Source organism: Sinohyriopsis cumingii, chromosome 10 (assembly GCF_028554795.1).
Source record: "Sinohyriopsis cumingii isolate HCF-2022 chromosome 10, ASM2855479v2, whole genome shotgun sequence".
In the NCBI taxonomy this organism is placed as follows: Eukaryota; Metazoa; Mollusca; class Bivalvia; order Unionida; family Unionidae; genus Sinohyriopsis; species Sinohyriopsis cumingii.
The window spans coordinates 75,531,368-75,603,456 of record NC_142970.1 but is presented as its reverse complement, the minus strand read 5'-3'; the positions used below and the strand labels follow the sequence as shown (position 1 = coordinate 75,603,456).

General features: G+C 35.4%; 2 long non-coding RNA genes and 1 pseudogene across 3 annotated transcripts; 1 reads left to right on the top strand and 2 right to left on the bottom strand.

Annotated features, from left to right (window-relative positions):
* Positions 1-25,294: 25,294 nt before the first annotated feature.
* Positions 25,295-62,300, bottom strand: LOC149790408 (uncharacterized). The gene is made up of 3 exons (XR_016423836.1): positions 62,217-62,300; positions 29,118-29,200; positions 25,295-26,209 (listed from the first exon to the last, which is right to left on the bottom strand). It is a non-coding gene; the product is annotated as an uncharacterized LOC149790408 (long non-coding RNA).
* Positions 62,301-62,370: 70 nt separating this feature from the next.
* Positions 62,371-71,697, top strand: LOC149790406 (uncharacterized). The gene is made up of 3 exons (XR_016423835.1): positions 62,371-62,537; positions 68,243-68,328; positions 71,549-71,697. It is a non-coding gene; the product is annotated as an uncharacterized LOC149790406 (long non-coding RNA).
* LOC149790407 (uncharacterized) lies at positions 64,427-66,926 on the bottom strand (annotated as a pseudogene). Its single transcript, XR_016423834.1, has 2 exons — positions 66,180-66,926; positions 64,427-66,096 (listed from the first exon to the last, which is right to left on the bottom strand). The product of XR_016423834.1 is annotated as an uncharacterized LOC149790407 (transcript).
* Positions 71,698-72,089: the final 392 nt, after the last annotated feature.

Here is a 72,089-nt window from a genome sequence, read left to right as displayed (position 1 = left end):
TGAAAACTGTTCAGCTCAAAATTTTGGGTCAAACCACAGTAAAAGTAGTCGTCTCACTATCCCCAAAAGTACAGTATGCATATAGTCTAAAGCAGTTCCATTAATAATGTCAGTATTAACGTTAACCCACCAAGATGGTCCTTTGACTCCAAAAATTGGAGAAGAGGTTGCAAATGCATCTTCACCATTAGAAACAAACTCAGAGTGATTCCTTTTTGGACCATCTATCACAGCAGCATCAAATGGAACCACCCGTGTATGTCCTTTACCTTTTATTCATTTCGTTCTATCTAATCTAATGAGTACGATAAATATCCTCTTCAGCAAACCGTCCATATCACAACTCTCATCGGGCTTTTCCGATCATGCCCCAATTCGTCCCAAGCCAGTTCGACTATTAAGCCAAGCTCAACTTCAGACAGAGAAAACCAGCGGCCAAAATCAGATGCAAGATAACACTTGTGTTGAACAAGATTCCTGTGCTGAATCAGTACCAATAAATACATGGAAGGAATCACGGACAGTGAGTATAGACATTTTATTATGTATTCAAGGGTACTCAAAAATAGTGGGTCATACATTTCATCAAAAAAAAAAAGGTGCCAAAAATAATGAATTCATATTTTATTCATTTTCAAAATTGATGTCTACAGATCATTTTACGTTTCTCAATTTCCTGAATGGGACCAAAGATGTGAGGCAATTATTTTTTTTGACATGCCTGAATTTGTAAGAAACATTTACGCAATATTCTGTATTGATGTTGGTCACCCAACATGAAGCACACAATAACACCAATCAGTGAGAATAATTTGTATAAGGTGAAGGCTTGTTTGGCAATTACTGTTAAGTGTACATTTTATTTCATCTCTTATTTTTCAGAGCAATGGAAATCCCAAGATAAAGCTTGTGGACGACTATGATGTTTACCTAACCCAGGCACAGCTGTCCCAAGCAAATCATAAAGCAAATGGATATCCAAGAAAACTTGTTATTGTTCTTCTGGATACTTTTTTCACCAGAGACAGGCTGGCAAGATCCAGTGCACTTGGAGCAAAGAGTGCACATAACAAGAAGGATGACAAAGCATCTGTTCCACTGGCAGCATTAGTTTTATCTTCTGTGAAACAATATGTTCTGCGTATTTACAAAAGGCCAAATGGTGAACCATGCCTAACTGTGTTCAATGACGTTATCAATCAAAAGTGTGCAACTGCACGGAGGTCACTTAAGAGTCAATATTTTAAAAAATTGTAGCGTCATGTTTTCCATTTATTCCAATTATATTACATAATAACATACTTTATACTGCAACAATTGTATCATCATGAAGAGTATTCTTGAATGGTCTGTATATGTCATTTTTGTATACTATATTTTTATAGCATTGGACCTAGTCTTGAGCTAAATTTAATTAATAGCTTGCACAAATTAAACATAACATGACTATGGCTTGTGCTAGCTTGTTTATTACATAATTTAAGCTTCTGATTAGCTTACGGCTAGCTTGCGCAAGCTTGCAGTTAGCTTGCGCAAGCTTGTGGCTAGCTTGCAGTTAGCTTGTGCTTGCTTGCAATAAAGAACTTTGCAAGCTTGATAGTTTATTCAGTGCAATTTTGCCACAAGGTTCCAATTACTAGCTTGCATGATATCAGTTTGCGCAAGCTTGCATTAAGAGCTTGCAATTTCGGTTTGGGATATGCTTTGATACTCTCATTTGCTGGTACCATAGATATAACCACATATTGAAAATGAAGCACCAGAGTTTGGTCTTGGCGAGTATCAATATATAAACTGTCGTGATATTTATAATGGGAATGATAACAATAACATCAATTAAATTAGTATATGTGTGGTAGCAGGTGCTCAATAATATACAGATATGTGGTAGTAGCAGGAGTTGAATATCTGGTAGTGAAAAGTGACCTTAACCAGATGTATATGTTAACACTTTCAGTAAAGAGGTTATTTTACCATGTCAAACATTACAGCTGCCAGGGAAAACACATAGGTTTAATAGATAAAGAAGTTGTAACATTAAACTAAAAATTGAACACGCCTTACCATAACTAGATTAAAAATTTTAGTTATTTGCACCAAATTATAATAAAGATATAGCTTTCTAGCAATACATATATATGCAGTATTTGCAGAAAGCCATGATATAATGCTGGATGTCAGTGAAATGAAGAAATCGTTTAGAACTAAATACACCATGATATTGGAAATAATTTTAAACACAATTTGAAAAAGATAGAACACATTAACAAATTATTTGATGTTAGTGACAATCCCCCTCCTGATTCGGATACTTTTGAGTGGATATAATCTCAAATTTACATGAATATCAATGAACGAAGATGGCATTACCTTGCAATAGACAATGTATGACAACATACCTTTTGACGTGTTTTCTCCATAATAACAAAGCTAAATGCATCCACAATAACCACCAATAAATTTTTGGTTATATCTCCTTCAATATATGTGTCGACATGTGTAACAAAAGGCATGTTTCCATAGACTAGGACGTTCCAATATCTTTATGTGTGCATCAATGTATCGATGTATCCACCAGACATTTTTGTATGTATTATGTTGTTACTCATTATTATCTTATGTGTGTTATAAATGTTTCTGATGTGTCAGAAATGAATAAATACATTTCCAGAGAGCCTACGTATATCACTCATCTGCATAATTTATTTCAAACAAATAAGAAAAACAAACTAAGAAACTCAATTATACATTCTGCTGGATCTAACATATTTTTGCAACTAAAGACAAATACAATCAGAACAGGTAAAGACATCACATTGTTTAAGACTAAGGAGATTTCAATACCAAATTTGGATAATCTTTCTGGATATGATCACAAACTGAAACATAATTCTGTGACAGATACATTACTGAAGGATTAATAAAAAAAGTTAGGTCATATTAATATTAGTACAAACAAAATACTAGACATAACAATAATGCTATTAAAGGCATATATATGTTGCTGCCTTCTGACACCAATTTAAAATTTGAGGTTATATCTTCAACAGCAGAGTTAGATTTTGCTCCCTCGTTCAAAGTTTGTGAAGATTATTCTTCATTTGGTGCCCAGGGCTTCTTCTAGACACTGAACAAGGTTATTGGAAGAGAAAAAACTAATTTTCTACGCAGCTGTTCAGTGTCTTAGAGGATTGTTTAGAGAAAGTATTAGAAAGTATTAAAAAATGTCATAATTTAACTTACCAGCTGTTTTGTCAAGAATATAATCAAAAAGAAATAAAAATAGAAATCAGTAAAATGGCACCATTGATTAGAATCAGTGTAAATACGAACATCATGAAACAGTTTACTGTAATCAAGAAAGTATGTCAGTTTTGCTTGTTAGATCTATTTTGCATACCAATATGTTTACATTGCTATGTGGAAGAGAACAAGCTATATATATATATATATATATATATATATATATATATATATATATATATATATATATATATATATATATAAACCAATACCATTCCAATATAATAGGAGGTTCCAATATCTATTTGCGCAAGTGTGTATACATGTATCCATTAATATTTATTGTTTATGTATTTCTCGTTATTACTCTTTCTAAATGTGTTCATGGTAAAAGTGTTGGTCATGTGTCACAATTAATCGATTTCTTGGCACAAAATCTTCACAGACTGTTTGATGGCAGTAAAGTTTGGAAATTATTTCAAACCAAATAAAAATCATTATAATGTTATGAACCTAAATTTTAAAATATTTAACATAAAGAATGTAAAATCAACAAGCAACCGATTCCCCTTCAATACAAAAGAAAATTCAAAACGCAATAACAATATCGTGAATTAAATTGCAACTAATCATACAAATCCTATCACAAATCCAGATATTGTGAATGTTCTAATTGAATTTCAATAGTTCTGATTGTCCTGATAAAGCATTGCATAAACCATAAAATCAATGCATACTTTAGTAATTTCAATGAATATTTTAAACAAATAATTCCCCTCGATTCATCACACCAAAGCCTTTGCAGAAGGACTATAAAAAAAACAGAAATGATTTATTTCTTCATCAAATAGCAATGTATATACATTTTGGCTTGACCTACATAATATGAACCAATCCAACTGAACAAGTGTCTCTATTTTATTGTAACAAGCAAATTCTCATTGACATGTGCATGCGCTTGTACCCGCGTATCAATCAAGATATGTATTTTGGTATGTATTCTTGTTTTGTGTCATTCATTGTTTTTAATAATGCCAAAGTGGGTTATATTTTCACAAATGAATCGATATAACAATAATAATAAAAAGGACTTTGAATAGCGCCTAATCTTTAGAAGCTCTAAGCGCTTTACAACATTAGACAACACCTATAAGATAAGAAAACATATAATAATATGATTACAAAAACAAACACCATGAAATTAGAAAACATAAAATATAAAAAACATGCTGAGAATATTTAAGGTAGGAAACATTATTAGGTTTCTAAGTTTGTTCTTGCAGTCGAAATAAGTGAGTTTTGCTGCATCTTCATATTTTGCTGGAAAACACGTATTTGTTGGAAATTGTTTCAAACAAAATCAGACAAATGAGATAATTAAACAACCAATCACTCATCTGTTCATATCCTGCTGGATACAATTTTAAAAATACATTCCTACAAGATTTGGAGAGGAAATTAAAGAATAATACAATTATGGAATGCTAATGAGATTCAGCTGCCTGATGGAACTATAAATATTTGAAAACGACGCAAGATTCAATGAAAGATGCAGACATTGTCTTTCCAAAAGTAAATGAAAAAGGCGCTAAACATACTAATATTCTTAAAGAAAAGAAAGGTCTAAAAACATACTATTATTCTAAAGTGTTTTATCAACTGACCCTTATTTACAATTCTAGCCTAAGTTCTCTACAGCACACTAATGTCTGCGCCATGTTTAATATAACATGACAACATTGCTGACAAGCACTTTTGTAATTTGTTTCCCACCTAATTATTATCCATGATTCTAAATTAAATCCTAATCATAGATTTTCATTTTCATTTACAGTTCTATATTTTGTTCTTTGTTTTACTGCTACGGACTATCGTCCACACAAAAGAAGGTTATTGTAAGAAGAAAAATTTGAATTTGTATTTTTGTTCTGTGTCTTTGACAACTCTTTGGAGAAAGTCTTATAAAAATGGAAATTTAAAACTTACCCACTGTTTTGTGAAGGATATAATACAAAAGAAAATGAAAAAATGTAATAATATGATACCACTAATTAATATGAGTACAAATAATGCCACGACGATATAATGTGTTGTAATTGAGAACCTATGTTAATATTGTTTGTTACGTTTATCCTCTAACTTACTTTGCAGCAATCAATGCTTATTACGCGTTGGAAAATGAATCGATATATTTGCATTAAATATGTAAATAATGCTGGACAAACCTCAGTTTTGAAAACAGTGTTATATGACATTAAAATGTAAAATAAGGAATTAAATTATTCAGTAAATCACTTTATGTGAACAAATTCACTCTCCCTTGGATACCACATAATTTGGGAAATAAATTACAAAACATTTGAACAAGAAAAGACATGATCAAACTGTCTGATGTTGAGATTCCTCTGGCTTAGTCGGATCGTTATTACTGGATATAATCTCAAATAGATATAAATATATATGAAAGTTATCGATATTACCTTGTTGAACAATATTTCAAAATATATTAAATATATTAATCTTGTTAAACACATGAAAATAAACCAAATATAAAAAGGTAACCAATAACATGTTTGTCATTTACCTCTTATCTATAATTTAACTTATGTCTTCTATATATTAGATTTATTTTTGCTCTTTCACTGTTTTTGCCTTTTTTCTTCATTTTATCTTAGGGATTAGTTAAGACAAAAACAGTGTAATGAAGAAGAAGTAAGTTTTTCTCATCTTGTGTGTCTTATAGAATGGTTCAATAAAATATTAGAAAATGCGGATAGATGATACTTACTCTCTGTTTTGGCAAGGATGCAAATAAGAAGAAGCAAATTATGCAATGAATAATATGATAAAACAGATTAATTTCAGCAAAATTAGCAACATTATTTCATAATGGAGAGCATATGTCATCTTTACTTAAAACATTAACCCCTGGAGGTTTTTGCCATTTTTGCCTGAAAACCGAGTAGAAAACACATTTTGAAAGCTATTTCTGAATAGACTCGAAAACACCCAATCCCCAGTCATCTTTCAATAACATACTGCCTAGTTGTGTTAGAAAAATCGTTTTTTCGTTGGCTATTAGACTCGCGCATGAGCAGAAGGGTAAAAGTTGGACTAGTTTTTTTGGGTTTTTTTTGCTAGACGGAGCCATTATTTTCGTATGGAGACCACTCTTTATTCCAAATGCCCATCTTATCCTACATTTTGCAAACGCTCATCTGTCTGCTTGCAGTTGATACCGGTTTGCCTTAGATCTGAGACCAAAAAGTCTAAAATCCGGACACAAAATGGGATTCCGACCACGGGTGAATTTTGCATTAAAAAAATTGGGTCCAAAAAATGAGGTTCTTCTATCTGTATTTTGTAGTGCAGCAAGATATTCCAGATTATTTGGTATCATTCTAGAGCTACATCTGTCTACCTTTCTATAATACCATCCACGTTAGTGTATCATGCATGACCATGACGCTACAGAGCTCGACGGCAGGCTACTACCTCCAGCCCCGTTAAAGTCGTCGCTAGGGGTTCATGTGTTAATTTTTTTTTTTTTTTACAAATCGTCTGGGAATTGCTAAATTGTAATTTATGTGCAATGTCGATGCCCAAGCGATTAAATAGGCAAGGAATATTCAAATTTTGTGATGTCATCAAAATGGACTTGTTAACACATTAACCCCTGGAGGTTTTTGTCATTTTTGCCTGAAAATCGAGTAGAAAACACATTTTGAAAGCTATTTCTGAATAGACTCGAAAACACCAAATCCCCAGTCATCTTTCAATAACATACTGCCTAGTTGTGTTAGAAACATTGTTTTTCAGTGGCTATTAGACTCGCGCATGAGCAGAAGGGTAAAAGTTGGACTCGTTTTTTTGTTTGTTTGTTTGTTTGTTTTTTTTGTTTGCTAGACGGAGCCATTATTTTCGTATGGAGACCACTCTTTATTCCAAATGTCCATCTTATCCTACTTTTTGCAAAGGCTCGTCTGTCTGCTTGCAGTTGACACCGGTTTGCCTTAGATCTGAGACCAAAAAGTCTAAAATCCGGATACAAAATGGGATCCCGACCACGGGTGAATTTTGCGTAAAAAAAAGTCGGGTCCAAAAAATGAGGTTCTTCTATCTGTATTTTGTAGTGCAGCAAGATATTCCAGATTATTTGGTATCATTCTAGAGCTAAATCTGTCTACCTTTCTATAATACCATCCACGTTAGTGTATCATGCATGACCATGACGCTCATCTGTCTGCTTGCAGTTGATACCGGTTTGCCTTAGATCTGAGACCAAAAAGTCTAAAATCCGGACACAAAATGGGATTCCGACCACGGGTGAATTTTGCATTAAAAAAAGTCAGGTCCAAAAAATGAGGTTCTTCTATCTGTATTTTGTAGTGCAGCAAGATATTCCAGATTATTTGGTATCATTCTCAAGCTCCATCTGTCTACCTTTCTATAATACCATCCACGTTAGTGTATCATGCATGACCATGACGCTACAGAGCTCGACGACAGGCTACTACCTCCAGCCCCGTAAAGTCGTCGCTAGGGGTTAATGTGTTAACAAGATTTTTTTTTTTTTTTACAAACCGTCTGGGAATTGCTAAATTTGTAATTTATGTGCAATGTCGATGCCCAAGCGATTAAATAGGCAAGGAATATTCAAATGTTGTGATGTCATCAAAATGGACTTGTTAACACATTAACCCCTGGAGGTTTTTGCCATTTATGCCTGAAAATCGAGTAGAAAACACATTTTGAAAGCTATTTCTGAATAGACTCGAAAACACCAAATCCCCAGTCATCTTTCAATAACATACTGCCTAGTTGTGTTAGAAACATCGTTTTTCATTGGCTATTAAACTCGCGAATGAGCAGAAGGGTAAAAGTTGGACATGTTTTTTTCTTTGTTTTTTTTTTTTTTTTGCTAGACGGAGCCATTATTTTCGTATGGAGACCACTCTTTATTCCAAAGGCCCATCTTATCCTACTTTTTGCAAACGCTCATCTGTCTGCTTGCAGTTGATACCGGTTTGCCTTAGATCTGAGACCAAAAGGTCTAAAATCCGGACACAAAATGGGATTCCGACCACGGGTGAAGTTTGCGTAAAAAAAAGTCGGGTCCAAAAAATGAGGTTCTTCTATCTGTATTTTGTAGTGCAGCAAGATATTCCAGATTATTTGGTATCATTCTAGAGCTACATCTGTCTACCTTTCTATAATACCATCCATGTTAGTGTATCATGCATGACCATGACGCTACAGAGCTCGACGGCAGGCTACTACCTCCAGCCCCGTAAAGTCGTCGCTAGGGGTTAATGTGTTAACAAGATTTTTTTTTTTTTTTTACAAATCGTCTGGGAATTGCTAAATTTGTAATTTATGTGCAATGTCGATGCCCAAGCGATTAAATAGGCAAGGAATATTCAAATTTTGTGATGTCATCAAAATGGACTTGTTAACACATTAACCCCTGGAGGTTTTTGCCATTTTTGCCTGAAAATCGAGTAGAAAACACATTTTGAAAGCTATTTCTGATGAGACTCGAAAACACCAAATCCCCAGTCATCTTTCAATAACATACTGCCTAGTTGTGTTAGAAACATCGTTTTTCATTGGCTATTAGACTCGCGCATGAGCAGAAGGGTAAAAGTTGGACTCGTTTGTTTGTTTGTTTGTTTTCTGCTAGACGGAGCCATTATTTTCGTATGGAGACCACTCTTTATTCCAAATGCCCATCTTATCCTACTTTTTGCAAACGCTCATCTGTCTGCTTGCAGTTGATACCGGTTTGCCTTAGATCTGAGACCAAAAAGTCTAAAATCCGGACACAAAATGGGATTCCGACCATGGGTGAATCTTGCGTATAATAATTTGATGTCATCAAAATGGACTTGTTAACACATTAACCCCTGGAGGTTCTTGCCATTTTTGTCTGAAAATCGAGTAGAAAACACATTTTGAAAGCTATTTCTGAATAGACTCGAAAACACCAAATCCCCAGTCATCTTTCAATAACATACTGCCTAGTTGTGTTAGAAACATCGTTTTTCATTGGCTATTAGACTCGCGCATGAGCAGAAGGGTAAAAGTTGGACTAGTTTTTGTTTGTTTGTTTTTTTGTTTGTTTTTTTTTGGCTAGACGGAGCCATTATTTTCGTATGGAGACCACTCTTTATTCCAAAGGCCCATCTTATCCTACTTTCTGCATAGGCTCATCTTTCTGCTTGCAGTTGATACCGGATTGCCTTAGATCTGAGACCAAAAAGTCTAGAATCCGGACACAAAATGGGATTCCGACCATGGGTGAATCTTGCGTAAAAGAAAAGTCGGATCCAAAAAATGACGTTCTTCTATCTGTATTTTGTAGTACAACAAGATATTCCAGATTATTTGGTATCATTCTAGAGCTACATCTGTCTACCTTTCTATAATACCATCCACGTTAGTGTATCATGCATGACCATGACGCTACAGAGCTCAGCGGCAGGCTACTGCCTCCAGCCCCGTAAAGTCGTCGCTAGGGGTTAATGTATTAACAAGAATTTTTTTTTTTTTTTTTTACAAATCGTCTGGGAATTGCTAAATTTGTAATTTATGTGCAATGTCAATGCCCAAGCGATTAAATAGGCAAGGAATATTCAAATTTTGTGATGTCATCAAAATGGACTTGTTAACACATTAACCCCTGGAGGTTTTTGCCATTTTTACCTGAAAATCGAGGAGAAAACACATTTTGAAAGCTATTTCTGAATAGACTCGAAAACACCAAATCCCCAGTCATCTTTCAATAACATACTGCCTAGTTGTGTTAGAAACATCGTTTTTCATTGGCTATTAGACTCGCGCATGAGCAGAAGGGTAAAAGTTGGACTCGTTTTTTTGTTTGTTTGTTTCTTTTTTTTTGTTTGCTAGACAGAGCCATTATTTCGTATGGAGACCACTCTTTATTCCAAATGTCCATCTTATCCTATATTTTGCAAAGGCTCATCTGTCTGCTTGCAGTTGATACCGGTTTGCCTTAGATCTGAGACCAAAAAGTCTAAAATCCGGATACAAAATGGGATCCCGACCACGGGTGAATTTTGCGTTAAAAAACGTCGGGTCCAAAAAATGAGGTTCTTCTATCTGTATTTTGTAGTGCAGCAAGATATTCCAGATTATTTGGTATCATTCTAGAGCTACATCTGTCTACCTTTCTATAATACCATCCACGTTAGTGTATCATGCATGACCATGACGCTACAGAGCTCGGCGGCAGGCTACTTCCTCCAGCCCCGTAAAGTCGTCGCTAGGGGTTAATGTGTTAACAAGAATTTTTCTTTTTTTTTTTTTTACAAATTGTCTGGGAATTGCTAAATTTGTAATTTATGTGCAATGTCGATGCCCAAGCGATTAAATAGGCAAGGAATATTCAAATTTTCTGATGTCACCAAAATGGACTTGTTAACACATTAACCCCAGGAGGTGTTTGCCATTTTTGCCTGAAAATCGAGTAGAAAACACATTTTGAAAGCTATTTCTGAATAGACTCCAAAACACCAAATCCCCAGTCATCTTTCAATAACATATTGCCTAGTTGTGTTAGAAACATCGTTTATCGTTGGCTATTAGACTCACGCATGAGCAGAAGGGTAAAAGTTGGACTAGATTTTTTTTTTTTTTTTTTTTTTTTGTTTTTTGCTAGACGGAGCCATTATTTTCGTATGGAGACCACTCTTTATTCCAAAGGCCCATCTTATCCTACATTTTGCAATCGCTCATCTGTCTGCTTGCAGTTGATACCGGTTTGCCTCAGATCTGAGACCAAAAAGTCTAAAATACGGACACAAAATGGGATTCCGACCACGGGTGAATTTTGCGTTAAAAAAAGTCGGATCCAAAAAATGAGGTTCTTCTATCTGTATTTTGTAGTGCAGCAAGATATTCCAGATTATTTGGTATCATTCTAGAGCTACATCTGTCTACCTTTCTATAATACCATCCACGTTAGTGTATCATGCATGACCATGACGCTCATCTGTCTGCTTGCAGTTGATACCGGTTTGCCTTAGATCTGAGACCAAAAAGTCTAAAATCCGGACACAAAATGGGATTCCGACCACGGGTGAATTTTGCGTTAAAAAAAGTCGGGTCCAAAAAATGAGGTTCTTCTATCTGTATTTTGTAGTGCAGCAAGATATTCCAAATTATTTGGTATCATTCTAGAGCTACATCTGTCTACCTTTCTATAATACCATCCACGTTAGTGTATCATGCATGACCATGACGCTACAGAGCTCGGCGGCAGGCTACTACCTCCAGCCCCGTTAAAGTCGTCGCTAGGGGTTCATGTGTTAATTTTTTTTTTTTTTTACAAATCGTCTGGGAATTGCTAAATTTGTAATTTATGTGCAATGTCGATGCCCAAGCGATTAAATAGGCAAGGAATATTCAAATTTTGTGATGTCATCAAAATGGACTTGTTAACACATTAACCCCTGGAGGTTCTTGCCATTTTTGTCTGAAAATCGAGTAGAAAACACATTTTGAAAGCTATTTCTGAATAGACTCCAAAACACCAAATCCCCAGTCATCTTTCAATAACATACTGCCTAGTTGTGTTAGAAACATCGTTTTTCATTGGCTATTAGACTCGCGCATGAGCAGAAGGGTAAAAGTTGGACTAGTTTTTGTTTGTTTGTTTTTTTGTTTTTTTTTTTTTTTGCTAGACGGAGCCATTATTTTCGTATGGAGACCACTCTTTATTCCAAAGGCCCATCTTATCCTACTTTCTGCATAGGCTCATCTTTCTGCTTGCAGTTGATACCGGATTGCCTTAGATCTGAGACCAAAAAGTCTAAAATCCGGACACAAAATGGGATTCCGACCATGGGTGAATCTTGCGTAAAAGAAAAGTCGGATCCAAAAAATGACGTTCTTCTATCTGTATTTTGTAGTGCAACAAGATATTCCAGATTATTTGGTATCATTCTAGAGCTACATCTGTCTACCTTTCTATAATACCATCCACGTTAGTGTATCATGCATGACCATGACGCTACAGAGCTCAGCGGCAGGCTACTGCCTCCAGCCCCGTAAAGTCGTCGCTAGGGGTTAATGTATTAACAAGAATTTTTTTTTTTTTTTTTTTACAAATCGTCTGGGAATTGCTAAATTTGTAATTTATGTGCAATGTCAATGCCCAAGCGATTAAATAGGCAAGGAATATTCAAATTTTGTGATGTCATCAAAATGGACTTGTTAACACATTAACCCCTGGAGGTTTTTGCCATTTTTACCTGAAAATCGAGGAGAAAACACATTTTGAAAGCTATTTCTGAAAAGACTCGAAAACACCAAATCCCCAGTCATCTTTCAATAACATACTGCCTAGTTGTGTTAGAAACATCGTTTTTCATTGGCTATTAGACTCGCGCATGAGCAGAAGGGTAAAAGTTGGACTCGTTTTTTTGTTTGTTTGTTTCTTTTTTTTGTTTGCTAGACAGAGCCATTATTTCGTATGGAGACCACTCTTTATTCCAAATGTCCATCTTATCCTATATTTTGCAAAGGCTCATCTGTCTGCTTGCAGTTGATACCGGTTTGCCTTAGATCTGAGACCAAAAAGTCTAAAATCCGGATACAAAATGGGATCCCGACCACGGGTGAATTTTGCGTTAAAAAACGTCGGGTCCAAAAAATGAGGTTCTTCTATCTGTATTTTGTAGTGCAGCAAGATATTCCAGATTATTTGGTATCATTCTAGAGCTACATCTGTCTACCTTTCTATAATACCATCCATGTTAGTGTATCATGCATGACCATGACGCTACAGAGCTCGACGGCAGGCTACTACCTCCAGCCCCGTAAAGTCGTCGCTAGGGGTTAATGTGTTAACAAGATTTTTTTTTTTTTTTTACAAATCGTCTGGGAATTGCTAAATTTGTAATTTATGTGCAATGTCGATGCCCAAGCGATTAAATAGGCAAGGAATATTCAAATTTTGTGATGTCATCAAAATGGACTTGTTAACACATTAACCCCTGGAGGTTTTTGCCATTTTTGCCTGAAAATCGAGTAGAAAACACATTTTGAAAGCTATTTCTGATGAGACTCGAAAACACCAAATCCCCAGTCATCTTTCAATAACATACTGCCTAGTTGTGTTAGAAACATCGTTTTTCATTGGCTATTAGACTCGCGCATGAGCAGAAGGGTAAAAGTTGGACTCGTTTGTTTGTTTGTTTGTTTTCTGCTAGACGGAGCCATTATTTTCGTATGGAGACCACTCTTTATTCCAAATGCCCATCTTATCCTACTTTTTGCAAACGCTCATCTGTCTGCTTGCAGTTGATACCGGTTTGCCTTAGATCTGAGACCAAAAAGTCTAAAATCCGGACACAAAATGGGATTCCGACCATGGGTGAATCTTGCGTATAATAATTTGATGTCATCAAAATGGACTTGTTAACACATTAACCCCTGGAGGTTCTTGCCATTTTTGTCTGAAAATCGAGTAGAAAACACATTTTGAAAGCTATTTCTGAATAGACTCGAAAACACCAAATCCCCAGTCATCTTTCAATAACATACTGCCTAGTTGTGTTAGAAACATCGTTTTTCATTGGCTATTAGACTCGCGCATGAGCAGAAGGGTAAAAGTTGGACTAGTTTTTGTTTGTTTGTTTTTTTGTTTGTTTTTTTTGGCTAGACGGAGCCATTATTTTCGTATGGAGACCACTCTTTATTCCAAAGGCCCATCTTATCCTACTTTCTGCATAGGCTCATCTTTCTGCTTGCAGTTGATACCGGATTGCCTTAGATCTGAGACCAAAAAGTCTAGAATCCGGACACAAAATGGGATTCCGACCATGGGTGAATCTTGCGTAAAAGAAAAGTCGGATCCAAAAAATGACGTTCTTCTATCTGTATTTTGTAGTACAACAAGATATTCCAGATTATTTGGTATCATTCTAGAGCTACATCTGTCTACCTTTCTATAATACCATCCACGTTAGTGTATCATGCATGACCATGACGCTACAGAGCTCAGCGGCAGGCTACTGCCTCCAGCCCCGTAAAGTCGTCGCTAGGGGTTAATGTATTAACAAGAATTTTTTTTTTTTTTTTTTACAAATCGTCTGGGAATTGCTAAATTTGTAATTTATGTGCAATGTCAATGCCCAAGCGATTAAATAGGCAAGGAATATTCAAATTTTGTGATGTCATCAAAATGGACTTGTTAACACATTAACCCCTGGAGGTTTTTGCCATTTTTACCTGAAAATCGAGGAGAAAACACATTTTGAAAGCTATTTCTGAATAGACTCGAAAACACCAAATCCCCAGTCATCTTTCAATAACATACTGCCTAGTTGTGTTAGAAACATCGTTTTTCATTGGCTATTAGACTCGCGCATGAGCAGAAGGGTAAAAGTTGGACTCGTTTTTTTGTTTGTTTGTTTCTTTTTTTTTGTTTGCTAGACAGAGCCATTATTTCGTATGGAGACCACTCTTTATTCCAAATGTCCATCTTATCCTATATTTTGCAAAGGCTCATCTGTCTGCTTGCAGTTGATACCGGTTTGCCTTAGATCTGAGACCAAAAAGTCTAAAATCCGGATACAAAATGGGATCCCGACCACGGGTGAATTTTGCGTTAAAAAACGTCGGGTCCAAAAAATGAGGTTCTTCTATCTGTATTTTGTAGTGCAGCAAGATATTCCAGATTATTTGGTATCATTCTAGAGCTACATCTGTCTACCTTTCTATAATACCATCCACGTTAGTGTATCATGCATGACCATGACGCTACAGAGCTCGGCGGCAGGCTACTTCCTCCAGCCCCGTAAAGTCGTCGCTAGGGGTTAATGTGTTAACAAGAATTTTTCTTTTTTTTTTTTTTACAAATCGTCTGGGAATTGCTAAATTTGTAATTTATGTGCAATGTCGATGCCCAAGCGATTAAATAGGCAAGGAATATTCAAATTTTCTGATGTCACCAAAATGGACTTGTTAACACATTAACCCCAGGAGGTGTTTGCCATTTTTGCCTGAAAATCGAGTAGAAAACACATTTTGAAAGCTATTTCTGAATAGACTCCAAAACACCAAATCCCCAGTCATCTTTCAATAACATATTGCCTAGTTGTGTTAGAAACATCGTTTATCGTTGGCTATTAGACTCACGCATGAGCAGAAGGGTAAAAGTTGGACTAGATTTTTTTTTTTTTTTTTTTTTTTTGTTTTTTGCTAGACGGAGCCATTATTTTCGTATGGAGACCACTCTTTATTCCAAAGGCCCATCTTATCCTACATTTTGCAATCGCTCATCTGTCTGCTTGCAGTTGATACCGGTTTGCCTCAGATCTGAGACCAAAAAGTCTAAAATACGGACACAAAATGGGATTCCGACCACGGGTGAATTTTGCGTTAAAAAAAGTCGGATCCAAAAAATGAGGTTCTTCTATCTGTATTTTGTAGTGCAGCAAGATATTCCAGATTATTTGGTATCATTCTAGAGCTACATCTGTCTACCTTTCTATAATACCATCCACGTTAGTGTATCATGCATGACCATGACGCTCATCTGTCTGCTTGCAGTTGATACCGGTTTGCCTTAGATCTGAGACCAAAAAGTCTAAAATCCGGACACAAAATGGGATTCCGACCACGGGTGAATTTTGCGTTAAAAAAAGTCGGGTCCAAAAAATGAGGTTCTTCTATCTGTATTTTGTAGTGCAGCAAGATATTCCAAATTATTTGGTATCATTCTAGAGCTACATCTGTCTACCTTTCTATAATACCATCCACGTTAGTGTATCATGCATGACCATGACGCTACAGAGCTCGGCGGCAGGCTACTACCTCCAGCCCCGTTAAAGTCGTCGCTAGGGGTTCATGTGTTAATTTTTTTTTTTTTTTACAAATCGTCTGGGAATTGCTAAATTTGTAATTTATGTGCAATGTCGATGCCCAAGCGATTAAATAGGCAAGGAATATTCAAATTTTGTGATGTCATCAAAATGGACTTGTTAACACATTAACCCCTGGAGGTTCTTGCCATTTTTGTCTGAAAATCGAGTAGAAAACACATTTTGAAAGCTATTTCTGAATAGACTCGAAAACACCAAATCCCCAGTCATCTTTCAATAACATACTGCCTAGTTGTGTTAGAAACATCGTTTTTCATTGGCTATTAGACTCGCGCATGAGCAGAAGGGTAAAAGTTGGACTAGTTTTTGTTTGTTTGTTTTTTTGTTTTTTTTTTTTTTTGCTAGACGGAGCCATTATTTTCGTATGGAGACCACTCTTTATTCCAAAGGCCCATCTTATCCTACTTTCTGCATAGGCTCATCTTTCTGCTTGCAGTTGATACCGGATTGCCTTAGATCTGAGACCAAAAAGTCTAAAATCCGGACACAAAATGGGATTCCGACCATGGGTGAATCTTGCGTAAAAGAAAAGTCGGATCCAAAAAATGACGTTCTTCTATCTGTATTTTGTAGTGCAACAAGATATTCCAGATTATTTGGTATCATTCTAGAGCTACATCTGTCTACCTTTCTATAATACCATCCACGTTAGTGTATCATGCATGACCATGACGCTACAGAGCTCAGCGGCAGGCTACTGCCTCCAGCCCCGTAAAGTCGTCGCTAGGGGTTAATGTATTAACAAGAATTTTTTTTTTTTTTTTTTTACAAATCGTCTGGGAATTGCTAAATTTGTAATTTATGTGCAATGTCAATGCCCAAGCGATTAAATAGGCAAGGAATATTCAAATTTTGTGATGTCATCAAAATGGACTTGTTAACACATTAACCCCTGGAGGTTTTTGCCATTTTTACCTGAAAATCGAGGAGAAAACACATTTTGAAAGCTATTTCTGAAAAGACTCGAAAACACCAAATCCCCAGTCATCTTTCAATAACATACTGCCTAGTTGTGTTAGAAACATCGTTTTTCATTGGCTATTAGACTCGCGCATGAGCAGAAGGGTAAAAGTTGGACTCGTTTTTTTGTTTGTTTGTTTCTTTTTTTTGTTTGCTAGACAGAGCCATTATTTCGTATGGAGACCACTCTTTATTCCAAATGTCCATCTTATCCTATATTTTGCAAAGGCTCATCTGTCTGCTTGCAGTTGATACCGGTTTGCCTTAGATCTGAGACCAAAAAGTCTAAAATCCGGATACAAAATGGGATCCCGACCACGGGTGAATTTTGCGTTAAAAAACGTCGGGTCCAAAAAATGAGGTTCTTCTATCTGTATTTTGTAGTGCAGCAAGATATTCCAGATTATTTGGTATCATTCTAGAGCTACATCTGTCTACCTTTCTATAATACCATCCACGTTAGTGTATCATGCATGACCATGACGCTACAGAGCTCGGCGGCAGGCTACTTCCTCCAGCCCCGTAAAGTCGTCGCTAGGGGTTAATGTGTTAACAAGAATTTTTCTTTTTTTTTTTTTACAAATCGTCTGGGAATTGCTAAATTTGTAATTTATGTGCAATGTCGATGCCCAAGCGATTAAATAGGCAATGAATATTCAAATTTTCTGATGTCACCAAAATGGACTTCTTAACACATTAACCCCAGGAGGTGTTTGCCATTTTTGCCTGAAAATCGAGTAGAAAACACATTTTGAAAGCTATTTCTGAATAGACTCCAAAACACCAAATCCCCAGTCATCTTTCAATAACATACTGCCTAGTTGTGTTAGAAACATCGTTTATCGTTGGCTATTAGACTCACGCATGAGCAGAAGGGTAAAAGTTGGACTAGTTTTTTTTTTTTTTTTTTTTTTTTGTTTTTTGCTAGACGGAGCCATTATTTTCGTATGGAGACTACTCTTTATTCCAAAGGCCCATCTTATCCTACATTTTGCAATCGCTCATCTGTCTGCTTGCAGTTGATACCGGTTTGCCTCAGATCTGAGACCAAAAAGTCTAAAATACGGACACAAAATGGGATTCCGACCACGGGTGAATTTTGCGTTAAAAAAAGTCGGGTCCAAAAAATGAGGTTCTTCTATCTGTATTTTGTAGTGCAGCAAGATATTCCAGATTATTTGGTATCATTCTAGAGCTACATCTGTCTACCTTTCTATAATACCATCCACGTTAGTGTATCATGCATGACCATGACGCTCATCTGTCTGCTTGCAGTTGATACCGGTTTGCCTTAGATCTGAGACCAAAAAGTCTAAAATCCGGACACAAAATGGGATTCCGACCACGGGTGAATTTTGCGTTAAAAAAAGTCGGGTCCAAAAAATGAGGTTCTTCTATCTGTATTTTGTAGTGCAGCAAGATATTCCAGATTATTTGGTATCATTCTAGAGCTACATCTGTCTACCTTTCTATAATACCATCCACGTTAGTGTATCATGCATGACCATGACGCTACAGAGCTCGGCGGCAGGCTACTTCCTCCAGCCCCGTAAAGTCGTCGCTAGGGGTTAATGTGTTAACAAGAATTTTTCTTTTTTTTTTTTTTACAAATCGTCTGGGAATTGCTAAATTTGTAATTTATGTGCAATGTCGATGCCCAAGCGATTAAATAGGCAAGGAATATTCAAATTTTCTGATGTCACCAAAATGGACTTGTTAACACATTAACCCCAGGAGGTGTTTGCCATTTTTGCCTGAAAATCGAGTAGAAAACACATTTTGAAAGCTATTTCTGAATAGACTCCAAAACACCAAATCCCCAGTCATCTTTCAATAACATATTGCCTAGTTGTGTTAGAAACATCGTTTATCGTTGGCTATTAGACTCACGCATGAGCAGAAGGGTAAAAGTTGGACTAGATTTTTTTTTTTTTTTTTTTTTTTTGTTTTTTGCTAGACGGAGCCATTATTTTCGTATGGAGACCACTCTTTATTCCAAAGGCCCATCTTATCCTACATTTTGCAATCGCTCATCTGTCTGCTTGCAGTTGATACCGGTTTGCCTCAGATCTGAGACCAAAAAGTCTAAAATACGGACACAAAATGGGATTCCGACCACGGGTGAATTTTGCGTTAAAAAAAGTCGGATCCAAAAAATGAGGTTCTTCTATCTGTATTTTGTAGTGCAGCAAGATATTCCAGATTATTTGGTATCATTCTAGAGCTACATCTGTCTACCTTTCTATAATACCATCCACGTTAGTGTATCATGCATGACCATGACGCTCATCTGTCTGCTTGCAGTTGATACCGGTTTGCCTTAGATCTGAGACCAAAAAGTCTAAAATCCGGACACAAAATGGGATTCCGACCACGGGTGAATTTTGCGTTAAAAAAAGTCGGGTCCAAAAAATGAGGTTCTTCTATCTGTATTTTGTAGTGCAGCAAGATATTCCAAATTATTTGGTATCATTCTAGAGCTACATCTGTCTACCTTTCTATAATACCATCCACGTTAGTGTATCATGCATGACCATGACGCTACAGAGCTCGGCGGCAGGCTACTACCTCCAGCCCCGTTAAAGTCGTCGCTAGGGGTTCATGTGTTAATTTTTTTTTTTTTTTACAAATCGTCTGGGAATTGCTAAATTTGTAATTTATGTGCAATGTCGATGCCCAAGCGATTAAATAGGCAAGGAATATTCAAATTTTGTGATGTCATCAAAATGGACTTGTTAACACATTAACCCCTGGAGGTTCTTGCCATTTTTGTCTGAAAATCGAGTAGAAAACACATTTTGAAAGCTATTTCTGAATAGACTCGAAAACACCAAATCCCCAGTCATCTTTCAATAACATACTGCCTAGTTGTGTTAGAAACATCGTTTTTCATTGGCTATTAGACTCGCGCATGAGCAGAAGGGTAAAAGTTGGACTAGTTTTTGTTTGTTTGTTTTTTTGTTTTTTTTTTTTTTTGCTAGACGGAGCCATTATTTTCGTATGGAGACCACTCTTTATTCCAAAGGCCCATCTTATCCTACTTTCTGCATAGGCTCATCTTTCTGCTTGCAGTTGATACCGGATTGCCTTAGATCTGAGACCAAAAAGTCTAAAATCCGGACACAAAATGGGATTCCGACCATGGGTGAATCTTGCGTAAAAGAAAAGTCGGATCCAAAAAATGACGTTCTTCTATCTGTATTTTGTAGTGCAACAAGATATTCCAGATTATTTGGTATCATTCTAGAGCTACATCTGTCTACCTTTCTATAATACCATCCACGTTAGTGTATCATGCATGACCATGACGCTACAGAGCTCAGCGGCAGGCTACTGCCTCCAGCCCCGTAAAGTCGTCGCTAGGGGTTAATGTATTAACAAGAATTTTTTTTTTTTTTTTTTTACAAATCGTCTGGGAATTGCTAAATTTGTAATTTATGTGCAATGTCAATGCCCAAGCGATTAAATAGGCAAGGAATATTCAAATTTTGTGATGTCATCAAAATGGACTTGTTAACACATTAACCCCTGGAGGTTTTTGCCATTTTTACCTGAAAATCGAGGAGAAAACACATTTTGAAAGCTATTTCTGAAAAGACTCGAAAACACCAAATCCCCAGTCATCTTTCAATAACATACTGCCTAGTTGTGTTAGAAACATCGTTTTTCATTGGCTATTAGACTCGCGCATGAGCAGAAGGGTAAAAGTTGGACTCGTTTTTTTGTTTGTTTGTTTCTTTTTTTTGTTTGCTAGACAGAGCCATTATTTCGTATGGAGACCACTCTTTATTCCAAATGTCCATCTTATCCTATATTTTGCAAAGGCTCATCTGTCTGCTTGCAGTTGATACCGGTTTGCCTTAGATCTGAGACCAAAAAGTCTAAAATCCGGATACAAAATGGGATCCCGACCACGGGTGAATTTTGCGTTAAAAAACGTCGGGTCCAAAAAATGAGGTTCTTCTATCTGTATTTTGTAGTGCAGCAAGATATTCCAGATTATTTGGTATCATTCTAGAGCTACATCTGTCTACCTTTCTATAATACCATCCACGTTAGTGTATCATGCATGACCATGACGCTACAGAGCTCGGCGGCAGGCTACTTCCTCCAGCCCCGTAAAGTCGTCGCTAGGGGTTAATGTGTTAACAAGAATTTTTCTTTTTTTTTTTTTACAAATCGTCTGGGAATTGCTAAATTTGTAATTTATGTGCAATGTCGATGCCCAAGCGATTAAATAGGCAATGAATATTCAAATTTTCTGATGTCACCAAAATGGACTTCTTAACACATTAACCCCAGGAGGTGTTTGCCATTTTTGCCTGAAAATCGAGTAGAAAACACATTTTGAAAGCTATTTCTGAATAGACTCCAAAACACCAAATCCCCAGTCATCTTTCAATAACATACTGCCTAGTTGTGTTAGAAACATCGTTTATCGTTGGCTATTAGACTCACGCATGAGCAGAAGGGTAAAAGTTGGACTAGTTTTTTTTTTTTTTTTTTTTTTTTGTTTTTTGCTAGACGGAGCCATTATTTTCGTATGGAGACTACTCTTTATTCCAAAGGCCCATCTTATCCTACATTTTGCAATCGCTCATCTGTCTGCTTGCAGTTGATACCGGTTTGCCTCAGATCTGAGACCAAAAAGTCTAAAATACGGACACAAAATGGGATTCCGACCACGGGTGAATTTTGCGTTAAAAAAAGTCGGGTCCAAAAAATGAGGTTCTTCTATCTGTATTTTGTAGTGCAGCAAGATATTCCAGATTATTTGGTATCATTCTAGAGCTACATCTGTCTACCTTTCTATAATACCATCCACGTTAGTGTATCATGCATGACCATGACGCTCATCTGTCTGCTTGCAGTTGATACCGGTTTGCCTTAGATCTGAGACCAAAAAGTCTAAAATCCGGACACAAAATGGGATTCCGACCACGGGTGAATTTTGCGTTAAAAAAAGTCGGGTCCAAAAAATGAGGTTCTTCTATCTGTATTTTGTAGTGCAGCAAGATATTCCAGATTATTTGGTATCATTCTAGAGCTACATCTGTCTACCTTTCTATAATACCATCCACGTTAGTGTATCATGCATGACCATGACGCTACAGAGCTCGACGACAGGCTACTACCTCCAACCCCGTAAAGTCGTCGCTAGGGGTTAATGTGTTAACAAGATTTTTTTTTTTTTTTTACAAATCGTCTGGGAATTGCTAAATTTGTAATTTATGTGCAATGTCGATGCCCAAGCGATCAAATAGGCAAGGAATATTCAAATGTTGTGATGTCATCAAAATGGACTTGTTAACACATTAATCCCTGGAGGTTTTTGCCATTTATGCCTGAAAATCGAGTAGAAAACACATTTTGAAAGCTATTTCTGAATAGACTCCAAAACACCAAATCCCCAGTCATCTTTCAATAACATACTGCCTAGTTGTGTTAGAAACATCGTTTTTCATTGGCTATTAGACTCGCGAATGAGCAGAAGGGTAAAAGTTGGCCATGTTTTTTTCTTTGTTTTTTTTTTTTTTTTTGCTAGACGGAGCCATTATTTTCGTATGGAGACCACTCTTTATTCCAAATGTCCATCTTATCCTACTTTTTGCAAACGCTCATCTGTCTGCTTGCAGTTGATAACGGTTTGCCTTAGATCTGAGACCAAAAGGTCTAAAATCCGGACACAAAATGGGATTCCGACCACGGGTCAAGTTTGCGTAAAAAAAAGTCGGGTCAAAAAAATGAGGTTCTTCTATCTGTATTTTGTAGTGCAGCAAGATATTCCAAATTATTTGGTATCATTCTAGAGCTACATCTGTCTACCTTTCTATAATACCATCCATGTTAGTGTATCATGCATGACCATGACGCTACAGAGCTCGACGGCAGGCTACTACCTCCAGCCCCGTAAAGTCGTCGCTAGGGGTTAATGTGTTAACAAGATTTTTTTTTTTTTTTTTTACAAATCGTCTGGGAATTGCTAAATTTGTAATTTATGTGCAATGTCGATGCCCAAGCGATTAAATAGGCAAGGAATATTCAAATTTTGTGATGTCATCAAAATGGACTTGTTAACACATTAACCCCTGGAGGTTTTTGCCATTTTTGCCTGAAAATCGAGTAGAAAACACATTTTGAAAGCTATTTCTGAATAGACTCGAAAACACCAAATCCCCAGTCATCTTTCAATAACATACTGCCTAGTTGTGTTAGAAACATCGTTTTTCATTGGCTATTAGACTCGCGCATGAGCAGAAGGGTAAAAGTTGGACTAGTTTGTTTGTTTGTTTGTTTTCTGCTAGACGGAGCCATTATTTTCGTATGGAGACCACTCTTTATTCCAAATGCCCATCTTATCCTACTTTTTGCAAACGCTCATCTGTCTGCTTGCAGTTGATACCGGTTTGCCTTAGATCTGAGACCAAAAAGTCTAAAATACGGACATAAAATGGGATTCCGACCACGGGTCAATTTTTCGTTAAAAAAAGTCGGGTCCAAAAAATGAGGTTCTTCTATCTGTATTTTGTAGTGCAGCAAGATATTCCAGATTATTTGGTACCATTCTAGAGCTACATCTGTCTACCTTTCTATAATATCATCCACGTTAGTGTATCATGCATGACCATGACGCTACAGAGCTCGGCGGCAGGCTACTACCTCCAGCCCCGTTAAAGTCGTCGCTAGGGGTTAATGTTTTAACAAGAATTTTTTTTTTTTTTTTACAAATCGTCTGGGAATTGCTAAATTTGTAATTTATGTGCAATGTCGATGCCCAAGCGATTAAATAGGCAAGGAATATTCAAATGTTGTGATGTCATCAAAATGGACTTGTTAACACATTAATCCCTGGAGGTATTTGCCATTTATGCCTGAAAATCGAGTAGAAAACACATTTTGAAAGCTATTTCTGAATAGACTCGAAAACACCAAATGCCCAGTCATCTTTCAATAACATACTGCCTAGTTGTGTTAGAAACATCGTTTCTCGGTGGCTATTAGACTCGCGCATGAGCAGAAGGGTAAAAGTTGGACTAGTTTTTTTTGTTTGTTTTTTTTTTTTTTTTGCTAGACGGAGCCATTATTTTCGTATGGAGACCACTCTTTATTCCAAATGCCCATCTTATCCTACTTTTTGCAAACGCTCATCTGTCTGCTTGCAGTTGATACCGGTTTGCCTTAGATCTGAGACCAAAAAGTCTAAAATCCGGACACAAAATGGGATTCCGACCACGGGTCAAGTTTGCATTAAAAAAATCGGGTCGAAAAAATGAGGTTCTTCTATCTGTATTTTGTAGTGCAGCAAGATATTCCAAATTATTTGGTATCATTCTAGAGCTACATCTGTCTACCTTTCTATAATACCATCCACGTTAGTGTATCATGCATGACCATGACGCTACAGAGCTCGGCGGCAGGCTACTACCTCCAGCCCCGTTAAAGTCGTCGCTAGGGGTTCATGTGTTAATTTTTTTTTTTTTTACAAATCGTCTGGGAATTGCTAAATTTGTAATTTATGTGCAATGTCGATGCCCAAGCGATTAAATAGGCAAGGAATATTCAAATTTTGTGATGTCATCAAAATGGACTTGTTAACACATTAACCCCTGGAGGTTTTTGCCATTTTTGCCTGAAAATCGAGTAGAAAACACATTTTGAAAGCTATTTCTGAATAGACTCGAAAACACCAAATCCCCAGTCATCTTTCAATAACATACTGCCTAGTTGTGCTAGAAACATCGTTTTTCAGTGGCTATTAGACTCGCGCATGAGCAGAAGGGTAAAAGTTGGACTCGTTTTTTTGTTTGTTTGTTTGTTTGTTTGTTTTTTGCTAGACGGAGCCATTATTTTCGTATGGAGACCACTCTTTATTCCAAATGCGCGTCTTATCCTACTTTTTCCAAAGGCTCATCTGTCTGCTTGCAGTTGATACCGGTTTGCCTTAGATCTGAGACCAAAAAGTCTAAAATCCAGACACAAAATGGGATTCCGACCACGGGTGAATTTTGCGTAAAAAAAAGTCGGGTCCAAAAAATGAGGTTCTTCTATCTGTATTTTGTAGTGCAGCAAGATATTCCAGATTATTTGGTATCATTCTAGAGCTACATCTGTCTACCATTCTATAATACCATCTACGTTAGTGTATCATGCATGACCATGACGCTACAGAGCTCGGCGGCAGGCTACTACCTCCAACCCCGTAAAGTCGTCGCTACGGGTTAATGTGTTTTAATATGTGTATCGTGCGTACTAACATATAAATGTTTCATCTTAAAAATTAACGTGCTTCCCATGACTATATGTCTTCAACAATGAATTTATTAGGATATATATCTTTATCCATATGCGTTCATTCATATATTAATCAAGATATTTTGATACATGTTCCTGTTAATTAGTCATAATGAACTTGTTTATGATGAAAATGTTGGTTAAATTTCGCAATTGAATTGACATGTTAGCAGTGAATGTTCATATATTGCTGGATAGAACTCAATCTTTGAAAATAATTCAAGCAAAATTAGAGAAATAAAAAAGTAAATTATATAATGCAATTAATCGTAATATGTGAACAATATGTTGGCATTTTGTTGGATACAAAATAATTTACGAAATAAATTCAAGAAAAGCTTGAACCAGAAAAGAAAACATTCTGTATATTCGTTGCTGATGATATATGACTTTCCAATTCAGGTCATGTTTACTGAATATAATCACAAATTGACATAAACTGCAATGAAAGAAAAGGATAGTAATTTGAAGAAATATAGCGAAAAAGGCCTGAACACATTAATATTGTTACAGAAAAGAAAATAGCGTGAAAACTCTATTGTCATAATTTGTTTGTCAACTTAATCTTATCTCTGATTCTAGCCTAAGCTTTCTACAACACAGTTGGATATTATCTGTGTTATTTCACTCTTTTATACACGTTTTATTTTCACATTTCCATTGTGTGTTTTCTTACACACAAGACAATGTTACTGCACAAAGGCAGATATCCGATTTTCTATAATTTTCTTGAACCTGAACAGCGTTTAGATAACATATTAGAAAATGTAGTGATCTTACACTTACCCACTATTTTGTGTAGGCTATCATGAAAAAGAAGAAAGAAAAAACAGTAATGTTATACTTAATATCACAAATATATTATTACAACTTTACTTTTTATAAATATTAAAGAAAATAAACTAAATATAACACTACTGCTTTCAAGGGAGTTTATTATTTGTATTTCGTCTGATTTGTGTCTGTAAATTCAGCTTACATACTATTCGTTATACTTAGATTCGTTACTTATTCTCAGCGTTTCTGCAGTTGTTTGTTGCATCTTCTCAGGGATTCTTTTACACAGTAAATAAAGTTATTGGAGGAAAAAAATCTCTCAGAAGTATATATATTTAATGCCCACATAATTCCATCTCAGTGAAATGGTTTAATGCCCATATTAATGAGGTTCTTTAAATATAGATGAGATGCTTTAAGCATCAATGTGTGTCATTTTGGAGAATTACAACATGCAGATTTAATACTCTAAATTGTTTGTGTCTGTGACAATTAAAGCTTGTGAACCATAATCAGATACTTACTAATTATATGTGAGCATTCTTGTCAAAATTCACATGCCGTATTTAGATCTTACTGATACGTTGCTTATCTAATACAGACACCCCCCATGTGGCAATCTTATGAGAATCACTACCATGGCATTTGTATTGCAAGTACCTACCAAAGTAAATAAAAAGGTTGGATCTTTTACAAACATTGCTTTAAAGTACCACATCTCTTGCATGTGACCATGGGTTGAAATATGTTAATCAGTTGTGCTGTGCATGTTTAAATGCTGTACATGTTTAAAGTATATGCATGCCTGAGGTCATTCATTTCGAATACCATGACAATAAAAATGTCCATCTCAGACTTGGCATTTTGTTTATTTGAACATCTCTCAAAACAAAAGAGAGCCAACATGTGATTTATAGTGACAGTACACGGTGACTCGTGGACCAAGTGATTTTTCATTTGAAAGTTGTTACTTTCTTTGCATTGGAACTTGCAGTTGAAATGTGCAAAATTTTACAACAGTAATTGTCATTTTGTCATTGTCTTTCATATATCTAGTGGCATCTCATTTGCTTTAAAAAATACATAAAACGATCACTCTTATAAAATTGCTATAAGACCTATATATATGGCTGGGTTGAGAGCAAATATATCATAACTGTAACAAAATCAAATCGATTATTCCTGTTTTAGCCACTAAGACCATCGTACAAATGACAGATTAGATGCTTAGATATGTCAGATTGTGAAAGACTGGTACCACTTTTATAGTTTGCTGTGACGTGCAGATCATTCAGAAAAATAATTACTGCAAAACGGGCACAAAATTGACACAAACGAAAAACTCCTATATTAAGGGAGCACTATTAGCATTATATGGTATCACGGTACCAATTGTTTTTCCATATACCTCAATGCTAATGTTTTGTGAAATAAATATACTTTCTGTCCTACTTGGGCATGCATGTCATACACTGTCATATGGAACAATGCTAGATTGTCAATTTGACAATGACATAACCAGGTACTCTATTGCATTTAAGAGAGATAACTCTACTGGAACTAGAGAGGGGTAAGAGTTATCTAGTCACAACAAGCACATTTTCAGCCATGTGTACCATATTTTAAAAAAATCATAAAAAATATAGAATATGATCTAGATAGAAATTAACACAAACTCACATGTTGCCAAGAGGCTCAACATTTTTTAAAGCCAAATAGTAAGTACAACTCTTACATAATGCACCAATCACAGCTAGTGTTGTTCTTTAATTCTGAATACAATGTTCCATACACCTTAAGCTCCGCCCACCTGGACTTGCGCAATTGGTACCGTTATACCATATAGCACTTTACTTAATTTAAAATAAATTTGTTAATGGTAAGTTTCATTAAAATGGCACATAACTGACAGCTCAACCAATCTTCTTTGCTTTACTCGATTGGTGCATCCTGTGCATTTGTATTTTGTTCTATTCTATTTAATGTAATTAATAAGAAATTGCTACTGGCGAGTATTATACATATGGGAACCCTTACTACTCAGTCTGTTTATTCTTTCCTTTAATATGTTATACTAATGTTAATGTAGAAACAAAAATGATAATTATGTCAGTTCCCGGAAGTAAAATGTGTGATTATTTAACAAGCATGAATGTTATGTACGAGTCATTTGTTGTGATTTTAAGTTCATTGAGTTGCTTACAAATTTCATAAGACCTTTGCAAAGAACTGCAATGTGAATGCGGACATTGTTTTAACAACTGTTTTCATGTTAAAGAGTTTGATCCGAAAGGAGTATTACACATTAAAGAGTTGTGAAATGGACTTCTATAAGTTCTTAAATCAGAATAAATGAAACTAAACTTTACATTTGATCAGAATCTATATATCTGTGTTTGACTACTAATCAAACGATCATCAGGAATGAATTCCGAAATTTCTTTATTAAACTTTGTAAACATTATATTAGACATATCAATAATTGTAAGCAAAGGTATTAATAATAAATTTCAGCTGATGCAACATACTAAGTTTAATTGATAAATATGTCTTTTCTTTTTATGAGATATTAAAAGAAAACAAATATTTGAATTAAGTTTCGATACATTGGAGGGCAAAAAAGTGCAAACAGCAAGGACATTAAATTAATAACCATAAAGGTCTCAATGGCAAAGGAATTATGTAAAACTCTAGTATGTTTTTGACATTGTTTTTCCAAAATCATTTAAATTCGACTCAGATATAGTTTTCTAAAACATATAAATATTTTTTAAAATATCACGAGAGATGTTACAATATAGGTAACAATTAAATTGTAATCTTCACAAAAGGTTCCTTGGAAATATGGAAATCAAAACATTTAACATCCTGGCATATAGGTGAATGCAATGTATAAACAAAACTTTCATCTACAAACTATTATAGATGACTTACCTATCTCACATTAATCAGTCTTTAGCAACATCTGGTTCAACTTCACTTTCAACGGTTACAGTTAGCTTTTGAAAAGCAACAGTCTGAAAGATTAATTATTAATAAATTTTCAATAAATATTTAAAGTAAAATGCATAAATAAATATCACATAAATTAATTGAAATTATTTAATGTCAACCAACATGTGTTTGCTGTAACAATTATTATTCACCTACTGAACTTAAATCTCATGTTTTGTATGGAATATGTTCAACAGTATACTGGTGTGCTAACCATGTAGGCAACTTCTTCATGGACGATGATGTACAGACTAGAAAATGTTTGCTCAAAATCTGTAAACCTTTCGATGTTTGACATAATTTCTTACATTTGGATTAAGCAGTACTGAAAGAGTTTACACCTGACCACACATTATAAAGAAAGCCATATCAGTGATGCACAAAATAAGCTGACTTGTCTGCAGCGTGGCAGTTTATAGTGATGTCTAGCACTGAGGCATAAGACGATTTTATTAAAGGTCACCGGCCATACTCCAACATTTTCCTATTTATATCAGATTTGCATTACATGATTAAAAATAGTTATCCTCGCACACAAAAAAACACAAAAATTATCAAGGGTAAAGAAGAAATAATAATTTAATTACTCAAAATAGAAGTATACAACGCTGTTACTTCCCCTTAGTTACGATTTCCCACCTATAGAGGACGCAACCGGAAATGACGTACATTTATCCCTACAAGACAAAGTACATGCTTCTTGTTGTCGAAAAATAAAACACTATAAACTATGGATAGGGAATATTTTAGATGAAACTAATGAAAACTAATGTACTGTTCAGCCTTCTATCGGTATGCATGCACGACGCACTAGATTCTGTCGCTTTCAAAACTGTTCCATTGTTTCAATTTAATTCCTGTTAATACAGGTAAAAAGAATCAATGCTGGCTTCCCTGTGTCGGCAGACTTTATAAAAAAAAAAAAAGATGAAAGAAATCGGCACACTTCAAGAATCCAAAGGAACCAAACTTGACTTCCTTTTGTCGGCCGACTTCAGAAGAAAAAATCAGTATACTAAAAAGATACCAAAGTCAATTTTCCGGGGTTGGTTTGCATTGTAATAAAATAACCTATGAATTTGATATCCTGTCAGTAAGTTTAAACAATGAGTGTATTGCTCCATGCCAGTTGTGTTTATCACCCGGGATTCTATTTGTTTGCCATATGTAATCATAACTGATGTTTGCAGGACAAATATTATACACAATAATAACTTCTTTAATAATACTTTTGTAACCCATGCTAGCAAAAAGATTATCAATTACATACACATTAAATGTATTTTAAAATAATGATTTTTTTTTTTATTTGCGAGATACCGACTTATAGTTAACCTGGATACAATACAATCTGGGTCAGTTTGCAATAAGTAACTTATCATGCGTTAACGTCAGGTACCTTCAAGCAATCAGGTGATACTTTCGTCTCATTTGCGATTTTGTTATTTGACATAAGCGATACACACTACACTAAGGATGTACACGCAAGCCGGCATCCGCTACATATACGGCGTTCATAGATATATATTTTTTCAAAAATAATTTTCGCATGATGAAAAAAGAAGGAATATATGATAACAATGCGAGGTTAATTTCTTTCATTTTATTTTCAAACAAGTGTATGTTTATCAATTTATTTTGTACCGTGAGTTGGGGGGGGGGGGGGCACAAATTAAACACAAAATTATTTCCTTTCTAATTTGTACGGAATAATGGAGCAAATATAATGGACGATACTGACCAGTAATGAAAAGCTTTCAATTTACGCGCGCAAACACTATGACAACTTGAAAAACAAAAACAGACAATAAAATTAACTGGTAAGAGCTTCACATTGCAGCAACTAAAGCCTAAAATTAAGTATATTTGTTATAATATCTCATGTACACTACACTTTGCAAAATATATACGTATTGTGTAGAATATTATCTGTTACGTATTTTTGTTTTATAAATGATTATTGATAATTTGACCGGAAGACTTAAATTGAGAATGTCGTTGTGCAGATGCATATATTTATTAACATAAAAAATGTATATAAATATTTTAATTAGAAAAAGCAAGATATGTCAGTTTGTGTTTTCTCTCATAAATATGTATGTTATGAAGTATGATTATTTTCTTTCAAAGAATATCAAAACAGTTTATTTAAAGTTAGTTTTTATTCCCTAAAACCTATCTTACATAGCATCTACTTTTTAGTTGAAGAAAAAGAACATACAAACTATTGTTAAGTTTGGCCGAATTGTATTTAAAGTTGGGCCGAATTGTCTTTGGGCCAAATTCACTATAATCTGGCATAAAAGATACTACTTTCCCATCCCTCCCCTATTCGATCCCACAGATTAAATCCCCTTTTTTTCTGGTAAACATGGTTTTTCGGAAAAAGAAAGAACGTTTTTTCCCCCATCATCACTCTTTTGGTTACATCGTATGCAACACATTGTACCATATAAGTACGATCGTACGCTATATCATAGACATTTACGTGGGAAAATTAAGCACTTGAATGGCCAGGTTGAATAGAAGGGATAAATGTACGTCATATCCGGTTTTGGCACGCGGAAACTACCAATTGTTTACGGAGATTGCTGAATAATTTTTTCATTTTATAAAGCGGAGTTTTAAGTCTAATTAAACATTTTTATGGTGTGCATACATAACCAATGCGTTTTGTCTAAAACTATAATAATTTCACACGTTTGTACAATATAGGTGGCAGGTGACCTTTAACTAAGAATTATTGCTGATTATGATAAATTGAATTACTGTGAATGCAATAGGTCAAGGGAAACAACTTAGTATTTGATTATTTCTCATATTAACAAGCATTTGTGTCCCTGGACAAGACTACTGTACCTCGGGGGCTTGAAGCAATGAATGGCATGGCTGTGATGCATATGGGGAAATACGATCTTACCATATTAAATCTAGTGGAATAATATATAGGGGGATTATATATTTGCTGAACACACTCAAATATTGAGAGCGGAAGGTACCTGACATTTACGCATGATAAGTTACTTATTGCAAACTGACCCAGATTGTATTGTATTACTTATATCTGATTTAACACACACACATATATATATATATAATTGTTTGTCAGTTTAAATATTTTCTTTTTCTTACATGCTATGGTAATGTAAATTTATTCACTAGAGATGATACTTTTTCAGAAAATTGTTTGACCTTAACTGTCAGTTTATAAACAACAACTGTTGATCTAAATTCTGACCTGGGTTCAAAATTAGTAAACAAAGTTCTATTTTATTTTAAAATGATTGGTTGTTGTCAAGGTCATGATGGGACTATGTGGGTTAAGAAATAAACACTTTTTTAAAATTTTATTCTGGGAATACAATTATTGGTCTAATCAAGGCCATATTCTGTGTGATATAAATATGATCATGTGACCACCCACCCTTCTGATTTCACAACTTGGGGGAATTTCAAAACTGTGTCTTATGATACAATATAATCATTGTTTTGAGAGATTTTTCAGTTTTTGGGCTTTTCTCACTCATATCAAGTTAATTTGTTGTAGCCAGATTTAAGCTATAATAATTCTTCAGTCCATTAGAATTTCAAAAGGATTAATTCTTTATTCTCTAGACATATTTAGAGGAGTGTTCACACATAAATTCTGGAAAGACATTGCTTACAAATTTAATTTGGATTTCCAACACGGAGTGCCATTATTAGTATTTCTACAAGGAACTGTAGATAAGCACAGTACTGACTACAGCATACGTCATCGTCATCCATTTTGGATTGTACATCAGGATTCGAATTTGAAATTATTAGAATATTTATTACTAGGACTTTTGCAATTTAATTCGTGGATTATTCTTAGAATATTTTTGGATTTGATTCTTGAAACTAAGTTCTTCTCTTTTTTCCCATTTTTACTGAATTTTCCAGGAATATAAATTATTTGTTGAATTTTAATTAAAAAAACTTGTAGTTTGCAGCTTCCAGTCAGGGTACCTTTGAATTTCTCCACTCCAAACCAAGACTGTATACACAAATTTTATCAGCCAAAATGTTGTTACCAAAAATAGCGCCAGATGGTATATTTTGTCGCTAACAAGGAAAACAAACTGGAATTTTGCATTTGCCACAATGGCGAAGCCCAGCGTGATCCCTGTTATTGTGTTCATTTTTTATTGTAGCCTCATAAATATTGCATGCAACCTAGAAATCAAGACAAATCAAGACTTTAAAAATCCGTCTGCAAATCTGGGTAAGTATTTTGGGGTTAAACGGAAAACTGATGAAGGTTTTAATGAGATTCAAAACTGCACTAAGTTGCTAGAACTGATGGTTCAGATGGGACTGCAGTCAAGTGTGATGCCTGGCTTAGAGTTTGGAATAAAAACTTTCCTTAAGACTGACAAAATTCATTCTGATGTACAAAAAAAGAGCTATATGCCAGTGTTGTAAAGGTGGAAATGAAACTCCATGGCCATGGCAACTATTGGTTCTTATCATCTGCAAAGTCCCATATTTTCTTGGCATGAGACATCATTAGACCACCTACCTGCTTGGTAGTCATAAAATCATCAAACTGCACAGTGACAGAAGTCTGTACAACTGTTTCAAGAGTACAGAGATGTATTTCCAGACTTTGCACTCAAATCAGCTGCGAACAACAGTTAGCTGTAGTGTGCTGTCCTGACTAATTATGTGCAGTACAGCACCCATGTATTTTCAGAACCCCACACAACGCTGTGGGGGACTTAATCCCTCCAATTTTTGTTCTGCGACGGAGCAACAAGATACTAACAAATCACCAGAGGGCTTTGGCCTGCAAGCCGATGGCATCTCCACTGTGTAGGAGCTGATCAGTATTATTGATTGACATTTGAACAGCCAATCAATGAAGATCACCCATGGAAAGATCGACTCGTCATGAGGGATTAACAATGAAGTACCATTTCACCAATCAGTGATCTTTATTTTGATCATATATATGGACAATAGAAATTAATTTGAAAATTCTTGTGTATTTTGTACACTTAGAATACACACCAACTTGACGAGAGGCCCACCTTGTTGAGCTTCTCTTGATCAATGTAAATTTATCCTACTGTTTAAATATGAAAAGTAATCCTCTGAGGTATGGAAAAATAAATTCCAGATAGCAGCAGTATGTTTAAAAACACACACGCATAAAAATATTTTTAAAAAATCCTGAATTTACACTTAAATCCAAACCACATGTTTAGTCCTTAAACAGTAATGGTCCTGTTACGAGATTGAATATATATGTAAACAACTTCCAACTAGTTCATTTTTGAATGCACATGTACTGTATGGGACTGGCCATTAATTGTAAGGAGCTAAATTATTATTTCTGGCTGTGATATTTTTTGTTTTGTTTCATTCATCACACGATAAGTTGTTTCAAGTAAAGAAAGGGATGGCACAGTGTCCTTTTTATACCACAAATCAGAATAAGACAGAAGTTTTCTAGCATTCCTCCCCTTCCCCCTTTCGAAACTTAAACGGTTTCTCCCTAATAAAGACTTCAGTGATGTTCAGCGGAAATCAAGGCAGTTACCATTGTAAACCGTTTTCAAATTTTAGCACCAGAAGATGTGTATTTCAGCTTGGTGCATTTCAATCACATGAATGACTTGGCAAATTGCACATAATACATGCAGCTCAAATTATGATCCAGTTAATAACAACAGAATTTTTACTGACTGAAATTGGAATAGTTGATGGATGATCATCCACGGAAAGACGGAAATGTCATGAGTGATTTACAACCAGATACTAGTTCAAGAATCAAGTGATCTTAATGTCCATAAAATGAAAGAAAAATGTCTTGTCTATTCTGTACATTTAGAGAAGGTTGATTGACTTATTTTGCAATATATTTAGACTTTTACTTTATTCAACGAAATCTGAATAAATTTATGAACCCTAAGGTGTAGACAATTAAATTCCATTTGATTCTTTTATTATTATTTTTTTTAAATGAGCAAATTCTGAATTTACAAATCATGTAATGACCCAGTCACAAGGATGAATATACACACTTGTATAGTTGTAACTACATGTGTAGCGGGGGGGGGAGGGGGGGCAGGGTTGACATACCTTGGGGGGGGGGGGCAATCGATCATTTTGAAACTCAAGCCTTCTACAAAATGGGGTATGGAAGAGCTCATATCTGTACCAGAAATGCTGATCAGAGCTTTGTATCGACCCCAAAATCAATCCTTGGTCATATCTTTTAAGTAAAGAAATTCCACAATGGTTAATACGATCCTGCTTATGTTTTTAAAGGTCCTTTAATGGCATCGGGACCTAAAAGAAAATATTGATTTCTTAATTACCAAAAGCCAATCCGGGCCATGTATGTAAGCCTGATTGTGTTTTGAAATCAACACGGGCCAACTATTTTACTGAAGCATTACAAGAATTAAGGTCCAGATGTGGTCTCATGGTGCAAAAACAATTACTTAATTAGCAAAAGGAGATGACCACAACCAGGTGAGTGTTTCATAATCTATTTCACCAGTAATTATTAATATTTATTTATCGTTATAATTATTAATTTGTAATCAGGAACATGCCCCAAGGTGAACCCAACCCATGGATGCAAACCAAACACCCTTAGTGGGTTGGATGGGGCAGGCAAGTTCACCTGGGTCAGGTTATATTCGTTACAATTACCTGATGATTCTAGGGTGGGTACTGAATTAAAAATCATATTGTGATATATTGCAATATTAAGCAAAATATTCCCATATTATTGCAATATATTGATTTAAGAAAGAATTACAGATTACTGTCAATTTATTGAAATAAAATGAATGCAAGCTGCAAAAAAATTACTTAAAATTATTTAATTACATAATTAAAATACAGTAGAGAAAATGAATAAAATGCAGTACAGTAGACGCAATCTAACACAGAAATAGTTACAATTTAAGTCTTTTGTCTGAACAGTTCACAGTTTGTGGTTTATTTTTTGAAAAACATAAAATGCATGAAACTGCATATTGGTCTCTTCGTTGTCACTTTACCTCGTGTAGTTCAAACTGAACTACCTTGAAAATCACATGATGGAACTTACTTCATATTTCTTTTAAGAAGATAAGAACATCAACATGATTTGGTTTTAGGGCTGAATGTTGTGCATTTACTATATCTCCATCAGTGGAGAACACCATCTCAGAAGGGACACTTGTTGCTGGGATGCACCATAAGGATTTAGCAAGCTTAGCTAATCTAGGAAATCTCTGCTCATGATTTTTCCACCATTGAAGAAGATTTGAATCCAAGGGAATCGAAGGAAACACTCTATGGTTCTTAAGCTCTTCTTCTAGTTCTTCCATTTGTGTTTTGAAGTCTCAACACCAGTTATGTAGACATCACTAAGATGTTCTTGTATGCCAGAACAGGTACCTTTATCAATCATATCACTCTGACTAATGTCTGACTTGAGCTTCTAGCAAACTGGTTGAGCATCTTTAGTAACAGAATTGGCAGACATGCAATAACTGATCAGTTAGCTGTGTCAAAGGTGGCAGTTCTGACTGGCCACTATCACCCACAAGTGAGTGATCAGTGTCATGTTCAGCCTTAACTCTAGCAATGATGCATTCTGCAAAGTTTTTGCAAAGATTTCATTCCTTTGTGCATCGTGGAGGAAAGGTAAGTCTTTAAAATGTGGATCCAAGGTAGCAGCAATGGTGCGAGTTCCTTCTTGATAAGTATCTATCCTGAAGATCATCAACCACAGTCCTTTCCATCTGAGCTATTATTAGTCATCATCGCTATGTTGGAAAATGCTGTCAAAAGTTTTGCGATGAAGAGGCATGATAACAGAAATGGTTGGAAATGACTCAGCACAAAGAGTGGTTGTCACCAGTTTAATAGGTTTTAGACAAACCATTACATCATGCGCCAGGCAAATGTCATCATCTGTCAATGCGTTCAAATCTTTCTCTTTTATTTTAGCAAGATCTTGGGATCTCAAAATGGCAATTACTGCACACTGCATTTCAAGGAACCTTGAAATCATGTCATAAGTAATGTTCCATCGAGTGGGCACATCAGCTGTAAGTTTATGATCTGGTAGACCCAGCAATTTAGCCTGGCTTCTCAGTTTAGCTGCTGCAGTTGTACTTCGGTGGAAGAACCCAACTATTTGACGAATCCTGCTGAGGAGAATTTCAATGCGACTGATCTTGAGACAATTTTGTGCAGCTAAATTAATTGTATGTGCATAACACTTGATGTGAAATTTGCATCCTAAAAGAATCCCTACCTTGTCCATGTTTGATGCATTATCTGATACAATAGGTGGTATGGGGATACACTGTATTTCCCATTCTTTGGGGGCCTCATGAATCACAGCAGCTATATTCTCACCTGAGTGCCCTTCATACATGGGCCGAGTTTGAAGAACTTAGTTTATCAGCTTTCAATTTTTATCAATGTCAGTTGACGTGACTGTCAGATATGATTCATTTGACCTCGACGTCCAACTATCTGCTGTCGATGCAACCTTCTCAGCATTTCGTAGGTCTTCTGTTACGAATGCCTTGACTTGAGCATATTTTTGAGGAATGATCACCACTGTAAACTGCTTTCTACCTGGAACATTATATTGGGGGTCAAATATATGTAAAAGGTCCCTAAGCTCTGGCTAATCCACTATTCGGTATGGACGCATGTGCTTTACTAAAAATCTGCACACCTTATTAGTTATATGTAAAGCACAAGAAGAATGCGAGGAGCATTTCGCACCAATGAGCCCTGGTAAAGTTCTCTGGATTGGCTGCGATGTTTCAGCTTTAGAAAGATTGGAAGTATCATCACATGACGAACTCGCATTAGCATGGATCAATGATCTATTGTCAGTCATCTTGTAATTACCACATTTCCCGGGATGGTGCTTGTTCATGTGATATGCTAGATTAGTGGTTCCGCCAGAAACCTTAACATCAGCGTCACATAGTCGGCACAGAGCAACTGCCTCATCAATTTTCCCATCCCCTTTACTCTTTCTTAATGCAAAATGAGTCCATATGGCAGACTGCGCTTTTGAATTTTGCATCAGGTCGAACTCAGGTGGCGCTCACCAGACAATATGTACTTTTGAGAGAGTGACGTATGTAAGGTGAAGTAGTTCACATTTAAAACATGCACAGTGGAGAGAATGTTGGCATATCTCTATGCTACATTAATGTAATGTGGATGATATTTCTTTTGGATATTGTACTTTTGGAAATTTTACATGATTTAAGTACACTGCTAACTAAAAGGACTGCTCCCTTGTGTTCAAAAATCAGTCTGAATTAGTCTAAAGTGCACTATACATAGCAGCTATTAAAATAGGGAAAATGAATTTTGCCAGACTAGACAATACCAGCTTCTGAAAGTGCAATGAATGAATTACCAAATATATAAAATGTAAAAAAAAGTTATCGGCTCTTTTTTATACAATTGACATCTAAAGTTCAGGAAGTGAAAAAGTAGAGCTAGCACTTTTTTGAAAGGTGCACATTTGAAGTAAGGCCAAGCTGTATACTCTATAACCCATAGTACACCCATCAATCATACACCAAAATAAAGGGAATTAAAGGTTCTTTGCATTATACCTAAGATATGCAAGGTCTTTTTTAAATAGCCAGTATAACCAGTGAGGAGAGCCGGGGAAATTCTTTTTCTTTAAAATCCTAACCCTATGCAAAATGCGAAACTGTATAGCGCCACCTCCGCCATTCTTGAAATGTAGCTCAAGGTCAATGCCAGTCATCAATGTCAGCAAGGTGCTTTTGTGTTGACAAAGAGAAGTTAAAGCTTCAAAAGGATGAAGATTCACAGACATGTAACTTCCAATTACCCATGCTGCAACTGCTCAGGAAACAAAATAGAAATGTTACTGAAGCTGAGTACCAGAGGTAAAGGTATGGAATTTGATAGGTCAATGTTAATCAGAAACTATTATAAGTAGTGAAATATGGTTAATATTAATTTATTATAATAATAGAGTTCATTTGCTATTTGCTATCAAACTTTACGTCAATATCGCACTATATTGATATAAGAAAGTTATATCGCGATTATTGTAACGTCGGTTTAACACCACAACATACTGGTATTCTATATTAACATGCACTCCTAGTTGATTCCTATCTCAACATCTCAGCAGATTGCAGCTGTGCCCCCAATTATAATAATGTTTTTTACAAGCACTGACAAATATTGTCCGTCACATGTATTCGAACCTGAACGAAGTTTCACAAGGCGATCATGGAATGAAGAGTGTCATCCGCTTTAACATCTTCACTATCACATCACTGAAGAATATATTGTTTGGAATAAATACCAGCGGTGTTTACAACAAATCAGTAACATTGACCATTTAGTCAGACAGACAGAATTCATCATTTCTCACCGTTTCAATATCCACATACTTGCGTAAGGCTAAGGAGACAGACTGAATTTATAATTTCTCACATTACTGTACTGTTAGTTTAATACTTAATTGACAGACTGACAGAACATTTATAATTCCTCACAGTGTTATGCTATCAGTGTAAGACTAAACAGACAGATTGAGAATTTATAATTTTTCACATTGCTGTACAATCAATATCCAAGGATTTCAAACACAAATCACACTGGTGTCATATCTGCTAAACTCATTCGGTCCCGATCCCGTCTGTACGCGTGATCCAGTTTCTGCATTCAATGGCCGATCCCGCTGTAGTCTTGGTTTGTTTACTGCATTCAATGGCCAATCCCGTCTTAAGTCGTGAATGTGTGTTAGCTACAATGTCTCTGATTGGTTGCAAATGCATAAATGCCAAGCCCTGACAAGGAAAAAGTGTAATCCAAGTGGACAAAAAGAGTAATCCGAGCAGAAAAAGAGTACTCCACATATAACATGATAAAAATTCAATAAGTATATGTACAAAAAGATTTTTTTATCACTCCGGACTTTTAACATCAATTACTGCTTCAAGTTTTCATATAAAACACTTTGAGCTTTAAAAAGCAACAGACTCTCATATTGCATTTCAAAACACTTTGTACCAGCTGAGACTGAATGTTCTGCACACCTGTAGAGCACCAAGTGCTGGGTTACAGAGCCTGGATCTGAATTCAGTTTTATTTTTGTAACAATACTGAACAATCTCTCACAGTCACCATTAAAATGATAAAGAACCAATATTCTTTTCATAACCTGTCAAAGAGGAAATTTATATTGTACAGTTAATGGGTATTTTAGCTGGGAAATAAGATGAAAAAAAAATCAACTCTGTCTGCAGGAAGTACATTATCACCCTGACCAATATTAAAATCCTTTCCACGCGGCTTGCAAGGGCATGAAGCTGCCCTAGAATGGAACACTGTATTGTGTAATTCATGTATTCATCTCTGAATCGGTTTTTCATCTTTCCTAATCTGTGAAATTATTTTTAAAATAATTTTGCTCTAACACATGCATCGACTAGAATAAATCTGATGACTTTTAGCGTCAAATACCGACAGACTGGTTCAGTACCAAATATGAATTAGAACAAAGAATCTGCAAGCAAAGATTTAAAGTTAGAAAACTAGTCTGTTCTCTCCTAGTTAAGCCATACAGCTGCTATAAATAGAAACTGAGATCAAAAATTTAAAGTAGAAACCAGCAAGTTTCTTGGAAATAGGGCAACTGCTATAAATAGAGATTTAGATTTGGACATAAAAGTTTCTGAGACTGGATCATCAGAAGAAGAGGATGCTGACAGCAATGATGAGTTCTCATGGATCTAGCAGATTTGAGCGATCATCTTCAGCCTGTCCAAATCGATGATTTTAGTGGACCAAATCGAGGACCTGCAACGAACATTGACAAGGAAAAAAGAGAAATTGATTTCTTTCATTTGTTATTTGAACTATACTTTGACATTGCAGACGAAACCAATAAAAATGCCCAAAAATACATCTTGGTATCACCAAACAAAACATGGTATCCAACACCACCAGACGAGATAAAAGCTCTGATTGTGGCTCATGTTGTTATGGGAGTCCTTCCAGCAACAACCCAAGATATGTATTGGTATAAGGACAAACTTTTCCATCCTTCCTGCACTGAACTGAAATTTAGTCGTGCAAGATTTCAAAATCTACAAAAATACTTTCATGCAACTGACACCAGCAACAACCCACCTCGAAGAACACCTGGTCACGACAAACTGGCCCAGAACTGACCAATATTGGAGCGTATTCGCAACACATGCAGTAGAGAATACAACCCATATCATGTGGTGTTCATTGACAAAGCAATGATTGGATTTTCAGGACGACTGGGCTTTAAGCAGTATGTGCCTTTAAAATTGACCAAGAGAGACATCATAGTATGGGTTTGAGTGGATCCTCATAATGGATATGTTGGGGACTTTCAGGTTTATACTGGTAGGACTGATAACAATCCAGAATTGAATCTTGGACGAGGGTTGTTCTTGATTTGATGGAACCTTTGCTTCATCTTGGACATCATGTCTACATTGCAGTCTTTTTACCTCTCCAAATCTATTTCTTCAACTTCGACAAAAAGGTATGAATGGCTGTGGAACGTTTTGATCAAATTGAAAGGGTCTTCCATCAGGATTACAAAAAGTAAAGCTGAGGGAGCAGCGCCAAAATAAACAGAAAGGAGACATGACAGTTTGACGTGACAAGAAAGATATCACTATACTTTGTACCAACTGTGACAGTGAGGCCACATCTGACAGCCGGAAGCAGAAAGATGGTTCCAGAAAGGGTATTCATGTCCACTCCCAGTCAAACTGTACAACATGTACATGAATGGAGTAGACCATGCAGATCAAACACGAGCAACTTACAACACTGGTAGAAAGTCCTTGAAATACGGGAAGTATCTGTTTCTTTTTTCCTTTTCAAAATTTTAATAGTAAATTTATATTTGCTGATGAAAGAATCGCAGAACCATAATATTGTCCACAAAAACAACAGGGAAAGAGCCAGAACCTAGCTGGAGTTAAGAATGAATCTTGCACATCAACTACTTGGAGGATTTGTAGGTAAATGGAAAATAGTTCAAACCCCCCCCCCCGCTTCAGCAAGGTCAACATTGGCAAGTGGTCATGCCAAAGAAAAAAACCTGCAAAATGTGTTCACTGAACAAAGTTTGATCTGAACCAACATCTGGATGTGAACAATGAGAACTAAATTTATGTGCAAAATGTTTCAAACCATATCGCAGATTAAATTTTCCTGGTTTATTTCAATAAAATTAAGGTGCTGATGACATATTTATAAAAATGTTGCACATAATTTTGTAAATAGTGTATAAATAAGTTGTGAAAGACTTGGACAAATAGGAAAAAAAATACATTAATGTATAGACAAATTCATTTGAAATAATTGGTGAAAATTTTGTGGATTTTTATTGGATATAAGAAGAGAAATTAAGGTAAGAGTGAATGCATGTGCATGATGTTTACAAAATTTTCAAAACAGGTAAAAACTCTCTGGGGTACAAACAGCTAGACACAGCTAAGTGCTGCTGGGGCATAGCAACAGTGATATTGATAACAGTGCTGGGGCTGAACCAGTTAACAAGGCAAGTATAGCTGGTAATCAGTCAGTTTGAATTTGACTTGTTAGTGCCTTATGTGGGGAGCAAAATATACTATAATTAGTTATAATATTATCCATGGGTCTGCTAAGCTGATTTAAATTAAAAAAATTACAGCATGTTCTCCTTACTGAACTAATTTAAGGATTTTAAAAGTGTTTTAAAACAAACTGAGTGTGGACAGATGTATGTTTCAGTGTAGCAGTCTATACATAAAACACGTTATTTTTAGCAGCATAGTAGATCATTCAACTCAACATGTCACTGGGAATTTCTATGTAAGCAGAATGTGAAGCATGTCCTCGCACAGGGTTCCAGCGCTGGTTAGTCGGTTAAAAATATGGTACACGACAATATATGCTGAAATCTTGTATATCCACTGACCAGTGATGTGTAATTAAATAGTTGTTGTAATAATAGTCACAAGTGATTCTGCACTTACTATGGAATCTTGAACAGCTAAATAAGCTCCACAACGACTAGAGGCAAAAAGAAATACCTTCCAGTATGTGATTCTGTCAAACAGGAATTAAAACATCATCAGGAAGCTCAAGTGGAATTCACAGAAAGTATAGAACAGTTATTGAAACCAATTGTCAAACCAACCAAAACAATTGTTACAGCAACAGAGACAACAAAAAAGCTCTTGAAATATTACCAGTAGATATTTCTGATCATCTTCAACCCGCTCTACCATCCCATCAACCACCACCACCAGTTCAACCACCTCAGCAACCTATCTTCAAGCACCACATAAAGTTAGGACTAACATAATAGATAAATGTACTGAGGAAGATATTGTTGCGATCAGGGATATAAACCAAATATTTGATATTGCTGCATTTGAATATGGGCGGTAGAGATCAATATGTAAAACACAAATATATTAAAACTTTAAAAGGCACCAATTACGTTAAAGATGTATATCAAGTCGCTACTAATACTAAGCAGATAAAATCTGAGGAAGACATTAAAAATGTTGAAATCTTTAACCAGGCAGTAAAGGAACATGCACTTGTAAAACAAAAGTGCAGAAAAACAGGAAAAAATGATTCAAACTTAAAGAAGCAGAAAAAAGAAGATTAGGCATAAAGCTAGGTCTAAACTAATGAAAGAAAAGAAAATGTTGAATCACTGTCACTCCAGCAGCATGCTCTGGAACCACATCATGAATCGCCATCTGAGGAAGCAACCAGAAGTGACCATGCCACTCACGATGTTTAAACACATCATGGTCATCATATCTTTTGCAAACGATATATAGTCATCCTCTGGCAGCCAGACTTCTTGTGTCCTGTATGAAATTATCACCATACTCACTGGCAATATCCCCACATCAAGCATATATCTCACATTCATTTTTAGCACAACAGTCTGAGATTTATATAAGTATTTGGTTTATTAAAATGCTGACCAAACCAAGTAACAATAACCAGATTAATGTTTGCTGCAATAATTCAGCCTCAGCAAATCCAGTTATATCAATGGTATTTCAATGGAAATCTTCTTGCAGAGGACTGTTTATTGCACCTCTCTTCGTGTACTGGATGACCCAATCTTGAGAAATACGGCTCACATTGACCCACTCCACAAAAACTAACAGGGCAACAAGCCACCATATCAACTGACATTACATCAATGGGATTATATTTTGTGTCCCAGGGCCACGATATCTAAATTCAACATATGAACATAAATGCAATATATCATCCCTTGATGCCATGATTTGTTTTGCTGGGCAATACGAGCAACCACAGAAGAGATTTTAAAACAATTATTCAGCAATTCATCTGTTCATTGTGAACCAAAAATGGTTTATTTTAGCAATACCTGTTTCATCTTATCATGGAGAGCTTCTTTGCAATAAAGTTTACCTCACAGTAACATGAACCGATCAAACTGAAAATTGGATCACAATTCCGACGGTGGATCCATCTGGTGATCGACAACAGATCCAGGCTCACTCTGAAAGAGCCAGACTGATACTGGATTGTGCTTACTAATATTATCAATTTCCTCAAAAATATTACCATGGTAAAATCAGGCAGTTTTCCTCGGTGGAAATTTTTTTACGCTTGCCGTCCACACATGAACTTTTTGGTCAACTATTTCTACAGGGGTGCCTCTTGTTTTATAGTTGCCGGAATTATACAAAACCTCATCGGTTATTGTCTTTACTACTATCGGAAACTTTAATCACTCTTTCAATGTGGCGGAATCTACTATGTTATGTGATCATTTTTGTTGTTACGATTTCTCTTAATTTGCTACTTTCTTTGATGAGTAGTTCTCTGAGGTTCCTGTATATACAGGCCCCTTATTTCCTCCTCTCTTAATACTTGTTAGCTTTATTCTATAAAATTAATAACTTATGTTTTGTACTATCACCCACTGACATATATGTATGTGGACATGCCTACTCTATTTCCTTCTTCCAAACTAGTGTATCCCCCAGGGGTGTAAAATTGAGAATACAAAAAAAAACCTAGCTGTCAAAACTGGGGATCAAATAAAAAATGTGGGGGTCAAAAATGTACTGACAAATTTTCATACAACTCGTACTTTTTCAGCTTGAAATAGGATATTGCAACTTGCACAGCATTCTCTCTCTCTAAACATACAAAGACACGAACATGCAGTTAACAAACAAATGCACTGTCCATTCAAAGAATAATTGTATTAGTTCATTTTTCATTTAAAGTCGTACTTTTAACAGTCTCCTCAAGAATATTATACCCCAACACATTACATATAAGCCAATACAAAAAGCCAAATAAATCTTTTTAACCAAATGGGAGTTAATTAACTGCCTTTCCTCAAATGTGAACTACCATACGTTTCATTATACTTTGTCCTAGAACACATTTATCCAAATATCAAGGAGAATATTGATTCATCTTCTTTATAATAAGTTACACTTGAACTTTAAGATCTTTCTTTTATTGCAGTAAAAGTTAAAAACCAACAAAATCTGCAATGACCCACAGACTTTGTAATCCAAATAACGAATTTGTCTCTGCAAGTTTATTGATTTCTTTGTTGTGAAATAATGTCTTATGTTATAATGTGTTCTCCAGATATCTTAGGGCGAACGAAGGCCTATTTTTAAAAATGTTAAATTCCTGTCACAAGAGGATTATACACTTTTTCAGTCTCTGCAATCACGCGATCAGAAGTCATACCGGTAATCATAATGAATATTCCAGTCAAGGGAATAATTTTCTCCATTTTTCATTCAAGTTAGATCCACAGTTACTCTTTTGTGTTCTGCTTCTTTCACTTTCTTTGCTAATGCTTTTTAGTGCATGACGTTTTAATCTGGCGATCCTTTCTAGTGCAGTAAGTTTTGATGTTAAATATCTAGAACAGCTTGCTGAGCTCAATGGAAATCGCGAGATTAGGGGAAGCTACTCCGTCATAACATTGCCAATGCTAGTCTGGTTCATTGTTTTATATGTTCCCTGCATTGCATTTTGCTATACAAATAGAGGAGCAAAAGGCAGGGAGCAAACAAAGTGGGGAACCAGTCAATGACTATACGCGAAGTCTATACGATGCCATCCATCATCCAATGCATTGGGTATTAAATAAATCATGATCATATTATGAAAAATCCTTTGCATCAAAAAAACGCATGGAAACAAAATGTGCATCAATTTTCTCCTGCGTCCATCCCTGACGCACAAATGTGCATAAAGGGAAACACTGTTCCAAACCCAATATATCCAGTGGCTTCAGAGATGCAGCAAAAATAAATAAATTCCTTTATATAAGGGCCTCAAGGTAGATTAGTTTTTAGCTAATAGTGTTACCCTCTTCAAATAAGGTCATTATTATTATTATTATTATTACACACACACACACAGACACACACAGTGTGACCGCACTATAGCACACTCCGTTATAATACAAATTTGGATATAACAACAGTCATGGTGTGGCTTCTGAAATTTCATATACATGTATTTTTCTCCTACAAAAAAAAAATCTTTCTTAAAAGCAAAATGGAAACAAAGTTTATTATCATTTTGGGGAACAATACAAGACGATCGTGGTATGGCTCCTGAAATTTTATGTATTTGTCTCCTACATGAAAAAATATTTCCTTCTTAAAAGTACGAAAAACGTGTAAAAATTTTACTCTGGGATTGTGCAGGGCTTCGCCAATGTCGCAAACTTGGATTTTTCCCCCTTATTGGCATCAAATAAACCATCTGGCGATTTCTTTTTATTGGTGACATTGTTGGCTGTTTAAACTTGTATATACAACCAGTGTATCCCCCAGGGTGTAAAACTGAGGGAAAAAAAAACAAACTTGGTGTTAGAACTGGGGGTCAAATAAAAAATGTGGGGGTCAAAAATATACTGACAAATTTTCATCTGACTCGTACTTTTTCAGTTTGAAATAGGATATTGCAACTTGCACAACATACTCTCTCTCTCTCTAAATATACAAATAAACCAACATGTACAATTAACAAACAAATGCATTGTCCGTTCAAAGAATAATTTTATTAGTTCATTTTTCTTTTAAAATCGTACTTTTAACTGTCTCCTTATAATCTTTTTGAAGCAATATTATGGACCAACATATTACATACAAGCCAATACAAAAAGCTTAATAAATCTTTTTAACCAACTGGAAGTCAGTTTACTACCTGTCATAAAATGTGTACTATCATCGGTTTAATTGTACTTCGTCCTAGAACAAATTTATCCAAAAATCAAGGAGGCTAATGATTCATCTTGTTTCTAAAACGTTACACTTGAACTTTAGGGTCGTTCTTTTATTGCAACAAAGTTAAAAACCAACAACATCTGCAATGGCCCCTTGACTGTGTAATCCAGACAAACGCATTTGTCTCTGCAAGTTTACTTATTTCTTTGTTGTGAAAGAATATCTTGGGTTATAATGTGTTCTCCAGATATCTTGTGGCGAACGAGGGTAGATTTGTTAAAATTCTTAAACCCTGTCACGAAAGGATTATTCACTTTTGCAGCCTTCGCAATCACGCGATCAGAAGGCACACCGGTGATCCTAGTGGATGTGCTGTATTCCAGTCAATGGAATTATTTTCTCCATTTTTCATTAAAGTTAGATCCACAATTACTCTTTTGTGTTCTGCTTCTTTCACTTTCTTCGCTAATGATTTTTAGTACACGACATTTTAATCTGGAGATCACTTTCTAGTGCAACAAGCACTGAGGTTAAACATCAACATGACATCTTGCTGAGCTAAGTGGAAATCACATGAGAGCTCGCAAGATTAGGGGAAGCTACTCTGTCATAACATTGCCTATGCTAGACATGGTTCCTTATTTTGTATGTTCCCTGCATTCCACTCCACTATACGAATAGAGGAGCCCAACACAGGGAGTAAACAAAGTGGGGAACTAGTCAATGCCTATGCTCAAAGTATATACGATGCCACCCTTCGTCCAATGCATTGAATATTAAATAAATCCTGATCGCATTATGCAAATCCTTTGCGTCAAAAACATGCACGGCAACAAAATGTGTGCATCAATTTTCTTCAGTGTGCGTCCCTGATGCACAAATGTGCATAAAGGGAAACACTGAATATAACAATTGGTTTGGAGTGGAGAAATTCAGAGGCCCTATGAACGGAAGCCATAAACTGGATATAAAGTGCACTGCAATTTACCTAGTGTTACATAAACAAATTCTTTATCCATATTGACAATCTGAACAGTGCACTGTTATATCATAATCCACTTATCTTGACATCTAGCATGAGTACTGTATGTTGTGAGATATCTGCTTGTTTTGTTGTTGACATTTCTAATAACGGAGATCAATGAATGAGACATTATCTTGTAATCTATCTTTTGTCAGATTTTCAGCTGCTTGCTAGTAATTAATATATTTACATAGACTGACATTTGTATGTAGATGGTAAGTAAAACTCTTCTTCTTTTCACTCAGAATTCAGTCCTTCAGAACACTCACATTTTCTATAATAATCCCTGTCATCAGACCAGAACACCTGCGTCTCTATCTTCCGTTGACCCTTTGTTAAATTTTTGACACGTAAGTGGAAGGCAGCATCATTCCACTACCACAAATGTTAAAAAAAAAAAAAAAACATCTTGCTTGTTGTTCTGTTCAATAGGCAGGGAAGAGCAGTAACTAGAATAGACAAAACGACATCCATTTCCTTTTAAAAATGTACTCAGATAAAATAAATTGCTGAAATTTCAAAGGAAAAAGATTACCTTTGAAGCACAGATTATGAAAACATCCTTAGCAAATGGAAACAAAAATCAGTCTCAATCATGCAATACAATTATTTGATGTTGCCACCACAATAAAAAATGGACATTTGTTTGGTTCTCCAAAGCTGTCCTTTAGCAATGACTTCAATAACGCATGCACCCTTCATCAAAGAAAGTCGACTATAATCTTCAATAAAAGCAAAGAACCTTTCTTCAAAGGAAGTCAGTACCAAACTTAAATATAAAGCAATGGAATCTGATGGATTTTTGCATTTTCCAATGTGATTGGTACACGTTAACTGTGCTGTGAAAGTTTCCTTTTTGCAGGGAAAAAGTTTATGCTTACGAACACTACCAATGACGGCTTAAAACACAAACTTTAACTGTCTTGGGACATAGTGAAAAGTAAATGTGCTTCATCATTCACTACATCATCTGTGCTGTTTTTCCAATGAATTCAGACCTACATGACCTATGACAAAATTATTGAATATTTTAAATCTCTGTGTCTGCATATTTTTGACAGATTCACTTGTATTGTGGATTCAATGCATGTGATGAGATTCGTGGGTAAGTACATGGTGTTGATACTCTATTCATGCTATACATTAGACATGTATATATAAATAGCATACACGTGTATGTATCAATTCATGGTTCTCTAAATAAAGTAAAATATTATATATACCTTCTGTTTTCACTACAGGTGTATTTCTCATTTAACATGCATCGATTTAAGATGGTAACTGTGGCAATAAACCACCTATTTTACAGCCCGCATTTATTACCTACACACACACACACACACACACAAATTTTTGGGGAGACCATTTTCTTCAGCTAACTGACCTGGCTGCTTATAACACGGTTCGGTCTATAACATGATCGGATTCTATAGCTCATAATATATATATATATATATATATATATATATATATATATATATATATATATATATATATATATATATATATATATATATATATATATAATGTGTATGTGTGTGTGTCTGACCAGTTTCACTTTATTTCTTCAACAGACATATATATATATATATATATATATATATATATATATATATATATATATATATATATATATATATGCAAAAATCGTTACCTTTGGCTTTAATCCTTGGATGCATGCATATGCATATAGAAGAAAGCTATGGAAAATTCCAATTCAGCACAAATGTTGACATAGCTAACGAATCTATAACTTGGTGTTTGATCTTTTCCAACTGATTTTTAAAATTTAGTCTGTTATTACTGTCTCTTTTCCCTGTTAGTTTTATATACCAAATCAGAGCCACATGTTCAACTAAATTTCTATTAAACCAAACTAAATTTCACATGATGAGGATCAGTAACGACTTTTAACTGATAAGAAACTAATAAAACAATTATGTGATATAATGAACAAAATGCAAAATTAAAAAACTGCACTATTACATACATGCAAATTAGAAGTCTTAATGTTTTCTTTTACCTACTGTTATTGAATAATGTTGGTATGAGTTGAATAGCAGAAAGATAACTCTGCCCTTTGGCAGTCGAAGCCAGGAATTAATTATAAATATTAAAAAATGTGAACAATAACAGGTATATTGTTGGCAATCACATAAAATGAAATGAAAGAAATTGCCAAACAGGATCAGGAAACGCAAGTGCTTCTTGTCAACAATTACAAAAAAGAAATCAAAGAAAGAAAATGCCAAAAAAGGTGATCAAGCAACAAGCTCAATATTTGTTCACCAGCAAAATCAGCTTCAATTGTTTTTTTACTGCATATTGAGTACTGACAATTGCCAGCATGTTTTTTTGGGAAAGATGACTTTCAAGTTTTGTAGTTTTTATAATTAATAAACTACTAGATATTCTGAACAAAACAATACTGTTAATTGCAAGCAATCAAATGCAAGGTATATAATCTTAAAGTTTCATCATCCCATCTCTCATTTTGAAACAAAGCTCAAATACTGCACATTTCTTGTTTTCTGTATTCTGTATTGGTGATTTTTAAGTGAATCATGGCTAATTTCAGTATAAAAATACTTTGAGCCAGGTTTCCATGTAGTGGATGCAAATCAAATGGTTCAAATGACTGTGCTAAATGTTCTTTGTGTAAGAACTGGTATCATAATAAATGACAAAAAATCTCGGACAATGAATTGAAAATGTGGGGAAACAGTGATCTGGGACACGTGCATTTTGTGTTGTACATTGGATGGTAATGAGTTCGACTACCTGATGACCATGCATCGTCTGCAGAATGTAAGCATCAGCATTTACTTTAAATTAGTAATAATTAAATTATTTAGGTTAGCACATGCAAAGACTACTTTCTTTTCTCAAAGCATTTTTGTCATAGACCCTCCAATTATGTGTGTGATCATCATGCAGCATCAACCGATTCTATGACCATTCAATGACCATTTTATCTAAGAAAAAATACTGCCTATGCATGAACTTAAATAATTTGTCTAATATTTAGATTTCTTTAAAACAACATAAATGTGTGATATAATTATGATACAACCTGATCACACGAAATTGCAAATCAACTGCACCAGGTGAAGTTTATAACATGATGTAATTTACAGTCTTTACATCAGATGGGGCGTAAGTTCATTCACATGTGTATATTGTATAGCACTTTCTGTGAGCATACTGTTTTAAAATTATTGTATTACCACAATGTCATATTGCCCATTTTTTTCAATGTTTATTTCCACTCACGGTTGTATTAAATTAGTGTTAATATTTAAAAAGTATCTCGTCAAAAAAATTGAAATCTGCTCATCGTTATTTGTTGCATTATTTATCTCAATAATAATGCAGTAAATTGATTCTAAATCTGAAAAAAAGATACGCTCAATTAGAGCAATATCGGTCATAAAAGTAAACACATACAAAGACACGCAACAAAAATTCAAAATGGTTATTGGATAGTATTGTACTGGACTATTTCTTTATTATAGCTTGTTAAGAATTTGCTACACATTTGTCAATCTGGGACTAGATACGTGGACCCTGCTTTTTAAGTCTCACAATTTTCAATTTAATACCTATTGGTTTTACATGCATGAGAGTACTTTTGATTTCCCAATACATATTATTTAGCTATTAATACACGAATCCACAATTTAAGATGTGTAAGTATAAAGAGATGACAAATGAATAAATTGATACAGAATAGCAAAACTCTTAATATTTACATATAATGAAAGTGAAGAAAAAAAAGATTAAAATCTCTAATTCTTTTCTGACCCTTTAGCTCATAGAGCATAGTTACAAAGAGCAGCTCGTTATAAATAGAGCACCTGTTACCTATTCGACTCCATATGCATAGGCCTGCTTGTGAACTGTTAAAGGTCACCGGCCATCCTCCAACATTTTCCTATTTATATCAGATTTGCATTACATGATTGAAAATAGTTATACTTGCACAAAAATAAATAAAAAATTATCAAGGGTAAAGAAGAAATAATAATTTAATTACTCGAAATATAAGTATACAACGCTGTTACTTCCCCTTAGTTACGATTTCCCACCTACAGAGAACGCAACCGGAAATGACGTACATTTATCCCTACAAGACGAAGTACATGTTTCTTGTTGATGAAAAATAAAACACTATAAACTACGGATAGGGAATATTTTAGATGAAACTAATGAAAACTAATTTACTATTCAGCCTTCTATTGGTATGCATGCAATACACACTACATTGTGTCGCTTTCAAAACTGTTCCATGTTTCAATTTATGTCGAAAATTCCTGTTAATACAGGTAAAAAGAATCAATCCTGGCTTCCCTGTGTTGGCAGACTTTATATATAAAAAAAGATGAAAGAAATCGGCACACTTAAAGAATCCAAAGGAACCAAATTTGACTTCCTTTTGTCAGCCAACTTCAGAAGAAAAATTTGGCACGCTAAAAGATACCAAAGTGAAATTTCCGGGGATGGTTTGCATTGTAATAAAATAACCTATGTATTTGATATCCTGTCGGTAAGTTCAAACAATGAGTTTATTGCTCCATGCCAGCTGTGTTTATCACCCGGGTTTCTATTTGTTTGCCATATGTAATCATAATTCATGTTTTGCAGGGCAAATATTATACACAGTAATAACTTGCTTTAATAATACTTTATCATTTGCACTCACATTGAATGTATTTTAAAATAATGATTTTTTTTGTTTGTTTGCGAGATACCAACTTATAGTTAACCTGGATAGAATACAATCTGGGTCAGTTTGCAATAAGTAACTTGTCATGCGTAAATGGCAGGTGCCTTCAAGCAATCGGGTGATACTTTCGTCTCATTTGCGATTTTGTTTTTTTGACATAAGCGATATACACTACACTAAGGATGCATACGCAAGCCGGCACCCGCTACAAATACGGAGTTTGTGGACATATATTTTTAAAAATTAATTTTCGCATAGTAAAAACAGAAGGAATATATGATAACAATGCAATATTAATTTATTTCATTTTATTTTCAAACAAGTGTATGTTTATCAATTTATTTTGTACCGTGAGTGTGTATGGGGGGGGGGGGGGGCCACAAATTAAACACAAAATTGTTTCCTTTCTAATTTGTACGGAATAAAGGGGGAAATATGATTGACAATATTGACAAGTAATGACAAGCTTTCAATTTACTCGTGCAAACACTAAGACACCTTGAAACATAAAAACAATAAAATTAACTGGTAAGAGCTTCATATTGCAGCAACTAAATACTGACAAAATACTCAACATTATTCTTCCCCCCTTCTCTCTCTCTCTCTCTCTCATGTATAATCTAGTATGTATTGTATGCAGCTGTGTTACAATGTGAAGTCTAAACTTAAGTATATTTGTTATAATATCTCTTGTACAATACCCTTTGCAAAATCTATACGCATTATGTAGAAGATTATCTGTTACGTACTTTTGTTTTATAAATGATTATTGACAATTTGACAGGAAGGCTTAAACTGAGAACGTCATTGTGCAGATGCATATATTTGTTAGCATAAAAAATGTATATAAATATTTTAATTAGACCAAGCAAGATGTGTCAGTTTGTGTTTTCTCTCATAAATATGTACGTTACGAAGTATGAATATTTTCTTTCAAAGCATATCAAAATAGTTTGTTTAAATTTAGTCCCCCCCCCAAACCTATCTTACATTGAATCTACTCTTTTGTTGAAGAAAATGAACGTACAAACTATTGTTAAGTTTGGCCAAATTGTATTTCGAGATGGACCGAATTGTCTTCGGGCCAAATTCACTATAATCCGGCATAAATGATACAACTTTCCCATCCCTACCCTATTCGATCCCACAGATTAAATACACTTTTTTCTGGTAAACATGGTTTTTTGGAAAAAGAAAGAATGCCTTTTCCCCATCATCACTATTTTGGTTACATCCGTATACAACACAGTGCACCATATTTGCAGTACAAAAGCATGATCGTACGCTATATCACAGACATTTACGTGGGGAAATTAAGCACTTGAACGGCTAGGTTGAATAGAAGGGATAAATGTACATCATATCCGGTTTTGGCACGCGGAAACTACCGATTGTTTACGGAGATTGCCGAATCATTTTTTCATTTTATAAAGCGGAATTTTAAGTCTAATTAAACATTTTTATGGTGTGCTTACATAGCCAATGCATTTTGTTTATAACTATAATAATATTACAAGTTTGTACAATATAGGTGGCAGGTGGCCTTTAAGCAATGTAGTGTATGTTACGTTTAACAGCAATTTTAACCATTTTACATTTTTGGTACACATCTATTATGTGTTGAAAAATTTAAGAGTAAAGTCCAATTGTTATAGCTGTGAAATTATTTTTCACTGAAGAATTTTTTATGTGCTTTAAAATCTTGAGAGAACTCGTTCATAGTCAAGTCAGTGAGACCGCACGACCAACTGTAGCTGCCATTTCTCATACTTGAAATTTACTAGTTTTTTGTCTGCATCAACATCACTATGTCATCTGAATTTGATAATTTATAACAACTAATTGCTGCCTACATCAATATCAGAGCCTTTACCTAAGTCACTGAAGCTTTCATAGTTGTGATTCTAATTGTGAAAACTTCGTAAGTACTGAATAAAACCTGCGACCTCCATTTTGGAGATGGAGATTACGAACCAGTTACTTTAAATAGCAGCTATCGACCAAGGCATAAACAGTGACCACGTGATCTGACGTAATTGTCATTCGCAGAAATGAATGTAGTATTTAATAGGGGTTTTCCCCGAAGGTGGCGCTGTGAAAACCGGCTTAAAATGGCTGATGTTTACAGCAGACATCAAAAGGTGCTTCCATGCAAATGGAGTAGTGACGTCAAAAGGCACTTCTGTACCCTGACAAAAACCAATCATTTTACTCTAAGAAATAAAAAATTAAAAATTTGTTAATGAATGGAGTAGAGGTGTCCAAAGGCACTTGCATGAGGCAAGTGCCTTTGGACACCTCTGCTCCATTCATTAACAAATTTAACATTTACAAATAGAACTAACAAGAAAAGAGATAAAAAAGACACAATAGATTTAGGTTAATTTTCTTTGCATCTAAATATGATACATATACAACTGTTATGTATATTTGATTTAATTATATCTGATTTAATATATATTTATTTCAATTTAATTGTTTGTCAGTTTTAATTTTTTTTAATTATTTTTCATTACATGATATTGTAATGTAAATTTATTCACTAGAGACGATACTTTTTCCAGAAAATAGTTTAACCTTGACTGTTAGTTTATAAACACCAGGTGTCGATCTCAATCCTTACCTGGGGCCCCAAGTGGCCGAGTGGTCTAAAGCGCTCTCCGTTACGGATCACTGCCATCTCACCTCTGCGTGGGTTCGAGTCTAGGATTCGGCTAATGTGGGTATGTGAGAAAGCTTGCCAGTAGCTTCTCATGGGTCGGTGATTCTTCCTGAGGTTTTCCCAGGTTCTTCCTCCACCATTAATAATGGCCGCCATGCATAGCCTATCGTGTGCTGAAAAATGGCATTAAACCCCACAACAACAACAACAACAATCCTTACCTTGTTTCAAAATTTTTGTCAATCACGTAAACAAGTTCTATCTTTATTTTAAAATGACTGGTTGTTGTCGAGGTCATAATGGGATTTTGTGTAAACAAATTTTTTAATTTTTTTATTTCTTAGAGTAAAATGATTGGTTTTTGTCAGGGTCACACTGGGTGTATGTGACCTTTAGCAGGTACATGGTTTCTTTAAGCTTTGAGAAGATGATCATGTGACCCCTTGTTTATGTTTAGAAGACGTCATAACCTATGTTTTAGAGAATTATTCTCAGTTGCAGCTGGGCTTTTTCTTACACTAGAAGTTGTATGTTGTGCTGTTTGGAGTTATTTCAAATTACTTGGTTTCAAAAGGATGAATTCTTTTATTTTCCTGGAAAAATACATGTGCTTATGTAATACTGTGGAACAAAGACAGTTTTATATAAAAATTTATTCAGCTATCAGAAACCAGAGTGATAATTCTTGTTTCTACATGAAACTGTAGAATTCAACACTATAGATTTCACCATATGTCATCGTCTTCCATCTTGGATTCTTTGTCGGGATTCGAACGTGAAATCAGAAGAAGATTTTGTTATTAGGACTATTAAAATTTTATTCCTGGATTATTTTGGATTTGATTCTATAAAACTGTAAATTCATATTTTTTCATTTTTACAGAATTTTTCCTGGGAAATAAATGATTGTGTTTTTTTTCAAAGCTTGTTGTTTTCACTCTTTCTTGTGTTACTGTTTATTCGAGCCTAAACACACGACATAAGAAAAATTTATATATAAATCAGTCCACAAATGGCTGCCCCGTCCCAAAACTTATTGAGTCAACATCATGGCTTTTCAACAAGTGTATTGGTTAGCCTTTCTCGCAAGATAATTTTGCCAAACAAACAGCATGGGATAACTTAAATTTTACATACTTGTTTTTGAAAATCATCTGAACTGTCTTTGTAGCACCACAGTGCTAACTGAGGTAGCACGTATGTGCTTGGCTACTTGTGATTATCACACACGATAACAGATGTCAATCTTATTACAGTAGCACTTCACTGCCCTATACCTTAAATGTTGTATCAACAGTAAACAGTTTTTATTGATACAAATTCGATATCTTTGCATGTCCTATTAATTTTCTCAACATTTAATTAAATATGTTTAGATTGTTACACGAGAACATTTCATGGTCAATACTAAAAAAAGAGAGAGAAGTTACTTCCCTATTTGCAAATATTTAAATAAGTAAAGAAAAGAACTACACCACTCCCTCGATAACTCGCACACATCGGGGTCCAGAAACATCGACCGCACTATAAGTGAGGCGCGAGTTATCGAGGGACCTATAAAATAAGCCCAAAACCAATAAAGTGATTGACGACATAACGGAGAAATAAGGGGAGGGGGGGTAGGCAGATTATACTGTTGAATACTCACTCTATACTCGTTCCGAGATTAAATGTTAATAAATATCTCTTCATAACGGTGTACTTTATTATTTCCTCATAGGACAACATTTCAGGATAAATTACAGCATATTGAGGTGATCATCAAAAACATTATTCCACGTGGTTTCCGTTCACTTAACATGTGTACCACTTCACACATTGTGTACTACGTCACTAATTTTTATGCTGAATTGGATACATTCTAGTTTTATTGTTTGATCCAAATTAGACGTTTTTTTTATATACAAAAGATCGACTCTTTTCGAGAAACAGTGTTGACAGAACGATAGATAGATAAATATTTTTGAATGTGATAGAAGTAAAATGAAAAAAAAAAACAAAACAATGGTTAACCCTTTACCTCATAGAGCATAGTGACAAAGTGCAGCACGCTATAAATAGAACACCTGTTACCTAGCAGAACGCATACCCATAGGCATGCCTGTGATTTGCTAAGCAATGTAGTGGTGTTAGGTTTAACAGCAGTTTTAACCATTTTACGTTTTAGGTAGACAGCTATTATATGTGGAAAAATTTAAGAGTAAAGTCCAATTGTTATAGCTGTGTAATTAATTCTCACAGAAGAATATTTTATGTGCTTTAAAATCGAGAGAGAACTCATTCACCGTAATGTCAGTGAGGCCGCGTCACCGACCGTAGCTGCCATTTCCCATACTCGAAATTTAAATGTTTTTCGTCTGCGTTTACATCATTAAGTTATCTGAATTTGATAATCAATAAAAACTAATTGCTGCTTACATAAATATCAGAGTTTGTGATTCTAATCGTGAAAACTTTGTAAGTACTGAATGAAATCCTGCCTGTGAACTGTTAAGCAATGTAGTGTATGTTACGTTTAACAGCAATTTTAACCATTTTACATTTTTGGTACACATATATTATATGTGGAAAAATTTAAGAGTAAAGTCCGATTGTTATAGCTGAGCAATTATTTTTCACAGAATAATTTTTTTATGTGCTTCAAAATCGAGAGAGAATTCATTCACCGTCATGTCAGTGAGGCCGCGTGACCAACCATAGCTGCCATTTCCGATACTTGGAATTTACAAGGTTTTCGTGTACGTCTACATCACTAAGTCATCTGAATTTGATAATTTATAGAAACTAATTGCTGCCTACATCAATATTAGAGACTTTACCTAATTTATTGAATCTTTCGTGGTTGTTATTCTAATCGTGAAAACATCGTACGTACTGAATGAAATCCGCGGCTGCCATTTTGGAGAGTGGAGATTAAGACCCAGTTACTTTAAATAGCAGATATCGACCAGTGCATGAATAGCGACCAAGTGATCTGACATAATTGTAATTTGCAGAAATGAATATAGTATCTAATAGGTGGGTTTTCCCCGAAGGTGGCGCTATGAAAACTAATTCAAAATGGCTGATGTTTACAGCAGGTTTCAAACGGTGCTTCCCAGCGAATCTTGTAAAGGCATCAAAAGGTGCTTCCATGCGAATGGAGTAGAGGCGTTCAAAGACGCTTGTATGAGGTAAAGGGTTAATCAGTACAGACATATTTAATTGGTCTACAAATTTAAAACAACGTAAATTAGACCAAGTTAATACTTGCCGTTTGTGCCATGCTTGACAAATATCAATTCACTTTTTGAAAAAATCAGTTATTTTTTTGTGTGTGTGTTACTCTTTGGTTTCTCTGCCGCCGAGCAAAATCCCTCAGATTTCTCAACTGCACAAGCTTTACGTAGTCAACATTTTGGGTCTCCCGCCACCTTATGGCAATATCAAAATATCTGATTGCTTCCTGTGCAGAGGAGTGGGGGGTGCAACATCTGCGTCTGCATCACTTTCAACACTTGTGTTACTCCAGTTAGAATCATCTTCTGCTGCAAATTTGTTCGCTATAGAAATAATTATAGTTTCATCTGACATGTATTCGGCTGTGGGGCAATCATTGTCAGCATAAATCCACTCCTCCATATCATCAAGAGAAACGCCCATCTCAGGACCATGAGTCTGTACGAATTTCTCCCAAACAGCCTCGGCATTAATGACATCAGTTTCACTGAAACATTCGAAGTCACTATCATCGACGTTGTCTCTGTTACTGTTTTGCTTTACGTCAAAGGCAGCTCCAAGACCTTTAATCCAACACCCGAGGTCTCTTGTAATCGATTTTCTTTTTAATGCAACAAACACTTCCACAAGTTGTTGATCAAAACAAAGCCGGCATGAAAATGTAATTAGGTTCTCACAGAAGTACTCAACAGGTTTCGATGTGACGGTCAATTGACTCTTTTCATGTTTTCAATGAACAGAATATGTTGTAATTATAATGTTTACACTGAAACGGAATTAAAGGATTAGAACGTGACTTTCACACAGGAAGACGTTTAATTGGTGTTTATTTCATTCTCTGTTGCCACCTGTTAGCATTTACCAGAAGTTTTCATTGATTGCTATTTCACCAGTCTGTTTATTTACAGTATACTGACAACTATTTATCATAAAAACTTACATAATATATGATATCTTTAAACAGAGGTCTCGCTAGGATTTTAAAACTGGGTCCTTCTGCCTCTGAAGTCAATCACTAAATATCAGTACATTTTCTCACTTGGCCGCTAGTCAAAGCCTTTGAACTAGCCGCCTAGCTGTTGCATCATGTTCTTTTTTTTTTTTAATGTCCTCTTATAAAATGTCAACAGTACATCAAAGAGTCTTTCAGTCACTGAATTCTGTCATTGTAAATATCAGCACAGTTAAATGATCAACACATTTTCCCACAAAGCAGGTGGCTGAAACAGGACCGGCAAATCTTTGAATTTTCCCGCGCACCTATTACATCCATACGGAGAACTCCCACCTCAGTGATTTTCTGCGTCCCAGATCAGAAATTGGCATCCAAATACGCGTAATTAAGCGTTTTCGAGATCTCTGAAATTAATTCTTCTTTAGAATTTGCAAATTTCAAAATATGGATTATATTTTTATGGGCATTAATCACCATTTTCGATGATAAAACGAGCAATGTATCAAGGTTTAATTTATCAATTCTTATCGTAATTTTTTCATGTTCAGCATATTTTAAAGATATTTTAAATACATTTTCTCTGGAAAAAATCGGGAGCCAAGACAGACACCGCGTTATAAGCAGGATTGCCAAGTTATCAGGGCGCGAGTTATCAAGGGAGCGGTGTATAATGATCAACATAAAGACAAATCAAACATTTCTAAGTCTTAATTTTGCATCAACTGTAAATATTTTCCAGTAATGTAAGTATATAACGTCTCTGCACCGCCTTTATGCATTTAGTTTTTCTAGTACTTACCATATGTACATATAAAATAAACACTCACAACAAACTTTCAGCAGATGTTTTAAATGACGTAAAAAACTTTACAAAATAACAATGATATTCCACTGTTCTGACAAACTGCTTTATTGAATATTTAACATAATTCATTACAATGTTCGGTACAAATAGGTATTTAAAGAAAACAAAGATACTGTTGTCATTTTAAACTGTGCCAGCTTTACCTGTCTATGCACGTTATTGACCTAATTCGCATATTACCAATGTGTAAACAAACTCAAAATCTTCATTAATTCCAGTATTTATCGACTATTTTAATGCGGTTTTCTTTTCTCTTAGGTGGCTGCATCAAAGAACATAGAGAAACTAAGGGAGGCTTTTCAACTACAGCTAATGTTCAAAGTGAAATTACGAATTCCAGAAGAGCCAACGTCTTATTTGCCAGACATTGATCCAGTCGCAGCTGAGGTGATGGACAATTACATTGACAACATAACTGGAAACACCCCAGCAACAAGTGGTAGTGGAGACTGCCTCTTTAATGCAGTCTCTATAGACCTTTGTGGTAAAAAGTTCAGGAAAATCAAGGGAACAGGTTCTTGGAAAATTACGAACTATCTGAAATGCTTCTAAGTGAAGATGCACCAACAGAAAGAGTACCTTTGGGACACAAAAGTAATATTCACATTGAAGTGAGGCATCGACAGAGTTATGGGGGAAAACGCAATGACGTTCCTGACGACAGTGGGTCATGGGACTCTTTAAACCACTTTAAACCGGGTATTCGTCATAACCATGGACAACAAATTAAAAACATTTTCAAGAAAAATGGTCATTTTTGCCTGAAAAACATCATGGAAAAGGTAACATATGTTTCGATTGATCCTCGACCCACAGATATATTAACTCTTCATCGCTACTACACTAAGCTTTAAGAGGACGAGAGCTACAGGAAGAGAGCTACTGCTGTATTTGGGTAAATCGTTCCGCCGATGAACAAATATGGCATTTAAACAAATGTATTAACCATAAATGGCATAATCAATGCTTCTTCGAGTCAATATCGTCAATATTTACGTAATTGCTAAGGCGATCAGAAGCATACGGATTTGTGCAAAGTTTGAACTAAACTTAGACCTTCGAACAGTTCTGCACCCTCTCCCCATCACCCACATACGCGTTTTTCCATCTGATTTTCCTGCCACTAGGTCAGGAAAAAATGGCGGTGAACAACTTGCTTGTCAAGATTTTGCGTAGTTCCACTATTGCTTGCTGAATACAATGAATATAACGTATTATTTCAACCAATTATGAATACAGGTTATACAAAAGTGTAGTTACCTAGATATCATAAAAAGAAGGTTGATACTTACAGATTCTCTGTAAATCCCTCCAAAAGCTTGTGTGTTTGTCTCAACTACCCTTTCTATTGTTTGAGCGAAGGACGTGGACCTCTTGTGATGTAACGAATCACTACCTCATATCTAAAAATAGAATGTAGCTCCCGCTTCGGACAAACATTACAATATGGTGGCTCAGTACCATTACGTTTCACTGACAGAAGATGATGTTCCTGGTGGAAAATTACCTTATGCTTTGATAGAAAATCACTCAGTGGTGCATCTGAAACGATGGTTACAGTGTAGAGATCTCCGCATCAGTGGAAATCTAAGCGATTTGATCAAAAGCCAAAGGTAAGTAAAATTCAGTGAGTATACTGCGTGCATTCCATTCTTCCAATAGATCGAGCATCGTGCCTATATAATGATATGGTGAAAATTAAATTTTAATTGGTTCGTTTGTTCTACTCAGTTATTATTATTATAGGTGTTATTATTATTATTATTATTATTATTATTATTATTCGTCTATCTTTGCAGGGTCAGACAATGCATAGAAGCAGGAAATAGTCCATTTCTATATCTGTTGATGGTGGTAAATAGTATGATCTCAAACTGAAGAAACTTCAAGAAACTGAGGTACAGCACCAAGACAGACCTAAAGCTTCTGTTCCCCCATCACAGGATGGAATATTTTTCCTTCAGTTGCTCTTCCTAAGCATTTTAATGCAGGACATGTGCACCATCACATTATAGAATAAGTGCAGTTTACAGGACAAACCCAAAATACTGAAGAGAATGAGAATAATGATGATGTGCAGGACTTACATACAGCTAAACCTTTTAATTAGAGGAAGAAACTATTTTAAAAAGTGGCCATGTACAGTCAATGAAAGACTGCGAGAAGAATGTTACATATTATTTAAAAGCAAAAGTCATGGCTTCTTATGTAATGAGTACTATGTACGATACAATGGTACAAATTTCTAAAGACGGTGGGTTTGTTGGAGATGCCTCCTGTACATGCATTGCATCTTCAATGGGCAGGTGTAGCCATGTTTGTGCACTTCTTTTTGCAATGCTGGACTATATTGAAAAGAATGGAACTGATGCTCAAACATGTACATCAAAATATTGTGAATGGAACAAGGGACATAAAAGATATAAGGACCCAAAGTGTGTCAGATGTGAATTATGAAAATATCAAGAAACGAAAAGTCAGTGATGTCATACAGTATGATCCAACACCAGCATACAGTCAGCGTACTCCTCTGAAAGCTGTCACAGATTTGTTAAATGCTATTGAAAGCAACTTCGTCATCATCAGAAAATATATGGCAGTCCATCCTTTATAGGCAAAATGCAGATTATGAACTAGATGCGGAATCAAAAGAACTTCAGTGTGAAAAAAGGAATGCTCTTTTCCAAAACATTTTGTTATCAAGCAGCCCTTACCCACAGGAAATTATAAAGGAGCAGGGAAATGCCGAATGGTATTTGGAGAGGTGCGTTAGGGTCACAGCCTCAGCGAGTAAGACTGTGTCAGCAGCAAGCAACCCAGAGTCTGCGTGTTCCATTTTAAATAAAATTTTGTGGGAGAAGGCTTTAAGGTCTCGTGCAATGTTTGATGGAATAGAGAATGAAAAAAATGCATTCACAGATTATTTAACTAAATCTAGAATGGAAACTGAAGGATTTTCTGCAGTGAAAACAGGATTATGGGTCAATTCCAAGTACCCAGAACTTGCTTGTAGTCCTGATGGATTAGTTTTAGATCCTGGAGAAGAAGAAAAAAATGGCCTGCTTGAAATAAAATGTCCACAGATTCTTCAGGGAAACGATATTAGAAGTTTGATGAACAATTAACCAAGAAGCAGCAAAGTGGCTTCTGTCTGTGAAGATCCAATGGACATATTGAGTTAAGAAAAAAATCACACATATTACTTTCAAATTCAGACACAACTTGGTATAATGGGATTTAAATGGTGTGACTTTGTGGTATGGTCTGATATACATTTTGAAAAAATAAGAGTACAATTTGACCCAGATTTTTTCATTCGATTACAAATGGTTATGTCCAGAATTCTTTGAAATGAGAATTCCATGAAGGCTGATGCCAAAGAGTTGGTGATAAACAAATCAGTATCGAATGATAAATTTCATTTGGAAGAATCTTGACAGCAAGTGAAAGATAATGTATCAATCAATTTAATATTGTACAAGACTAATACAAATTTAAAATATGTATTTGTGAGAAAATGTTTAATGAGGTACAAGATAATATTTACATTGACATGTAGTGTGTGCCTGTAACAGGCTGAAATGTGATTAAGAATACATTTTTGTTTTCAATCAAAGTATCATTATTGTGTGTTTTTATAAAAGCTGCATCTTCCAAAATGTTGTATGCTCTTTATAATTGACAAGTGTATTTTAGAACCTGACATTGTATTTTCTGTTGTGATTTATATGCCAATAAAATTAAATTGTACAAAAATTACCTTCAACAAAGATTTTTCATTTCTCACTCATGGCTGCCTGTAAATTATTAGAAGGTCATTGGCAGATAATCATTTAACAAGAGGTTCCTGGAAATTTACAAGACAACAAATGACATAAACAATTTGAGTTATTATTGATTCCAGACTCAGTGGCATGGTCTTGTGTAATAAATGAAAGCTTTTCACTCTTTTGATTGCCCGTTCCACATGAATTCGATGTTTAGCCACATCTTTGGTTAGTGCCTCCTCTTGTGCAGTGAAAAACTTCCTGTCCCTTAGAAAGGGAGGAATGATAAGTTCAACTTGAATCTCATTAAAAATATTCTTGACATTAAAGCCCCTATCTGCCATCACAACATCTCCAGGGTTCAAATATTTTAAGAATCCAGATTTAAGTACAATTTCCTAGTCAGAAATGGACCCTTCAAAAACACTTCTTACTTACATTATTGCACCAATGGGTGCAACAGCTATGAGTACTTTGTAAGTTGAATGGGCTTTATAGCTGGAATAGAGGTTTCCTTGTCTCTGAAAACTGCTTGATCGCTGAACAAAAAATTCTGTGCAATCAATTATACATCTTATATTCTTGCATTTTTTAAAGGATCTGGACATTTTTTCCTTCACACTGCATCTCTCTGCAAACATGAAATCCTTCAAAGGTAAAAACTGGGTGTACAAAAACTGGATCCATGTTGTTATAATATTTGACACAGTAGCCTTGCTAACACCAAATCTATTGGGTGGGTCCTGTTTAACAAGTCCAAGTTTAAAATGCATCAATGTTATTAGTAAGGCATTTTTGGGTGACAGGCAACAATTTACACCAGAACTGACTTTCGATTTGCTGCTTTTGCTGTACCAATATTTCAAATGTTAGCATGGCTTATAAAGTTCCACAATGTCATAAACTGGACCCATGACAAGCCTGTATAAAATTTACATTTCTAATCATCATCTTCAACTTCTGATATGTCCAAGTGGGTATGGCAAATATGCAGCTGTATTTTTTCGGGTATTTCTATTTTTCAATTTGATGCACTTTGTTAGAGCAAATGAAGCTCCGATTTCAGCAGCATGTTCTCATTTTGTAACAACTTGTTCATTATTCTTAAACTACCATCAAGCATATCCTTGAATATCATTGTCTGGCATCTAACATCATGTGTGCATGGCATTTCACTCACAACGACACTGTCACATGTGCTGTCATTATCATGAGAGCTCGTCATATGTGGGATGGTATCCAGTTGTCTTGGAGAGTCCACATCTGCAAGAGGCATCCCTGGGCTACAAGCCAAATCAAGCAGTGCTTGTGCTATATCCTGTGTGTCCAATTTCAGCTGCTTCTTAGTTTAACTATTTATGTCTCTCTCTTTGGGTGGTTTTCTCTTGTTGCAGAAACGTAGAATCTGTAAAGAAAAACAAATCAGTAAAACAAGGAATGGGAGAGGGTGGACGGTACATGCTGAGAGTAAGTTTTTGTATACTAAACCTTATTCTCAAGTACACATACACACATCAGTGTGGGATCCAATAATGCATGTGATACTCCAACTGCACAAGGTTATTACATCATCATGATAACTACAAACCGCTCCGGTGGCCTAGTGATTATTGCGTCTGCCTCGGATGTGGGAGGTCCATAGCTGCCAACCCTCACGAATTTGGTGTGAATTTCACGACTTTTTCAGCGATTCACGGATTCACGCCACAAGCCAAAAATTCACGAATTCTCCAATCCTCAATTATTTTAAATCTTTAATAAAATAACCGATTTCCCGTTAAGCGCTAGTCGTGATATTCGCAGTTGCCGAAACGGTCCGGTACTCTTGTCGCGATATTAGTAGATCTACAGCCAATTAGTACAGTTGGCCCGGTAGCAAGCATTTTAGCCTATTTTAATCTGTATTTATAAGAGTAGTTTTACAAATGCTTTTGAGAGAAACTGGGGTCTAACCGGAATTTTGCTCCGCGCATGCGTCACCAACACTGATTTGAGTTACGGTTCAGCATCGCATGTACGATTTTGAAAACGTCTTCACCACTTAGAGAAAAGAACTCTATTACTCAAAATGTGAAGTTTAATTTGGAATATATAAAAAATTGGCTGTGCATTCTGACATTAAACATTGATATTCATCATGCTTTTTGCACTCAGTGTGCCATCGCAGAGACGATGTGAGGAAGCACGTCGGTTGCAGAAAACACGTAGAAGTTGGGAAAACTAAGAATTCGCAGATTTCAGCTCCGGAATATTTTAAACAATTGGCGGAAGAAATGCAGGCTACCAACGCTGAAGCATTATTTGTGAGTTTTCTTGTCGAACACAATCTACCTTTATCAGCTGGAGACCATGCTAAACATTTGTTCTGACAAATGTTGCCGGACTCGAAAATCGATTCCAAATTTTCCTGTGGAAGGACCAAAAGTGCTTCAGCTCCTGTGCATTCCTCACAGCAACAGTGCAAGCGAAAGTGTATTTTCTCTTGTGAGGAAGAATAAGACTTTAGGGCCTCTTCAGCTGCAGAAAATTTGTCAGTAATTTTAGTCACCAAGATCAACCAGCCGGCAAGAAGTCTGAACTGTTTAGAAAACAAATTTACGATCAAGCAGTTGAGGAAGTTCAAGTTTGCCACAGTATCATGTCTTGATAAATAAATATTTCTGCATTTATGTAGTGTTTTAGTTTTATATTGCGAATTTGATATAATGTAGTATTTACGGTCAGAGTGGATGGAGTTATTGTCATGGTATTTTTCACGAATTCTTGTCCAAATTCACGACTTTTTATCCCTATTTTCACTAATTGTGAGCCTGGAAGGTTGACAGCTATGGAGGTCGTGGGTTCGATCCCCGGCCAAGTCATACATAGACTTAAAAAATGGAACTAACAGCTGCCTCGCTTGGCGTTCAGAGGTTAGTGTTAGGACTGGTCGGCCTGGTGTCAGGATAATGTGACTGGGTGGGACATCATGCTACATGTCTGCAGCATCATGCCCCAGTGCTAGACATCACTATAAACTGCCACAATGCAGACATCGTAGCGATATGACTGAAAAATTGTTAAAGCCACGTTAAAAATTAAAATCACACACTCATGATAACTACAATGTTTTGTACATTCCATGAAGCAATTAAGGTGGATTCATAAATACTGATGATAAGAAAAATGAATGGGCAAATGGAAACTTAGTCGGGTATCATAATTTTCTTATATTAACTGGGTCTATTTGCAATGTAATTATGTATATGCTAATCAAACAGTGAAATAAATTATGTAAATAATATACACACTAGAATACACCCACCCACATTGCAGGATAATTTTATCACAAGACAAACGTCTTAATAACACATTCATATTCACATGCAGAGTTTCAATATGACAAGGTTATTTATTACACGTTTTTAAATGAAAACATATACATATAAAACAACTTTATTTTTTTTTTATAAGCAGGGGTGTATCTGTCTGGTGCCATAAAGAAAACAAATGAACTGCCGTTCACTGTTGCTGTTAACTAAATGATACTAAGAAATGGTTTCTATTTACAGGTTTATCAAGCTACAAGTATGGTCTCCTTAGACGTAAAAAGATATCTTTTCAGTTTGTGTGTGACCTGTGCAGTTCTAAACCTGAGGTAAGATTTCATTACAAACAAAATATTTTAAGAATAAAGACATGCTACAGTAGCTGGTTCCCATTCGCATTCGATGTACTTAACCGTTTACCTCATACAAACGTCTGGACGCCTCTACTCCATTTGCATGGAAGCGCCTTTTGGCTCCTCTACAAGATTCGCATGGAAGCGCCTTTTGACGCCTGCTGTAAACACCAGCCATTTTGAGCTAGTTTTCGTAGTGCCACCTTCGAGGAAACCCCCCCCCCCCCCATTACATACTACATTAATTTCTGCGAATGACAAGTACGTCAGATCACGTGGTCGCTATTCATGCACTGGTCGATATCTGCTATTTAAAGTAACTGGGTCGTAATCTCCACTCTCCAAAATGGCAGCCACGGATTTCATTCAGTACGTTTGAAGTTTTTACGATTAGAATAACAACCATGAAAGATTCAATTAATTAGGTAAAGTCTCTGATATTGATGTAGGCAGCAATTAGATTTTATAAATTATCAAATTCAGATGACTTAGTGATATTGACGCACACGAAAACCTTGTAAATTTCGAGTATCAGAAATGGCAGCTACAGTTGGTCACGCAGCCTCACTGACATGACGGTGAACGAGTTCTCTCAAGATTTTGAAGCACATAAAAATATTCTTCTGTGAAAAATAATTACACAGCTATAACAATCAGACTTTACTCTTAAATTTTTCCACATATAATGCAGGGATGGTCCTGGCTTTTAAAAAGCTGTCGCCAAAAAAATTGACAACCTCAATATTTTGTCGCCAATTTTCAAAAAGTGTCGCCAGAACAAGTAGTGTACATTTTTTCAAGTGTTAATTTAGTTTATTAATGTAACAGGCAATGAAAATTACAAAAGATGGGTTAGTTAATACTCTAATTACAATAATCATTAACAGATTGTTACAAAGTGTTATATGAAGATCCGTCGTGATTTTAGGGCTACCCACTTGTTGAATGCAGTTTCAAAGTCTAATTTTTCACATCTGTACATGCTGATTCTCATTAAATTCTCGAGAGATGAGATGCAGAGTTTATTTCTGGTGTCAGTTTTTATGAGGTTCATCTTACTGAATCCACGTTCACAGTCTACAGTGCTGACAGGTGACACCAGTAGTCTCTCAGCAGCCCCCCCACCCTTATGGCTAGCTTTACAAAGCTTGAAGTGAATTGCTTCCTAAATCCCAAGAATGATCACTGAATGCTGTATAAATTTTCTCTACAAGCAAAATAGATCTCCATTCCCACGAATGAAACTTACATGAGTCAACACCTGGCAATATTGGACCGTATATATAAGCATAAATTCACACCAATTTAGGGATTCTTTCACTCCTGTATTGTGAGAAATAAATAATTATTATTAATTATGCAAAACTGGTTTTTTTGCTATTTCTTCTTGCGGAGTTTAAGTCTTTGCAGCCATAACACGGATTGATGGCAAAAGGAAAAGATCAATGAGTAAAATGCTGCACTGGCGACAGATATAATTGTGATTGAGATTTTTTCCATTTGCTTTGTATTTATACGCAGTAGTCGGTACTTCAAAGGTTATCAGTTTTCTATGAAGGTTCAGCAAAACTAGTGGTATATGTTTAAAAAAAAAAAACAACAGAAGGATTAGCCATTCAGTTAATTGTATCTGTTCTATTCGCGTCTTCAGAAGTCGGTCAGTTGTACGTATAGTTCGGTAGCGTGATTGACTGTATCACAGCATACAGTACTCAGCCCAGATGTCAGCATAAGCAGATTATGATGTAACAATGCACTCTAAAGATGGGGTTGTCAATACGAACAAAGGATCGTTTGTGTAACAGATTGATTCCAATGCATTGCTTAGTCAAGTTTGTGGCTTCCTTTCATTCTCCCTTTTAATGTATCCAGTCCAAATCCATGATTGTATGTACAGATTAAATAACCCAAAAATCTGTCGCCAAAAACATTGCCTGATGGGATATTTTTGTCGCCAATAAGGAAAAAAATTGCAATTTGCGACATTGGCGAAGCCCAGGCGATCCCTGTAATATATGTGTACCAAAAATGTAAAATGGTTAAAATTGATATTAAACGTAACATACACTAAATTGCTTAACAGTTCACAGGCAGGATTTCATTCAGTACTTACAAAGTTTTCTTGATTAGAATCACAACCACGAAAGATTCAATAACTTAGGTAAAGGCTCTGATATTTATGTAAGCAGCAATTAGTTTTTATTGATTATCAAATTCAGATGACTTAGTGATGTAGACGCAGACGAAAAACGTGGAAATTTCGAGTATGGGAAATGGCAGCTACGGTCAGTCATGCGGCCTCACTGACATGACGGTGAACTAGTTCTCTCTCGATTTTAAAGCAAATAAAATATTCTTCCGTGAAAAATAATTACACAGCTATAACAATCGGACTTTACTCTTAAATTTTTCCACATATAATATATGTGTACCAAAAATGTAAAATTAGTTAAAATTGCTGTTACACGTAACACCACTACATTGCTTAACAATTCACAGGCAGGATTTCATTCAGTACTTACAAAGTTTTACGATTAGAATCACAACCACGAAAGATTCAATAACTTTGGTAAAGGCTCTGATATTTATGTAAGCAGCAATTAGTTTTATTGATTATCAAATTCAGATGACTTAATGATGTAGACGCAGACGAAAAACGTGTAAATTTCGAGTATGGGAAATAGCAGCTACGGTCGGTCACGCGACCTCACTGACATGACGGTGAACGAGTTCTCTCTCAATTTTAAAGCACATAAAATATTCTTCTGTGAAAAATAATTACACGACTATAACAATCGGACTTTACTCTTAAATTTTTCCACATATAATAGATGTCCACCTAAAACGTAAAATGGTTAAAACTGCTGTTAAACGTAACACCACTACATTGCTTAACAATTCACAGGCATGGCTATGCGTATGTGGTCGGCTAGGTAACAGGTGTTCTATTTATAGCGTGCTGCACTTTGTCACTAAGCTCTATGAGATAACGGGTTAAGCTATGATTAAATACAAAATGCGAACAAAACGTGGATCGCTGCCTACATTCTCCCTATCACAAATGCTGGAAGATTAGTAAAAATAATTTTTCTTGTATCAAATATTTCGTTGTTTTTCTTGGGCTACACGACGTTCCATTCTAGTAAGCGTTCTTATGTGTACTATTTTAATTTTTAAATATTAATACTGTTTACAGGCAGATGGCTACGATGGTGAAATGGACTTAAGCGGCATACCAAATACATCTGACAGATTTGAAATGTATGCCGGTACAGCACGGGGGCAGATGGAGAGCACGAGAAATTTGACGTCGATTTCTATCAATAAAGAGGATATTTCGACAAGGTGAATGTTATTTTATTTATTAGAATCATACGGGTGCTTGCATACGTCTTTATGTGTAAATACCATATTCGATATAGTTAAACTTGGTTTTCTCTATATTTGCTTGTATGTTTTCAACATTTTCTGACAAGTTCAGACATATTTCTAATTACAGGCTGGATAGAATTCAACAAGTGAATGAGTTTATGGGCAACAATGAGATAATATGTATATTTGTATTTCAGTTTCGTATAGCAGTAGCTGATGTTTTACTTGCATGCATTAAAAAAAAAATCATAGATAGTTACTGTTTAGAAGTATATTTTTGCACATCATAATTTGACATCTATACCTTGTCATGAGATGTAATTTTGATTAGTGATGTGTGTTGATTTAAAAATGCAAATACATGC